Source organism: Salvia hispanica, chromosome 1, assembly GCF_023119035.1.
Source record: "Salvia hispanica cultivar TCC Black 2014 chromosome 1, UniMelb_Shisp_WGS_1.0, whole genome shotgun sequence".
Taxonomy (NCBI): Eukaryota; Viridiplantae; Streptophyta; class Magnoliopsida; order Lamiales; family Lamiaceae; genus Salvia; species Salvia hispanica.
This window is the reverse complement of record NC_062965.1, coordinates 12,133,839-12,201,342: the sequence shown is the minus strand read 5'-3', so window position 1 is coordinate 12,201,342 and position 67,504 is coordinate 12,133,839. Positions and strand designations below refer to the sequence as shown.

Sequence of the window (67,504 nt, the reverse complement as noted above, 5' to 3'; positions counted from 1 at the left end):
AAATTTTTTCATCCACTTTTCTTCACAACTCTTAAAACACGTGTCAAGTCATACTTTGACATTATTTTATGAGGGAGTACTATTCATTTGTTGTTGAGATGGTGATATACAGCTTGCCAACAACCGCATAAGTTTATTTAGCTTTTGGATAGTAGAAGGGGCGGATGTATGGCCAATGGTTCACCTTGAATGTTGTTTATTGTTAAAAATATGTATAATCCCAAATAAAGTTATACTCACTCGTTAAAAAATAGTCTTATTTTCTTATATCGGTATATGCCGATAAAATGAGTTCCATTTTAATTTTTGAAAACATTTTTACTATATTTTCTCGTTATTTTCATACTTTATTTATTTTTTTTTCTTTTTCTCTCGTACTTGAAAAAATCTACATTAAAATGTGCATCATTCACAAATAAAAATGGTTTTCGTGGAAGGAAACTAAAACACACTTGGCAATTGGGAGATTGGTATTATTGGCTCTGCAGTCAATTCTATTGCATTTGTTTGTGTTTTAGGAGTAGTTGCTTGTCACTGTACTGATCATGTAGAATAATAATTATTTAAATTACGAATGTTTAATCAATCAATTTTGTCAATAGTCCCATATGTATAATAAATGACGTTGTTTACATTTTTTTTGTCTTTCATTCTTTTTTCTTTTCTTATTTGAATCAAACAAATTATTTTCAGCATCACCACACATAAGGATTGAAATTTTGTCATCGAATATTTCGTTCCCATATCTTATGATAATGTAACCAAATTTCATGCTTCAAATTACTAGTATCACTTGAATAAATAAATAAATAAACTCGTGTCTTAATTTTTTTTCTCTCGAGGACTTATGCATGTGTTTTAAATTACTGGGAGTGACATACAATTGTTAATCATGTGGTCGATCGATTAACAAGTGTATGTCACTCCTAGTTTTATTTATAAGGTCTGGTTGATTTTCTCAACTTATAACTAAATGAATTAGTCTGACATAGAAAAACAAAAGCAATGAAATTGTTACGACTTCAGAGTGTCATTCTCCACCTAGTTGGTGAGAGGTTGAGATCTTCCTAAACGAATCATTTCTAACGTGGAGTTCTGGCGTGCATTCTGAACTATAACATCAATAACGATGAGTGAATTTCTCAATAACATGCGTACTCTGTCTCATTCAAAAAATCCAAAAATTAAATAAATTATCTCCCACATGAAAATAGAATACGATTCTGCAAATACAACTAGTGCAAAGTAAACCAGCCAGGGAATGTAAAAAATGGCTTTTGAAATCAAAGTTTTATCAACTACAGTAAAATAATGCAAAATGGGGGCAGATTTATGAATTCAGAAAATCGAAACACAAGATTAGTTTCACAAAAGAAAACTCTGTGAGCACCAAAACCAAACAAAGAGAGACAATTACAACTTCTAGGCCGAAATAATCAGTTATGGAATAGCTGTCGTACCATTCAAGCTTCATTGTTGTTGACAGTTGAAGAGCGTGTGTTTGTTCCTTGAAGCACTTTACATTGCTGGAGATTCCCCCATGCCAAAAAAGATGGAGCTGGTGCAGCTCCATTTGCTTTTCTCTCACAGAGTGCGAAAGAATATAGTAGCACCGAACGCTTCATGATCAGTTTCCCCAGCTCAGTTTCTTCGCATGTCATTGTGCTAATCATATAGTACTATATTACAATCTTAACAAATTAAATTCAATCAAATAACTACTGCAAACAAAACTCAGATCATGTTGACAACTTGTCCCTCGTTCCTACATCACTTCTTCGCCTTGATTTCCAGGTCGTTCATTCCTGCATTCAGCCCACTTGTCTCACTGTCAGCATTAAGCCATGGATGTTGCAGGCACTGCTGGGCTGTGGGTCGTTTATCTGGATCAAAATCAAGCATGGGAGATAGAAAACCAGCGAATTCACGTGCATCAGCGTCAGAGAACTTGTATTTATCAACAAGTAATCGATCAATGGATCCGTACTTCAGCCTTCTAATCCTCTTCAAGTCGCCGTATCTATCAAAGTACTCTTTGGATCGGGCACCACTGGTAGCAATCTTACATATAAGCATAATAACCAATGAGAGTCAGCAACTACTGCTTTATAGCCTGAATTAATATGGAAACATGAGATGCGCATCTTTACCTTGCGTGGAATCTTTCCAAGGAACTCCATCATCATAGCAAGGTGATCCTGCAAAGGAAACCTGTCATATGACATATCAATAGATACCACTTCCCGAAAACATGCAAAAGCACCCCAAACAGGTAGAAAATATAGGGCTTGAAGGTTGGTCATTAGCTAGTAGTAGTACTACTATTTTACTATCCTAAAATTGATGTAATTAAAACTGCACATATCCAGTACTATTCTAGTGGTCATCGCTAATTGGGGCTGTGATGAATCAGGAGCTGGGATAGGAAACCTAATTAATTTCAATCGCGAATAGCATCCTAAAAAATCATTAACTGACCACATTTCTACACCTTAAATGTTTAGATTTCAAATTGAAGCATTTCACTTAAGAGATGAAAGATGTGAAAGCAGCACCCAGCAAGATGATGCAAATTAAGAACTTAATTCCAGTAAGTGGGAAGATGCATCATAAGCTGTAAATATGAAGCTCATTAAAGGGCCTTTTTCTCCCCTATGCATGATAATCATGCATTAACATGAAATCAACGTGTAGTTATTACCTCATCCTCGCTGAAACCTTGTCCAGTCTTGGGAGTAAACATCATCTCTCCAGTTGCAAGTTCAAAAGCCGTACAAGCAAATGACCAAATATCAGCAGCAAAGGAATAACCAGACTGAAGTATAACCTCTGGTGCTCTATATTGTCTTGTTTGAATTTCATCAGCAATTGGTCTATCGGCCCAACATGCATTTCCAAAGTCCACAACCTTACATGTGAAGTCTATCCCATCCAAGATCCTAGGAGGCTTTGGAGTCCTGCCTACCCCGCCCCCCATACCAATTCGCCTCTCTGAGATTCTTGCAACTGCTCTCTTTGCCCTTTGCTTAAGTCTTTTCTCAATACTACTCATAACTACTCCTCCATTTGGGTTTCCCTCAGGCCTTTCAAGGACGGGAGTCACTCCTGACCTGATTGGATCTTTTGAAGGATTAATGGTGGAACACAAAAGAATGTTCTCAGGTTTTAGGTCAGTGTGTATGATTCGTAGTTCCCGATGCAAGTAATCCAGAGCAGTCAAGATGCATCTACTTATCTCCCTAACTCTATGGAACTCGAGACCTTTATACCGGTTATACTTGATCAAACTGAGCAAACTATCACCAAGAAATTCCAGAACCATGCATAAATGCTGTCCATTTGGGCCTGCATGCTTAAAGTGGTCTACTAAGCGTACAGCGCACTTGTCATTTGAGGGATCACCAGCAGCAACCGCGGAAAGAATTTCAATTTCATGAATTGCTGCCTGAGAAAATTGTGGTGCACTTTTCTGGATCTTTAAGGCAACATATTTCTGAAAAAACGAAAAAAAAAATCACAAATAAGAGAAACTAAGAAAACCCCAGCATATGGATTAGGAGATCCAAATGAATATACCAAAGAGTCAGAATTCTATTGAATTTCTAAAGAGTATATAATGGGGATAATAATCTGTAGTTCTGTATGCCAAAACCATGTTTTTTTCACATAACATGTTGCTTGAAGAACAAAACAGCATTCAATAATATAATATTTGCTTCAATTATGCAAAGGAGGTATCAGAAACAAATCATTTCATACGAACCAAATTTAGCGCACTAAATGATCGTTAATCAAATCAACATATAATGGTAAAATGTTTTACATTAGTTTTTACTTTTGCGGAAACTGACTCAGAATTCAACGCCAACAGTCACTACAGAAACTACAGAACCTTCGGAGATGAAAGCAAGCCACTCGAATCAAATTTCAATAACTAATTGTGATCCGATCATGAATAAAACAAATACATTAAACATTGATTTGTCTAACAATCATCCAAATTAAAACAGCTGCCGAAATGAAAGCGAATCTACAGATGATTCGCAGATGAAATCTGAAACCAAAAAAAGGAAGCAGGACGTAAAGTTTTCGATATGCATACCGACGATTCAGTATCATAGGCGAGCCAGACAGTGGAGAACTGCCCCCAACCAAGTTTCTTCTGCGCGATGTAGCGACCGGCGGCGAAATTATCGGCGATTCTGACGGCGTGGTAGCCTCCTTTACGGTACGAGTCGATTCCTTCATCCTCTTCTTCCGATCCCGACGACGAAGACGGCGAGCCGGACATGACGATCGCAACCCGCAGTTAATTCGGAATCAGAAGCGATCCGTAAATCGAATGCAACAAATGCGAGGTCAAATTTCAAAATCTCGTCAAAACTTTGTTGATTAGGCAATTTATTCGAATATCGTTAGGGGAAGTTGAGATTGGGAGGAAAAGCTGCAATGGTGGAGTGGAGATTGGAGAAAGATGTAAAAGAAGAGAGTTGATTTATTGTGGAATTATGTTATTAATGATATTTACTAATTTTCAATTATCGGATTAAGTGCGATGAGATGTGTCTCTCATCGCTTAACTCTCTCCACTTTTTCCTCTGTTTTCGCTTTCGCTCAATTTCCTTCTCTGTTTCTCTCTCTTCTGTTTTTGGGAATTGAAGGGGAATGTCTTCAATAATTAGCAAAATTTATTTATGTTTTATTATGGGAAATGTGAAAACTAGTTTATAACTAAAGTTGGTAGTACCATTTTCAAACAATCGTTGACAAGTTAACCCGATACGAGCAAGCGCAACGGAAGCTCTCTACCTGTCTTAGAGGGACGGGTCGAGGCGAGAAGCGGTGTCGTGGAGCACGTCGAATGGTAAGAGGACGAGCTAATGTTTACCCCTTCTATTCCAACGTAATACTATTCATTGGACGTGCAAGTGGACATCATTTTAGACCATTTAATATGTATGTTTCATTTATATCAATTCTGTGAGACATTTAGTAAGAAATATAAAGAGATAATAAAGTATAAAAGGTAAAATTTATTATTTTTTTTAAAAAAATAACTCTATTATGTTAGAACCTCTAAAAAAGAATATAACTCTATTCATGAAGAATTAAGGGAGTATGGGAATAGAAATTTCTAGCATAATTAACTTTTATTTGGAGCTCATGATAAGGAAAGCCACAAGTTTTTGTCAAAGGAAAAAAATATAAGTTCTGTTACTCCATTTAACAACTTAATTTGCATCAATCTTCTTTAAAAAGTTAGTTAGGTTCAAATAGGACAAATAATTTTTCTAATGGCTCAATAGTTGTTGACAAACATCAAAATTTGGTGTGAGTGTGACTCATGATATTAAATTATCGTTTTGCAATCATAATTTTCTACTCCATAATATAATGTTTTTCTTCTCATTATACTTTTTTAAGAATAAATATCCAGTAAAATCGTCTGGTGTCGTAAGATTTGAATATTCACTTAGGTAATAAGCATTTCTATACCTACTCTAATGTTACTGTAAACAATAAATTGACATTTAACTGAAAAGAATCAGACAAGCCAGTTTGTTTACATTGTAGAATCATCTAAAAGGTACCAAAAAAATTTAAAAAATCACTCTTGTTAATCTGAAAAAATCAGGGTTAATATCACTGTCAAATAAAGTGAATAAAATGGTACATAAAATTGTAAAAAAGAAAAAAATTCTGATGACACTATAGGAGTAACTAACACATGACAATTATAACTGCCAAAGGCTAAAAACCAAGATCTAAGTATGTGAGCATACAAATAAAATGTTTCACAAACCTCTCTACCTCAAAATTTTTGCCAATGTGGTTGCAACTGGACATTCATTCCATCTCGTCAGATCCCCGTGCCGACACGGTTCAACGGCCAACAACAAGGCATCGGGTCTTGCAAGATCCTCTCCAGGGCTCGAATGCAGCATCCCGCCTCTCACGCCTGGCTCAACACGCCCTTCAAGATATCCAACCCTTCGGCCGAAATGCTCCTCCTCCTATGCGATCTCGGGATCTCGATAGGAGAGGGAGGGTCCGGTGAGAAGCAGATCACGACCACCGTTAGGTTGTCACACGTGTTGCGCTTGAGGGCCTCCCTGACGAGCTCCCTCGAGCACCTCTCCGGGTCGTTGTGGGCCATCAGCTCCTTCCTCACTATGGTCACCGCGTATTGGCTGCTCATGACATCCCATAGGCCGTCACACCCGATGATCAAGAACTCGTCCTCCTCTGTCAAGACCAGCTCCTCCAGCTCTGGCTCCGAGCTCAGGGGGTACGGTGAGCCTTTTGCGCCTTTCATGTGCCAGTCACCAAGTGCCCGTGCGACTGAGAGCTGTCCGTTGAGATAGCCGTCGTAGATGACACCACCCAACTTTTCTATTCTAAGCCTCTCGGATGTGCAGTTGGGCTTGTGGTCTTTCGACAATTCTATGGCTCGTCCTCTTTTTCCAAGAACAGCTCGAGAATCGCCAGCATTGGCTATTATCATAGTCCTGCAACTCATCAAACATCAATAGCATTAAATTGTGATACCAAACAATCAAAGCTGCCAAACCTATCAATAAATTGATGTTATGCAAGCAGAATCATGTTCATTTTTGTGATGCAACACGAAGAGCTAGTCCAATTTCTGACCTTCCCAACATAAGAGCAACCAGAGCAGTGGTTCCAGAAGACTGATCAAGATTCTTGGCATCCGCTAGCGCATGATCAGCTTTCACGAAAGCATTCTTCAGTGCTCTTTTTACGCCATCCGGAAAATGAGAATCCTGGGTGATAAAGTCGAGGATGTTCATTCTAGTGAAAGACGCGGCGTCTTTTCCACCATGACCATCAAAAACCTGAAAGAGAGTAGTGACTATGAAATGTATGAGCAGTCTTTTTTCGACTCCAATTCCCTGCTAGAAAAACTAACGCACATACACGACTAAAAGGAGCGATCTCTCTCTCTCTCAACGAGTAAAGCATAAGTTCAAAACAGGTTACACACCCCATAAAATGCTCCAGGGGATGGAAAAGCATTATTTGTACCAAGATGTTGGGGAAGATCGTCTACACAAATGAACTCATCCTCCATATACTGCTTAGGACCTATCTCGGAGCAGCTTCCAGAGCGAAAACTAGGCTGAAAGCCAGAGTCCTTGCTTGATTTTGCACTGCTTTCTGGACTACATAACTACACATTCAAACAAGATGATCATGTCATCTCAACCTATACAAGAACACACTCTTCTTCCAAACCACACAATCAATTAAAATCAAGACAATATGCCAAATTGTATCTACACATTTAATCATGTAAACAAACAGTTAACCTATACAAATACAATAACATACTCTTCTTTCACAAGCAATTGAAATCAAGAAACTAAGCCATTTATAACATAACACGATCTTCAAATGATATCCAACTACACTATATACAAATTGAATAACAGTAGAATAACAATCTCTCTGCACGCATACATACAATTCATACCAACCCATCTAAACATCCCAATTTTCAAGAAACAATTGCCATACAAATTACAGAGGCCAACCGTTCTTAAAAATGCAATCTTTAATCACAAAGAAATACTACTACCAAATTAATTGTTGAGAGAGAATAATTAGACTAACCAAGGAAAAGGGATCGACCAAAGCGACATGGCTGCTGCAATGCCGCATCAACGGAGGGCGTGCGGCTTTTGCCTGGGTGGAACTATCATGGGAATCCTCCTCGTGAGCATTCTTGTCAAAGGCGGAATCTTTATCGTTTTCTGTGCAAAACCCACGTTCCAATTTTTCTAAACACTCCGTCGCGCCGGTGCCCGGAGCCATATACAGATTTTTACTATTTGTTAAAGATAAAAACAACGCAAGTTAGTTCAAGAACCCATTTTTCGATCGCCCCCGGATCTGAAAAATCAATTCACCAAACATAAATTGTGAAGAATGTTAGGGATTTTTAACCATGTTTTGGTTGGGATCATGAGGCGAAGAATGGTAGTAGGAAGGGTGGTGTGAGTTTGTGGCTTTGAGGTTTCATGGGCTATCATTTAGGGGGCTTACAACCAATTGAAATTTGAGTAAAAGCTTGTTTATTGATCTTTTTTAATTGATTTGAATTATTAAATCTGTTAATTATCTCATTTTAATTTATGATATTTCCCTAAATTAATTCATAATAAGAAAGACGGAATACTATTATTTAAGTGCAAAGAGAGTTATATTTTTTAATCATATGATAATCGACGTATCGAAAAAGAGTATTGAAATCATGCATTAAAAATTCACCATCAAATGTTAAAAAATAACCCAATTAACTAGGAGTACTAGTGTGTAATACATTCAACAAATGTGACTACTTCTGCATCTTCAAATTTTCAGTCGTCCACATTTTAGGTCATAAATCAATGATTCATACTTCAATGCTACATGACAAGGCTGTGAATAGCCCATTTAAACAACATCAAAATCGATTACGAACACCAATACGAAAACGAAGAACATGAACACGTGAGAATACAACTCAAATATTTTCATGATGCATTGCACCACCAAGGTAGCCACGATACGACTTCTCGCCATGGCTTTCGATTCATTTAGGTCAAGATCCACATGAAGACCGTGGACCAACCGGTCAGAGCCACAGCTGCAGCCAAGTAAGTCCACAAAAACAGAACCGAACACTCTTCTTGAGCCACATCAAACAGCTGCGTCATCGTACCTAAAACAACGTCGTTCACACCTTCATCTCATCGTACAACTCCAACAACACTCCATCAATCAATACGGTAATAACCATACAAACTTACCAATGTTCATGGCAGGTGGAAGAGTGAACTGAATCATCAGCACGAACCGGAACAGTGGATCCGAAGGCAGGAATCCTAGACGTGCAGCTCCGAGCACAACACCTATCCCAATCATAGGAAGTATCACATATTTCACTATAATCACCGCCACAATCAGCGACAGGCTCAGCTTCGCCTTGCGCAACCCTGCACATCAATCAAGGTTACTTGGTTCGTCCTTATGTAAGGTGTTCACTCGAACAACGAGGGAGAGAAACGTACCTAGTGTTAGGTTGCCTCCGAGTATCAGGGTGATGCAAGGAATGGTTCCATCCCTACAAAGATACGGGCCATTAGCTTAAGTTGAGAAACGAGCAGCAGTGTTTTTAACGTACCCGAGCAATATTATAGAGTCGAATATCACTCTCAGGGGAGCGCTCTCGCCAATGAGAATGCCCCGAAGCCACGCCACAGCTCCAAATACGAATCCCAAAAACTGAAATCGACACGAAGGGAGACTAATTTCAGCATTGCACAAGTAGGGATGTATGAATTTTTTTCGAGAAATGGGAAAAGGCGAACTCACAGCAGCAACGACTGGAGGAGACATTAGCTCCTCTCCTAGTTGATGCAAAATCCCAAACACTTGACCCCATCGTGTCTTCACCTCAATCTTCAAACAGCAAAATTTTCATTTTTTCAATTATTTGCAAGGGAAAAAATGAGCAAGAAGCCGAGTTTCTTGAACTGTCATTGTACTCACAGTTTGTTCGTGCCTAACGTCTTCAAGTTGGATGGGCGCATCGGTGTGCTCTGCTCCAGCTAGAAGGAGTGACTTGCTGTCCGCCTCTAAGTCGTTGTTAGGCTGCTTTTTGGGGTCCTCTGCTTCGAGAGCTGCTCTGTATTTCACCCCCGCGCTTCGTATCAAGTGGAACGTGTAAGTCCATATGTAGAACGCGCCAACCTATGTTCCCGATCAACAAGTAAGCATTAGAAACAAATATAGGCGTTGTCGTCACTTGAGAGAGACGAACAACTAGCAAACAAGTAAGTATTTGAGACACCTTTAACTGGTTGTAACATCAACAATGTTGTTGTAGCATATTATCAATATGTTCACATATGTTATTTCATTGTCACTTAATAGTTTTGCTTATAAAGTGAGACATAAATCAGATGACAAATTAGAAGAGGAAATGTGTGCAATGAGAAAAGAGTGCTCACAGCCATTGAATATGAAACATATGAAAGTCCCACTGTGGAGCAGACATTTGCATCTCCGAATGGACTGCCGTTTTCCTTGCAGATCGCAGGGACGATGATCAACAGAATGTTCCCCAGGTTTCCTAGTCGAGATCAACGTGGCGATTTAACAAGTTAGCTTATGAAAAACAGACTATCCAAATAGTATACTTATTATTAGGACAACCACCTGATGAACAAACGGCTAAGATAAGATTCCGTATGTAAGGTTCCGGTCTTAGTATTTTAACCATGATCCATCCAAAACTCGCCCCAAACAAGAACGTTAGCCCGATGTTAACTGGCATGAACCACCTTCATCAGAGAATCAAAACAAATTATAAGATATGCATGTTTCTCTTCATACGAGACTAATAACATCGTAGCATCATACCACGAGATGATCTCTTGGAAGTTGACAGTCTTTGCGAGGCTCGCAAACACGAGAGATGGAGTGAAGGCCACAAACACAATCTGCATTGTTCAGACACTCTCAAAAACCAAGAAACAACTAAACACCAAATATAAAAACACACTTTCTTCGTTCGAAAAGAAGCAACCTACTTTGTTCATGTACTTTCTGGCATCGGGTGGGAGGAGCTTGAGGTAATCGGTAGCCATGAATGCTCCAAGCATGCTTATTATGAGCACCTGCAGAATCGGCATCGATGCAACCTCGAACAGATTCAACAACCCCATTTTCCCTCGACCGATGCTCACACTAGAAACCGGCCTTTTCTTCCTCCTTTCAACCACAGGTTTATATCAATATATGCCTACAGAGAGTGGTCCAAATTTGCTGTGAATACAAGATCAATCTCACGTGCACCAAAGCATAACTGTGTGACAGTAACATTTTTGTTAGGACAGCATTATTGGCCATGTGGGAACAATTGAATCAAGGACTTAGGAACATGGCTTGTGTAATATTCACTACCCTTTTCACAATAATTTTGCAATGCTGTTCCACTGGAAATCAAGATTGATGAAGTGTATAGTATGAATAAATCAAATTTAAATAGAATAAAATTTGTAGAAGCACATACACCTATTTCTATGAATCAAGACATAGTTGAGCCATGAGAGGTGCCAATTTTGACTAATTGAATCAGCAATTTTGTTAACTAACAACTAATATATACATCAGCTGCTTAATTTGAAACAATCTTCTGTCTCCAGCTAGAATTCCTACATTAGAATAAGTGCATGCCTAGTAATAGTATAAATTATAACTAAAACAAGAAAAACAGTCATTAACAAAAAATACAAAGAAAACATGTATATAGACTTGAAACTAAAATGGACGTGGGCAAAGACTGCCATCTTTGATTTCGAATAGCTGTCATTCAATTCCATAAAATAAAGAAGTGATGGTTGTAGAATTTTAAAGTGTCACTCAAGTATTGGCCAATGGAAAAATTATTTATTGGAAAAAATGGAAAAATTATACTGTGCAATCTAATGTGTGTAGAAGTTACTATCACCTTATTTTCTATGGTAAGCAAAGAATGGAAGTTGAGGTTGAGACTTATTTAATGAATGAATCATTTAATTAATTGCTCAGAGCAATTATTTATTCCATAGAGGCAGTGAGATAGCAGCAAATCGCAATCGAATCTCCAGAGAGAGAGAGAGAGAGAGAAAATTTACACAGAATTTAGAAGAACATGCATATAATTGTTGTTGAGACAGACACTTCAAGTCTTCATTAGAAGAGGAGGAAAAAGAATGGAACAAAGTTGTAAATGAGAGAGAGAGGTGTGAAGAAATGAAGAGAAGAGTTTGATGTATATATATATGTATTGTTGACAGAGCAGCAGAGGACGGCGATTCGGATCTATCTACAGAACGTCACTCTGAGTCTGCGTTGATAATTAAACACGTATGATTTTGGTCTTTTATAATTTCGAGAATTTTTGGATATGCTTAAATCTTAATTGATTACAAGCTAGTCTACTGATGAAAATAATTCATTATTGTTATTATTAATGACTAAAATATACAAAAATCCAAAAAAAGATACATACGTCTCCGATGAATAATAGATAAATTGCTCATCAAAGCATTTACTAGAATGAATTTTAGAATATATACTTACATCAAAGCATGATTATATAATTTTTTCACGTTCCGATTAAGTTGATTTGTGTTTCTTTTGGAGCTATTCTAATTAAGTTGAATCATTTTTTGAATAAAAAATAAAATATAAAAAATAATTTTAATTGGATGCAAGCTAATTTGGTTGCAATTTTTTTAAAATTATAAAATTAACACTCTAACCCTACAAATAAAGTGACCTAGTCAGATCGGCTCATCGGTTTCAGACTTCTTTTATCATGAAATATTGAATTTATTTCATAATTCAATGGATTCACCACACAGCAATTGGCAGATTTTGTAAAGTAGGATTTGTATACGAATTTGTATTAATCGATATTCCAAACCTTAGTACCAAACTTGTGAGAATCCAAACTTGATTTTACTTTTCATTCCTACTGCGACAACAGCTGTTTTAAATTATATATAATATATATAGTATATCAAAAGACAATGATTAAGTTAATAAATTTCGTGTGAACAGATAACAATTGCAATTAAAACTCTTGTAATTTCAAACCAACTTTTCCATTTATGTTAATCAATTTCAAATCTCGCCAATAATCTGTCACACTACATCTTACAGTCCACATATTAATATATTGGTCATCGTATTGTATTACTATAATTGAAAGAAAACAAAGGTAGATGGCTTTTCACTAATTTAATTTCCTAATTTAGAAAGAGAGAGAGAGGTGTTTGGGATCCTTTGTGTCAGCAGTGACGAAGAATGGGAGACTAATAATTAGCAATTCTATATAAGAGATGTATTTTGCATAGGTTGTTTCTGTCCAACCAAATTTGTTGTCAAATTCTGATTTATGCAGCATTCAAACGAAACCCAGTTTAACGGGAACTCTTTTAATCCATTCATTACATTCACAAAATAGATTTTTTTTTTACAAATTATATATCATTATTCACAAAATATCATACACAAATGCTCGTTTAACGCTATTTGCTGCTAAATATGGCCCTTACTGAATTCACGAGTAAAAGTTTAGTAGTCTAGACGTGGCAAATGAGACGATGACATGGTGTGTTCAGTTGACAAATAAAAGTAGGATTCATATATCCTATTTTTATGTTTAAAATATGCATTACATTTAAATTTGGTAGTAACTTTTAAAAAATTAATTGCTAATTATCATTTGAAAAGTAGAAATAAGTCACGCACAATTTGAGTTAAATACTTTTTCAATTTTGAATTAATTGCTGTTTTATGTAGCAGTCATCTATTGTATTCCATATTTTAATTTAGAGTTTTTATATGACAATACTAAGATGAAAATTTAATATAATAAAGTTAATATATAGACCACTTTCTTATTTTTAGCTATATTTAAACTTAAATATAATACTATCATCATCCATATAGTTGATGTGCAATGGTAAACTAAAAATATAACAAAATTTTAAAATTTATAGAAGTTACCAGATATGCGTTATAATGCTAATTTTTCTTAAATTGCTAACTTGCTAACTTGTCAGTGCAGTGTATTAAAAATATCAACACGATCATATTAAAATGTCAACACAAATTTGTGTTGACATTCTAAATATCAATGTCAATAGTGTATTAAAATATCAACTAATTTTATGTTGACATTTCAATGTTATCGTATTTACACTTTTAATAGTTAGTAAAGTTGACAACTTAAGAAAATTAGTAACGGATCACACCCCTAAGTTATTATTAATCAAGGGTTACGAAAATCTTTGAAAAGTGAAAAATGTTACTCCAACTTTTAATTTTTTGGAAAATTTCCAAATTTAAAGATAATGGATATTTTAACATAAAAATGAGATTTTTTTAACTTCCATGTTATCAAATAGTAGTAATAATTAGTAGTTGCAGGATATACCATATCATCATGTTATTCGGCGTGTCTAAATTACTAAATTATTGCTCCAAATTCACGTAAATAGATAATTATTAACTTGAAAAAATGACTTGAATCCTAATATCGCCAACCTACAAATTCACATGTAGATAGTTATTAACTTGAAAATATGTCCATCATTTGTATTTATGTGAACAAGAAGTCAAAAATATGTTAATTGCATTTGAAAAGTTAAATATGATGATTGAAATACTTGGAAATATGGTGATGAATGAAACACTTCACTACGAAATCATTCCAAAAAGACTGTCATATGACCGTTCTTATATTAATTATTATTGTACTTCCTTTTAATTATTAAAAAAATTATTTTTCTTTTTAAATTGTCTCATTAAAAATAAAAAAAATTTAAAAATAGAAACTATATCATTTCTATTTTTCCATTTTTTTACTTCATAAAATAACACTACATAAAATTCCAAGCCAAAAAATAAATATTTCATTTTTAATGGGACGAAAGGAGTACTCACTCTTGTCCTTATTAAATTATTGGCTTAGTGAACATTAGAGCATCCGCAGCGGTTGCATTTTGCCATCCGTCCGTCCGTGCCGCTGAGCACGAGTTCGTCCGTCCGCCGATGGAGCTCGTCCGTCCGTGCCGCTGAGCAGCCATACGTGGCACGCTCTGATTGGCCAACGGCATTAACGTTGGCAAATTCGATTTTTATTTTTATTTTTTTTAAAATGCATAAATATTTCAAAATAATACCAAAAAATAATAAAAATATATATTTTTGGATTCCCAAAAAATAGAGCCGTTTATAGTCTTTTTTTTGGATTTTTGTGAATTATTATTTTTTTTTAATCCCAAAATCATCTATAAATACACACATTCATCATCCACTTTCCACATCAAATTATCCTCATTCATACTTTTTCATACTAATCATCTACATCTTCCTCTCTCATCCAAACTCTCTCTCAAAAATTCAAAAATGGATTTCACCAATCTCATTGCGGAAGCGGAGCGCGAAGAACAAGAATATTATGAACAATATCGTGCCGCCTATGAAGCCTATGTCGCCGCCAATACCCCCGCCCCTCCTCCTCAACCAACTAGAGCAAAACGTCGCTACATCCCTCGTGATCGAGAGGGAGCCCATGAAAGGCTCGTTGCCGACTATTTTTCCGACCAGCCGCGGTATCCAGAAGATTACTTTCGGCGCCGTTTTCGCATGTCAAAACGGTTGTTTATGCGTATTGTCAACACATTGTCCACCCGCGTTGAATATTTTCAAGAAGGTGCAGACGCAACCGGTCGGCAAAGTCTCACGGCGTTGCAAAAGTGTACTTGTGCCATCCGACAACTTGCTACTGGGCAAACGGCTGACCTCTTCGACGAGTATTTGCATGTCGGTGAGTCAACTGGAATCCTATGCCTCAAGAATTTTTGCGACGGCGTTCGTTCTGCTTTCGGCGAGGAATTCCTTCGGACATCCACCACCGACGATTGTCAACGGTTAATTCGTCTTCACGAAACAGTCCACGGTTTTCCCGGTATGCTAGGCAGCATTGACTGCATGCATTGGAAGTGGAAGAATTGCCCGACGGCTTGGAGGGGGCAACACTTAAGCGGCCACAAAGGTGGCGGCCCAACTTATCCTTGAAGCGGTCGCCGACTACCGCCTATGGATTTGACATGCATATTTCGGTGTTGCCGGATCCAACAACGACTTGAACGTGTTATATTCTTCACCACTCTTCGATGATGTTTTGAATGGTGTAGCACCGGCGATCGACTTCACCGTCAACGGAAATGCATATCACATGGGTTACTATCTCGCCGATGGTATCTACCCAAGGTGGTCGACTTTCGTGAAGTCGTTCAGCAATCCACAAGAGCAAAGACGGATTCTTTTTGCGCAGCGTCAAGAGTCTGCTCGGAAAGACGTCGAAAGAGCTTTTGGTGTTCTTCAAGGCCGATTCAACATTGTGAAGTCCCCTTCTCGGCTTTGGTACGTTAAGAATATCGCGACATCATGTACACGTGTATTATCTTGCACAACATGATTATAGCTGACGAAGGACCGATGGCGGCTAACTTTTACGACGAGGATGAAGCCGGAAGCTCAACCGCGAGGTCTCCCCACGCCGAGGTGTGCATACGACGGTGAACGAGAGGATGGAAAGAAGACACACAATGCGCGATACAAGAGCCCACACTGAGCTACAAAAAGATCTAATCAATCACATTTGGGCGAAATTCGGCAACGAGTAGTGTAATTTTTAATTTTTAGGATTTTAATTATGTAATTTTTAATTTTTAGGATTTTAATTATGTAATTTTTAATTATTTTGTAATTTTTAATATATTTCGGATATTTTTAATGCATTTTAATATTGTGAAAATGTTTTTATTTAAATTGAATAATAGAATGGTGGGACCCTTGAGCTTGTCCTTAGCTAAGAGCACGGATGTGGGTGTTGTGCTCTTAGCTAAGGACAGTTGAGTAAAAGTGGGTCCGGACCCACTTCCGTGCTCTTAGCTAAGAGCACGGATGGGGATGCTCTTACTAAGCTAAACTCACTCATGGAGTTCTCAACACTTTGGTACTCCATATGATTGGCTTAGTAAACATTACCCCTTCGTACCTCATTATATGTACCAGTTTTTCATCTTAGTCTGTCCCATACTAATTGTCCCACTTTATTTTAATTCCTTTGGTAGTAGACCTCATATTTTATCAACTCATTTTCACTCACTTTTTATTATAAAACTAATATAGAAAAGATATGATCCACAATTCACGAACTTTTTCAACTCACTCTCTATTACATTTCTTAAAATCCATGTCCGGTAAAAGTGGGACACACAAATTGAAGGACGGATGGAGTATATAAAATAACTGAAATTTGGATTTAATTTTAAATCTAAATATTGGATTTGGAATTAGAAAGTTCAAATTATAATTACACCTTCAATTCTATGATAAATAATGTTGAATTTGAAATGGAAGACTTCTATTTCAGTTACATAGTAATAAAACTATTAGTAGTATGTTTTCTTAATTGGAATTGTAAGTCAAGTAGAGCCCCGCCCAAATAAACACCTGCGCCGATCTTAAAGAGTCCAAATTCAGTAAAATGCATGGAAGCCCAAATGTAAACCCATATTAATTAATCACACATTTATGTAAACCAAGCACAAGATGAAAAATGCAAAATAAAAATCTTCTAGTAGCACAGTTATGCATACTAAGAGTTACTACATAACTAAGTCAAGATCCACATGAAAAGAGAGGACCAAGCAGTTAAAGCAATGGCTGCAGCCAAGTAAGTCCACAAAAACAGAACCGAACACTCTTCTTGAGCCACATCAAACAGCTGCGTCATCGTACCTAAAACAACGTCGTTCGCACCTTCATCTCATCGTACAACTCCAACAACACACCATCAATCAATACGGATGTAATAACCATACAAACTTACCAATGTTCATGGCAGGTGGAAGAGTGAACTGAATCATCAGCACGAACCGAAAAAGTGGATCCGAAGGCAGGAATCCTAGACGTGCAGCTCCAAGCACAACACCTATCCCAATCATAGGAAGCAATATGTATTTAACCACTATCACCGCCACTATCAGCATCGGATTCAGCTTCGCCTTGCGCAGCCCTGCATTCATCGAGCCAGGCCTCCCTTTAATACGAAACCCCGCAGAGAGATTAGAGAGAGACGCGTACGTACCTTGTGTTAGGTTGCCTCCCAGTATAAGGGTGATGCAAGGAATGGTTCCATCCCTACAAAACAAATATAGGGCTATAAAAGTGAGTGGCGGTATATCTTAGAAATAAATAATAAGAAAATAGTAGTACTAAACTACATTGAGGTAACATAGAGAAAATTAGATAAAGTGAAAGAAATATTAATGCATACATACATTCATACGTACCCGAGCAAGGATATAGAGTCGTAGATAACTCTGAGCGGCGCATTTTCACCGATTAAAATGTCGCCCAGCCACGCCACTGCTCCAAATATGAATCCAAATATCTGAAACCCCATTTCAACATCATTCCACAAATACAGATGATCATATATGAAATATACTATCAAATACTCACAGCAGCAACCACAGGAGGAGACATTAGCTCCTCTACTAGTTGATGCAGAATCCCTAAAACTTGCCCCAATTTCCTTGAACTATGCTTCACTTCAATCTTCAAACAACATTACACATCATCCTACATCCTTTCACAAGAAGCTACCAAACTGTAAGAAATTAAACTCACAGGTTGAACAAGAAGAGACTTGTGAATGCCATCATCTCCCTCTAAATCCTTGCTCGGAATATCCTCAACAAGAGCTGCTCTGTATTTGACAGCAGCGCTTCGTATCAAGTGAAACGCGTACGTCCACACATAGAAGGCTCCCACCTGTTACTATTGATAAGTTTACTGTATGTTAAGAGAGAGAGGATTTTATTATTATTGCTGTCACGTACCGCCATAGAGTAAGAAACGTAGGAAAGGCCGAGCGTGGAGCAAGCATTTGCATCTCCGAAAGGGCTGCCCTTCTGCTTGCAGATGGCAGGGATTAGGATCAACAAAATGTTGCCCAAATTCCCAGCTGAACAAATGGCTAGGATTAGATTTGCTATGTATGGCTGTGGTCTAAGTAGCTTCACCACTATCCATCCCAGACTCGCCCCAAACACGAACGTTAGCCCAATGTTCACCGGCATAAACCACCTACATCGTATCCTTCCAAATTTAGTTACACTGCGGAAACTAAAACAATATATGTATACGTACCACGAGATGATGTCTTGGAAGTTGACAGTACTCGCGAGGCTTCCAAACACGAGCGATGGAGTGAAGGCCACGTACACAATCTGCAATATTGACTAATCAACACCAACTAAAATTAACAAAATTTTACTCTGATTGTGAACATATATAGTACTTTGTTCATGTAGCTTCTTGCATCAGGTGGGAGGAGATTGAGATAGTCAGTTGCCATGAAGGCTCCCACCATGCTTATGATCAGCATCTGCACAATCGGCATCGAGGCCACCTTCAAGAGGGTGAAGAACCCCATTTTTAGGCTACTGATCTCTGCTTCTCTGCTTCAATATATTCTCCTTTGAAACAACTAAGCAAAAATACTAACCATTTTATATGTATGAAAATGGGATGGCTGCATTATTGATTTAGGTTGTGAGGATTGAAGATGGAAAGGGATTTCTAGTTCCATCATGAAACCACTATATGTTTGTTAGGACCATGTATATGAATTATTGATGTAATGTGGAAAGGAATCAGCATCTTGGGGTCATCACTGTGCCTTTTCCTTTTTTTCAAGATTTTAAATGTGGAAAAAAACTGAAAAAGTTGTTCACTCAGTATGACTTCTTATACTTACTAGAATATGCATGAAATAACAAGTGATCAAACAAATTATGTAAACAAACACACCAACAACACTACTAATGGTACTAATTGTTCGATTTTTCGCAGTTCCGAACCAACGGTGTTCCGGCCTTTTTTCGCGGTTCTGTCACTGTTTCAGTTCCAGATTTTTTAAACCTGAACCGGCGCGCGATTCAAAATGTCACGATTCTGGTTTCGATTAATTTTGCGGTTCCGGTTTGGAACCGTAACCGGTGGTTCTGGTTTCAAGATTAACCGCCGATTTGCTAAACCTTTGGCATCTCAAGTCGGTAGGTATCTTGTAAAAGTAATTAATTTATTCAGAAATTTGTGTGACAAATCCTCCCAACTCAGATGCCAGCGTTTGAAACTTTGAACCCTTGTCCCTCGAAGAAAAAGAAAATACTATTTTTGTCCCACTAAAAATGTCATATTTTCATTTTAAAAAAAAGTTCTCACACAACAACAATATAAATATTATATTTTCTCTTTCCACCTAACAAAATCTCTTAAAATCCTATGTTATCCCAAAGTGTGACATCTTTTATGGACGGAGAGAGTAGTACGACAAAGAATCTCCAAGGCTTTGATTTGATTAACCAAACTCATTAAACAACCAAATACATGACAACTAAACTGAAACATGAAAACCACACAATTGGACACAAAATGGATCAATATCAAATTTATAAGTATACCATTATACGTAATGCAAAAACAATTAAATTCCCAAAATACGCCAATATTTATTCCCCACCACAAATAAGTAATATGCTGTTGCATAACAATTCAATAATTAATTCTCGTGGAGGAGAGATGACCGACAAGCTCGTGCTACAGTAGTCAATTTAATTGCTATCCAATTTCATTCGATAAATTAAAGCGAATGCATAAGAAATGGTTGGTATAATATTTCCCGTTAACCTAAAAAAGTGGTACAGTGACTACAAAGTTGTCTGTTAAATGATTGTGCAAATTGAAGATGTCCCTTTGCTATTGGAAACTGCCCAATTAAGTGAGGAAACTGGCAAAAATTATTGTGCTGCAATTATTATTGATTATGATGGTGATATCCAAATTTGGATTTTTCGAATAATTTGGAATGTATATTCAATTGTAAATACAAAATTTGGTTGAGAGGTGGTGGCCAAAGTTATTTTGTAGGACAACTCGCATTCAGTTCCCATCTTCACGGAAATCCTTCATACAAACTGCAATTTTTTTTAATTTGGATTTCGAAATACTTATGATTTCACTTTATAGCTTTTGCCAAAAAATGATAATTTGAATAAAAAATAGTTCTCCATCTGTCCCGCACTTTTCATTTTAGGTCATGATTTGGGATTGATTTTTTAGTGTATGTAAATTAATATTTTAAGTGTAATGAGAGATCACTTAATAATGGATTACTTAATTAACTTTAATATATTAATTAAATATTATAATTTTTATTTAAAATATAAATATTGTAAATAGTTTGAGATGAGCCGAAATAGAAAAGTGCGAATAATATGGGACTAATGAAGTAATTTTTTTTGCATAATTACGAGGGATTATAATTTTACATGAAGAAAAAATTACTATATTTAAAAATAACAAATATCTTATATTAATATCAAGCTTAAAATGCATCTAGATGACAAAAACAATCAAATCAAATTTATGCGTACTCCAATTTGTGTCATGAGTCACGAGACTCACAACGGTAGGTTTACAAAGATTTCAAAAATATACCATGCATTTGGGCCATTTTTCATCAATGATTATCAAATCAAATTATTAAGTAGTACTACTACTAATTATTTGAGTAAACATCGTTATGTGAGAGAATGACAAGTAGCCCCTTTAATTTTTTTACTCCCTCCGTCCCGCTCAAGATGACACGCTTTCCTTTTTAGTTTGTCCCAACTAAGATGATACATTTCCTTTTTTGGTAACTCTCTCCCTCCAATTAATACACTCAATCACTTTTTCTCACTTCTATTAAAATATCCATCTTTCTTTATCTCTCTACTTTAATACTTACACCCACCTTCTCCCTCTTCAATTAAACACTTTAACCAATAACTCCTAAAACCCCGTGCCGGCTAAGCAATGTGTCATCTTAGCCGGGATGGAGGGAGTACTTGATTTAGTATCTGACACATTAATAATACGCATTTATATAATAAACATACATTTCCGTTATCTATTGCTAATATTATATTAATAAAAAAAAATCTCAGATCCCTTTTAAGCTAAAAAATCACATGAATAGTGGAATCTATTTTCTTGATTTACTAGTATCTTACGAATATATATTTGAAAATTTATAACTATCAAAGTCATTATTAAAGTCAATGATAAATTATACCAGGGAAATAGAAAATAGTTGCGATCAGGGTCATCTGGGTCAGTTCTACCTGAGTTAAAATTTTATATTCGAATTTACATTTATAACCTTATAGTAGTATTTAGCAAGCTATATTTCATTTCTCATTGCCTTTCTTTTCTTTTATTTGGCTACAGGTGTACCGAATCTACCTTTGGTGGAATCCGACTAATTCAGCTCGACCGAATTTGCAAATTAAGGCCGAAAGTCTCGCAGCAGGTAGCAGGGTTTGAACCGTGACCTCGTTGCCTTCCTTTGTTAAAATACTAAATGGTACTCCCATTTTTTCAAGAATCATCTTCCCTTTCTTTTTACTATCATATTATTCATTTCTTCTAGTTCTTACTAATCTATAGTATTAGCCTTTACATTCCGTTCATTATCCTTTTTTTTAACAACATTACATTTACATAGTACTTTTTAAATCTTACAATTTATATTTCAAAATTACTTTTAAATTAACATAAGTGATATATTCGATACTATATTTTATATTATATCAGTTCACAATCAACAGTCTATTTTACAATTTTGATCGGTCCATAAAAGTTAGTACTCTCTACGTGCCATCTTTTATTTTGGTAAAATGGTCCGCCACTTTTATTCCCTCTCTCTCTATTTATCTACATACAACTAACAATATTCTAATAGTGGAGTATTATTATACTTTCTTCTATTTTATTAATTTTATATTACAAATCTGTGTTGTCCAACTACCAAAAATAATAGTAGTGGATGAAGGTAAAATGAGTTCTTACTGTAGCCCCAGATTTTGTTAAGTGTTTAGGTCACAACTTTTTGTCTATAATTCTAATTCTTGATCCACGTTGTAAATTATGATTTGCGAACTTTTTTTCAACCTTGTTTTACTCATTTTCATATTTATATTCCCCGTCCCTCAATAATTATCCAATTTGATTCCTGCACGGGTTTGAAGAAATATAAAGAAAGGTAGGTAGAAAAGTTAATTGAATATATGTCTCACTTTTATATATTGGTTTTATAATAGAATGTGAGGGAAATGGGTTAGTAGAATGTGAGACCTACTACCATTTATAGTAAAAAGTGAAAGTGAACAATTAATGAGGGACGGACGAAAATGACAAAAGTGGACAATTAATGGAGGACGGAGAGAGTAGTATATATAATTTATGAATATTTAAAATTGAGGTATGACGACATGTTGCGAATATGTTACTCTATTTTATGACATTAATTTTCTTTTAGGGTCTGTTCGGCAAATGAAATTAAAATTGAATTGGAATTAGAATTCTACGGAACTGAATTATAATTCAATTTTAAATTCTTTGATTGGTAAAAATGACGTAGGAGTAATTAATATGTAATTGTGTGTAAAATGTGTAGTGTGTGTGTGTTGACTCTGACTGTGTGTGTGAGAGAGAGTTGTGTGTGCATGTGTGTGTGTGTGCGCGCACAATGTGTTTGTGTATGTAGTGAATGTGAATACTGAGTGTGGGGTGACTGTGTGTATGTATGATTGTGTGTGTGTAGTGACTCTGTGTGCAGTGGCCGACGCAGAAATAATTATTGATAGGGGATGAGATTTCTAAATTTTATTTTAAAGTATATATTTGAGTAATTTAGATAATTTGTAGGGACTTTTACACTATAGTTTACACTAAATTTGAATAAATTTTAAAAATAATTAATAGAAAAGTTAAAAAAAAATTCATTGAGGGCTTAAGAGCATGAATAACGCCGCCGGGCCGGGCCGCAACTCGCGAGTCCCGGCCCGATTTCAACGTTGGATGAAAGTGCGTCCCGGCCCGGGACGGTCCCGAGGACGCAGTTGCGTCCCGGGGCCGCTCCCGAGTCACGTCCCGGCCGGCGTTATGCGTGCCCGTGCCGCATCCCATGCGGCCCGTCCCGGCGTTAATTGCGTTCGGGCCGGGCCGCAAGTCCCCACGAATTTTTTTTTTTTTTTTTTTCTATTTATACACTATATTTGCTCATTTTTTGTAACTCTTCCACACAAACTCTCACTCTCAATCCTCTAGCATTTCAAAACTTTTTGAGTTCTATGGATTGGTTTAACAACGACCAACGCCAGATGGACGATTTCGTGAACTCCCAGAACTGGCAAGTGCCGCCGACACCCGATCCAAATGCAACACCTAGTCCCGGGCTGCCTACCAATGTAGACATGGAATCGCCAGTTAGCACTGATGAGTACGATATCAGCGATATGGAGCCAGCTCCACGGAGGGGGGGCAAGGGCAAGGTTGCCGATGAGGATGGGCCGAAGAAGTACAGTCCGCAGGAGACAATGTGGCTGGCCAAGAACTACGTCGACGTCTCCGAGGACGCTGTGGTCGGCAACCAGCAAAGCGGCAAAGCGTTCTGGCAGCGGATTGCGGATAAGTACAACGCTGGTCGACCCGAAGGCTCGTTCGAGCGTACATACGTGAAGCTACGCAAGCATTGGGGTCGGGTGCAGAAGGAGATTAACAAGTGGAATGGCAAGTGGACTAACGTAGTCCGGATGTGGACGAGCGGGCACAGCGAGATGGACCTTGTGGACAAAGCCAAGGCAGATTACTTCGCTGACGGCAAGAAGCACTTCAAGTACACTGGTGGGGCTGAAGCGGCGGCGAAGAGAACCAAAGTCGCCGCCGGACACTACACTTCGAGCGAAGGAGGTCCGCCAATCGACCTCAACGTGACAGACGATGACTTCTTCCTCTCATCTCCTGGTACTGAAAGCCGTCCGATGGGCACAAAGGCGGCAAAGAGGAAAGCAAAGGGGAAGGCAACTGCGAGCTACTCCGCTATGCCGCCGCCGCCACCCAATCCTTGGACAAGATATCAGACTCTATGTCGGATATGAGTATTACGTTGCGGATGGGCCAGCTGACGGAGTTGACATCGAGGGATACCTCGAGAATGTCGGAGTACGAGCTCGAATTGCACCGTGAGATGATCGAATACCTTCGCGCACAAATGAAGAAAAAGTAGTTCTTTTTTCTAGGATTTGTAATTTTCTTTTTTCTAGGTTTGGTAATTTTCTTTCTCTAGTATTGGTAATTTTTTTTTTCTAGGATTTGTAATTTTCTTTTCCTATTTTCTCGATTGAACAATGAATTTTCCCGGTTTTAATTGTTCAACGTATTCTATTTTACGATTAAAATATATTGTGAAATGAATAGTTGTGGCCTGAGTTGTGGCCTGCGGTGTTAATGGAGTTGTGGCCTGGAACCCCTAATTTGAGGGGATGATGACGTGGAGGGGACTTGCGGCCCAAATCCGGGCCAGGGTTATTCATGCTCATGGGCGAATCTACCTTATGGGATGGTGGGGCATTTGCCCCTCCTCATATTGTTCTACACACATATATATTATGCAATATAAATTTTATTTCTTGCGATCTCTTACTAAATGCCCCTTCTCAAATTTTTAACATTTTTTCATAGATAAATTTGCCCCTCTCCTTATAAATTCCTGGCTCCGCCCCTGTTCATGCTCTAAGCCCCTCCCCCAATATACTTGGGTTCGCCCATGTCTTTGTGTGTGTATAAGCCCCTCCCCAATACACTTGGGTCTGCCCATGTCTGTGTGTGTGTGTAGTGACTCTGTGAGTGTATGTGTAAATGTGTGTGAAACTGTGTGTGTAGTGAGTGTGGGTGGCTGTAACTGTGTGCAATGCAAAATGTGTGTTGTGTTTATATAATACTCCGTGAAAATATTCAATTTTGTAACTATTTAAAATGTCAATTTTCAAATTTAGAAAAAAAAAAAATCAAATTGTGAAATTGAGAGGAATTGGAATAAGGCCCCAATTCCAATTTCTCAACTCCAATTTCGTGATACCCAACGAGGCTTATTTTTGTCTTTTGATTCACTTCATTGATCCACGAACCTATGAGTATTATGAAATATTGCTAGTTGGCATGATATAGAGAGGCTGATATTGAATATTTTATATTAGGAATTTAGCATAAGTGTCTGACTGCCTGTCACGATTCTGAAAATCAAATAAGACAACAACACTATTTTATGCCCAGAAATTTCCTGCAAACAAACGCCTATTCTAAAAAAAACAAAATATCATATGAATCATTATATTTTCCCAACTATCAGACATTCAGATGTTGCTAAAACAATCATCAAAGACCCAAAGTAAGAACATCTGTTAATCTGGCAAATCTACAGAGAAGCCACACAATATTCGTAAAGCAACGGAGTGAGACAGTAGGAAAAAGAACAAATCGAAAATGAACAATAAAGCCCCCGACTCTGGAGTGATATATGTGTATCATAATACTAACTTCATTCGTCATACCAACAAAATGGCAAGACAAATTTCATCTTCAAAGTGGAGTCGAGATGACAAGATCAGCATTAGTCTCCAAGTTCGAGTAGAAGTAACTAATCAGCTCAAACTAATATATTTTCAGTTCATAAAGCACATATGCCAGAAGTCAAGAGACCTATATGCTTATCCATCCATGTTGTAGTCGTCTTGCTGTAAATAAGGATTGTAGTTCCCGGGGACTTCTATCTTTCCTATGAACTGGTCCATTCCTGCACATACGAACAACTTTATGCGGTCAAAGTGTGTATTTCAGCAAGAATAACATATTCATCTTATTAAAGAAATTTTAATATCAGAGTTAAAGGAATTCATAAATGCAGCTTTCAATTATTAGTAGCTCGCACCTAGGAAAATCCCATATTCATCTTTGATCATCGATACTTTTCCTTTAGTTCTGAAAGCTAAAATGGTTCATTGTCTAATTTTTCGTTTCTGCAACTATGGACGAAAAATAAATGACGAAATCCAATTTCCTTCCAATGGAAGGTAAAACCCCTTGGAAGGGTTGAGAGCTATAGGATATGTTCTTTCCTTTTTGAGAAGATTCAAATTATCAGATAACGATGATCTAACGCATTAGGAGTTACAATCTGGTAAATCTAAGCACATAATATAGAAGAAATTACTATTTTGGGGAGAAACACGTACTTGGATTTGATAACATATTTCCATAGAAGGACATTTGCCCAAAATTACCCCCAAACTTTGAGCTTCCTTCAGGGGGCAACATTGGTTCAGGTTTGCTGGTTCTTGGATCGACAGAATGTATTGCTGAACTCGTCTGAGGGTTCTGAAAACAGAGATCCTCTGCTCTGGAGGTTAGGATGTTCTGAGGTTGAAATTCCTCAGGCTTTGTTTTCTTATCATTGGGGGATTCAACCTCTGTCTCGACTTCAGATTCAGCATTGTTTGACGGTGCAGCCTGCTGCTTCCTCTTCGACCTAGCACGCCTATTTTGAAACCAATTATAGACGTTTGTTTCACTAATCTGGCCGTGTTGAGACAACTCACTGGCTATTTCTTTGATCTTCTGTTTGCTCGGTGTTCCAATCCCCTGATCGAAAATGCGTTCAAGAATCTGAAGCTGCATAGGCGTTGGGGTCCACCTCTGTCTCCCGGTGATTTTATGGGCACCGGAGGTTATCAGGGGATCGCAATATAGATTTCCCAATCTCACTCCTGACCGAGGAAGACAATTCATTAACATCAGAATCTGAACATACAAATTTTCACACATCCAAATCACTCATCCATACTAGCACTAGTTTACAAGAAAGATAAACAACAACGACACAAATTGTTTCCCATTATACTTTCTGGCCAAGATTCACTTGCTCACAAAACAAACACTTTATCAAAGGTGGTTAAGTGAAGAAAATCTCTCCTCCTTCATTATCCATTCAACGACTCGTTGTACAGAATACTCGGTTTCCAGAATGTAAACAAAGTTATACTTCAGAGGGCTTAGAGAACGATGGCAGCGGAAACAAAGAGGACCTCTATTTCCATCCTAGTAAACAAGAGAAATCATCTGATCTACACCATTTGATGGTATCTTTTGAGACTAAAATCGACATAAACGTAAACCAAACATCAAACAACAATTTCTCACTATGGTAACATTTTTTAAAACAGACCAAAAATGGCATCAGAATCATAAAAGGATGAAGATGGTAAACTATAAGTAAAAATCACAAAGCAGCCTAATCACCTCTAAAGCTTCATCTGATTACTGCACAAACCCAAGAAAACCAAAAGCACAGACCAAAAACCTCCAAAAAATCACAACAAAACTCAATTGACTACATATCTCCGTTGAGTTACCAATCCAAAAACGAATTCCAATTCAAAACCCTCAATTCCCACGATTTCCACAAATAATCGAAAGTGAGAGTAATGTAGAAGAGATGTTTGACGAAATTACCAGCGAGATCGGTCTGGGAAGTGAGGGATTTGTGCAACTCAACGAGCTGCTCGCAAATGGTAGCGTAGCAAGCAATCTGCTTGCGGAGAACTTCCATCTGCTCGTCCGTCATGACCTTGACAAACATCCCTCCGCCGCCGGGCTCGTCCGCCGGCTGCGGCGGTTGCTTTTCCCAGTCCATAGAGTCAAGAAATGGTGGCTGAATTTGCTGGTAAAGGAAAGACAAAGAGGAAAAAGGTAACGACAAAGCAAAGCAAAAAAGACGGTGAATTGAGGCAATTATATATACAAATTGTTAAAAAATGTGAATGGCGACAAGGAATAGTGTGAGGAGCAGTAGAATTTTATCTACTTTTTTTTCTTCGCCCGAAATCAGCGGCGACTGTTCCAATCTTACGACAGTTTATTGAAAAGACATTTTTGCCCTATTTGGAGGGAAAATGTAAAGAAATAGTAACAAAAATCCAACCTTGACCCCCAAACTCCACCGTCGACTAAAACTCACAAATTCAGAAATCGCAGGGCAATCAAAATCCCCTAATTCGGATCCGTCTATCTCAAAAGCAAAAAAGAGAAAGGAGAATAGCCAATGGTGGAATTCAAAGTTCCACTCACCCGAAGCAGCAGCGGCGGTTGGTGGCACAGGGGGAAGAAAGCGGGTTTGAAGCACTTAGGTTTTTGGAGAGGGCTTATGAGCAGTTAACATGTGCGAGGAGTATGAACGCAAATTTCACCCCGGTTTAGTGCAATTTTATCTACTTTTTTTTTTCTTCGCCCGAAATCAGCGGCGACTGTTCCAATTGAATTCAAAGTCGGAGTGTGAAAGGTACGGTCTTGAGGTGTCACAAAATCTGCACTCAAATTTTATTCAATACGTATTTCTTTATGTATATTGCTCAATCATCACCTCATAAATACTAGTATATTCTTATTTTTGGGATCATAAATTATTTGGAAATCCAGAAAGCTTCCCCAATTAAGTCACATTTCAATTTTGAATAATGCAACCCACCTCCCAACTCAATATTCGTGAAAATCATTATTTGAATTTAAATATTTGCAATAATAATAATAATGTCTCCTATGTGAACAAGAGAATAATGGTAATTGGTAGGTATGCTTACATTGATTAAAATTCAAATTTTATCATCGTCCACTATAAATTCATACTTTCCATCCCATAAATTACAGAATTTAAAACAAATGAGTTTTATTATGCAATTGGTAAGGAGAAAGATAAGAATAAAAAAGTGATTATATTATTATTAGTGAAAAATAAAGTTTAGATTATAATTTTTTTTTATCAAAAAGTAAATAAATTAATTTTAAAATATGAACTAAAATGTCAAAAATGAATTATATTTTGGATTGAGAAAGTATATTTGTACATGAAAGTGTCACCTATAATGCTTGTTGTAGCATTATTTATTGGATTTTACTACTACAAAACATTGTGTCAATCATATGAACATAAATGCGACCGTCCAGTCAAACTACATGTTCGCAAACTAACCAATGAAATTCATTAACATTAACACCAATTCCTATATCTCCGCCTTAAAAATATACTCCATCATTGTCAAATCATCAATACCTATATCTAACTAGTAGTAGTTTAATAGTATACCACTAATTATTCTGAATTTCCTTTCTCATTCATGAGAAGTAGAATAGACACCCACAAATTTAATTTAAATCTAGTTGGGCTAGTTGTGGGAAGAGCAAATTGAATGGCTGATAACAATAAGATAGTGGGTCTTTAGTGAATGAAAAGAATGTACAAAAATTTAATAAACATTACATGTAGATTAAAATCCCAAAGTAGATACGACATGCACGATTGTATGAATTTGTCGTCAAAATTAATAATTGAGGTTTGGGCCTTTAAGATAATTATGATTATTGTTTATAGAGTTAATCTAAAAGGTAATGTTTTTAACCTTAATAATGGAGAAACTTATGATTGTAATTATCAGTATAGTGATAAAAGTCTCCACCTAATAATACTATTGTTTAGACTTGAAGCTGACTTAGTGACTAATTGCTATTCATTAATTTCTTTCTGATCATAATTCCATGTTTCTCATTGATCATTACAGAACGGATTCATAACTTATAAATACTATAAATATGAAAATGAGTAAAACAAGGTTGAAAAAAGTTCGCGAATCATAATATACAACATGGATCAAGACATAGAATTATAGACAAAAAGTTGAACTCATTTTACCTCCATCCACTACCATTATTTTTGGTAGTTGGACAACATGGATTGTAATATAAAATAAATAAAATAGAAGAAAGAAAAATAATGCTCCATAATTAGAATATTTTTAGTTATACGTAGATAAATAGAGAATTTTTCCATAATTAGAATCAATGGCGGATGTGGGGGGGTGGTGGGGGAGGGAGGGGGAGCGGTCGCCCTCTCCGTGCGACTAATTTCCTCTTATCCGGACGTAAAATTACCATGTCAGCCCCCTCCGTTTGCCCTGACGTCGCCCGAAAGTTGGAAAAAATAATCATTTTCGCCCTAAACCAACCTACTAGTATATATATATTTCGCCCCCTCCGTTTATGAATCTTGGATCCAACACTGATTAGAATATTGTTAGTTGTATGTAGATAAATAGAGAAAGAGTGAATAAAAGTGGTGGACCATTTACCAAAATAAAAGATAGACATCTTGAGTACGACGTAGAGAGCACTAACTTTCATGGATCGATCAAAATTGAAAAATAGACCATTGATTGTGAACTGATATAATATAAAATATAGTATAGAATATATCACTTATGTTAATTTAAAAGTAATTTTGAACTATAAATTGTACTAAGATTTAAAAAGTATGCAAATGTAATTTTGTTAAATAAAGGATAATGAACGGAATGTAATGGCTACTATAGATTAGTAAGAACTAGAAGAAATGAATAATATGATAGTAAAAAGAAAGGAATGATGATTCTGAAAAGAAATGGGAGTACCATTTAGTATTTTAACAAAGGAAGGCAACAAGGTCACTGGTCACGGTTCAAATTCCACTACCCGCTGCGAGATTTTTGGCTTTAATTTGCAAACTCGGTCGAGCAAAATTAGTCGGATTCCGCCAAAGGTGGATTCAATACATTTGTAGTCAAATAAAAAAAGGGAAGGCAATGAGAACTGAAATATATAGCTTGCTAAATATATAAGGTTATAAATGTAAATATCTGAGATAAAATCTTAACTCAGGTAGAACTGACCCAGATGACCCTGATCGCAACTATTTTCTATCCCGTGGTATAATTTATTTACCATTGACTTTAATAATGACTTTGATAGTATACATTTTCAAATATATTCGTAAGACACTAGTAAATCAAGAAAATGGATTCCACGACTCATGGGATCTGAGAACTTTTTTTTATTAATATAATATTAGCAATAGATAACGGAAATGTATATTTATTATATAGATGCGTATTATTAATGTGTCACAGGTAAAAAAAAATTAAAGGGGCTACTTGTCATTCTCTCACGTGAATGTTTAGGGATGTCAATCCAATCTGAAATTTGTGGATCGATCCAAATAATTCGGTAAAATTTGTGGGTTAACGCTATAATTTTATAGTCCGAATGGGTTGGCAGGTTAAACAGGTTGGCCCGATGGATTGCAACTTTTAATTAAAAAGTATTAAGTTGGGTTTTTTGTAATAATTAGTCTTTTTCAATCTTCATTCTACACTTTTCCACTCGATCCCACACAATCAACTTTCAAGTTCCATCCCGACTCATTATTTCATCGTCACATCATTTGCTACTAGTGCCTTACCATCACCAAAGTCAATCAAGACAAAATTAAGAACTAATCCATCAAAATTTTAATATATTTGTCATTTTAATAATGATTCATGTAAGGTATGATTTTTAATTTTCATAAAGAATTAATTATGAACAATGCCAAGATAATGACACGAACACGAGCTTTAATTCAAATTGAATGATTTAATTTTGATTTATCATTGTTTATGTTGTAGTTGATTGAGATGAAAGACTTCTCTCCAACAATTATTGAAGAAAACTATGAAAATTTGAAGATATTTATACGGTTCTAAAACAAAACAAAAAAGAAAAAATATTTAAAATTTCAAATCATTTTAAAGAGGAAATTTTTTATACAAGAGATTATTTTGGAAAGTTTTTATGCCCGAATAGCCCGTTGGGTTAGCCTGAAACCCGGCGGGTTAGGATTAGGACTGAAAATTTATGACCCGAAAAATTTATGACCTGAAAAATTCACAACCCAAATAGTCCGTACCCAAATAATCTGACAACTCGAGTGGGTTGGCTCGAAACCAAACGGGTTAGCCCGATTTACGTCCCTAGCTACGTTTATTCAAATTATTAGTATTACTATAAATAATTTGATTTGATAAGCGCATGACAACCTACCGTCGTGAGTCTCGTGACTCATTACACAAATTGGTGTACGCATAAATTTGATTTGATTTGAATGTTTTTGTCATCTAGATGCATTTTAAGCTTGATATTAATAGAAGATATTTGTTAATATTAAATATAGTAATTTTTTCTTCACGTAAAATTATACTTCCTCCGTCCAACAATAGGAGTCACTCTTATTGTGAGCATGAATTTTAAGAAGTGTAAAGAATAGTGGATTGGAAAAGTTAGAGGAATATGTGACTTACTTTTTTATATTGGTTTTATATAAAATGTGAGTGAAGTGAGTTAGTGGAATATGGGACCTACTTACCATTTATGGTAAAAATGAAGTGTGGCTCTTATTGTGGAACGGACAAAAATGGTAAAGTGTGACTCTTATCTCTCGTAATTATGCAAAAAAAAATTACTCCATTTGTCGCATGTTATTTGCACTTTTCTATTCGGCTCATCCCAAACTACTTATAATATTTATATTTTAAATAAAAATTATGATATTTAATTAATATTAAAATTAATTAAGTACGCCATTATTAAGTGATCTCCTATTACATTTAAAATATTAATTTAAATATATTAAAAAATCAATCCCAAATCATAATTTAAAATGAAAAGTGTAATTAATATGGGACAGAAAGAGTACTATTTTTTTTTTCAAATTATCATTTTTTGCCAAAAGCTTCAAAGCAAAAAAGCTTCAAAGTGAAATCATAAGTAAGGTATTTTCTTTAAAATTTCGAACTCCAAATTAAAAAAATAAAAAAAAAGTTTGTATGAAGGATATCCGAGGAGCTGGGAACTGAATGCGAGTTGTCCTACTCCTACATAATAACTTTGGCCACCCCCTCTCAACCTCAAGTTTTAATTACAATTGAAAATACATTTTCGAAAAATCCAAATTTGATTATCAACATCATGATCAATAATAATTGCAGCACAATAATTTTTGCCAGTTTCCTCCTACCTTCCACACTTAATTTTCCCAAAATCATTAGGCAGTTTCCAATAGCAAAGGGACATCTTCAATTTGCACAATCATTTAACAGACAACTATTAGTCATTGTACCACTTTTTCTGGTTAACGGTAAATATTATGCCAACCAGCTTCAATATTAGGCAGTTTCTGATAATCATTCATCTACGAAACCTAAAAACCTATTAATAAATTTAGCAACCGGCGTAGCATCACCAGGTTGATAAGGTACAAGAGAATTTGGATCCATAGCAGAAATGGTCTCATAAAGAGTTTGAGGCCGAGCACAGAACAAATGGTTTCTTTCAGCCAGTTCTTCAGCAAGCTCACTCTGGTGATTGTCCATTAAATCTTCATTCACGACTACAATCAGGGGTTTCCTCAGTTGGAGCGTCTCAAATATGCTCCCAGAACCTAGTGGACAAAGTAAATATCAGTAACGTGGCGGAGCTCTGTGACTTAAGAACAAACAAGAATGATATCATATGAACTACGCATCCCAGAATACACATTAGATGATACACTAAGACATGGATTAATTCATCAATAGCCCACAATTTGTTCCGTGCAAAACACACTGGAGTAATTAACTAAGATGGCAATCTAGGCATGAGAAGAAGAGAAATACAGAGAAAAAGCGGCAGAAATTCTCATAATTCTTTTTCACATACAATGAGAACATTTGATAACACAAATTGAAAGAGGCAGAAATAGCTTCTCATTATTCAGAAGATAAAGATTACAATTTGAATGAAACATACTTAATGAAGACAAAGGTTACCTGCATGACTGATTACGAGAGATGCCGACTTCAAAAACTCAGCTATGCTTGATGAAAATGTAAAATAATCCACAGATAAGGACCCATCTTCTCCACTGCACTGGAATTTGATGTCATTAAATTAAGATTAGAAATTACACTGTGCCAGGGTTAGAATAATCAGACAAGGTGGACAACAGAGGAATATGCCTTGACAATTGGTGTTAAACCCAACTTTTAGATTTTAGACACACCGCTAAAGTTTCTATTTTGGCTTCAGAAAGCAGAAAGGGGCCAGGTAACAAAAGCATATATTCCACAAGGCCATGAACATTAAATTCCTGAACTATTAATATAAAGATAAACTCACAAATGCATAGGACCAGCAGAGGTGAGATAAATGCATCATAGACAAACTGGTTCAAAGGTGTTTTGCGCCGAGAGGTAATAACTTTACAGTAATGCAAGGACAACGCAGATATAATATAGACATTATTCCAGAGCTCATTTTCATGTATTCTACCATCTACGCATTGCTTCATTGCTCTCAAAACTGAATTTGATGCAAGAAACTCAATTCAAATACCATGTGTCTATTAGTCAATACCTTTGACGGGATGTAAGACCCCCGGCCCATTTGAATGACAAGGTCAGTATAGCCCTTTCTAAACAGAGCTTCCCTGACCTCCTGACTGTCTACAGCTCTAACCAATGCATCAAAACTAGTTGTTCCAACAGTCACGAAAACTACACTTTTCGACTCCGAAATGTCATCAATCTCACCCATCTGCGTTCTTGAGTTTTTTTTATTGCTAGAGCAACTAATGATGGAGAAAGACAATGTTTCCACAAAAGTTAACACGCTGCAAAAAGTAAAGTTTGTTTACTTAGCTCAACTCAAACTTTACTTCGAATTTCACATTTTCCAGGAGAAGAATAAAGATCATTATTCAACTCTGCTTCATCTATATCATAAATTCACGTTATGAACCCAGCGCAAATTTGATCTTTATTCTTCTCCAGGAAAATGGTAAAAATTGATAAATGTGAAATTCGAAGTGAAGTTTGAGTGAGCTAAGTAAACCTTAAACGTCCCTCTGCTAAGAGAAAATTGCACCTTTGAACAAGTAATCTGATCAAGCAGAATAAAATGTGGTTGGAATCAAATCAGGACATTCAGCAGCCCCTGGATACCATTCTTTTATAAATACAAAATTTAACAGATTTGTGTAAACAATACTATAAGACTATAAAGTATAAACAAAGGTTTCAGCATATATGTTTGTTTTCCATGTATAGATCATAGCATATGAGTTTCAAACTGGGAAACAACTTTTGATGCAAATGTGGTGCAGCATAAGAAGTAAATGTTCTACACACACCTAAACCCATACATAATAATCCATTATCATTTATCACAGCTTCAATTGTTTCTTGAGCAACATCTCAAACTGAGATATTTTTTCAACATCCTAATATCCTATACCACAACTAATCCTAGAGAGAATTGCCAGAAATCGTAATACAGGATATACAATAATAAAGACCAGAAACAAGCAAACACTTACTCCATTTGAACTCTAAAAATGAATAATCTATATTTTCCAGCAGATTTTGTTACAGGCTGATCGAATAGTATTGAACAGTTTAGATGATTTGATAGAATTGTTCAAAACAATGCGACAGACATTAGTTGGTAGTTGCTGATCCACATTTACTAACTCCATTACATTGAAGCACCAAAGTTTAAGAATCAGAAAACATTTTACAAGATGAAATTCAGCAGTCAAATCATGGTCCAAGTATTGCAGAAATGTGATGCTTAAACTGGAGCTCCTAATTCCTTTATACAGTATATGAAAGATCAGTTTCGTAAACTCAAAGAAATAATCGTGCGTATACTCACCTACGAAAGCCAGAGAAGACTAGTGCAGAGTAGATCCGAGGCTTTGACAGTGGAAATCCAGGTTTCCGGCGGCGATATTTGAGGATCAAAATCGCCGGTGGTAGTAGCAGATCCAATTGGGAAGAGAAAGAGAAAGGGGGGCGGTATTAGGATTAGATTTAATATTAATTTATGTAGTAAAATATTTGGGCTTTATTTCAGGCTTTTTTTTTTTTTATGTATTTTCAATAATAATTTTGTACTAATTGATATTCTCTTTTTTGGTAAAGGGGATTTAATTTGGATGTTGGGACTTTTAATTTACTTTGTACTATCTGTCAAATTTTAAATAAATTAAGCAATATCTATGGCCAAAAATAATTGTTAATAAAATATATTCTCTTCGTCTATAGAAAAATAAAGCAATTTATGTATGATACGAGTTTTAATGTAGAATTAGTAAGGTAAGAGAGAAGGAAAAAAAGTAAAAGAGAATGAGAAAAAGTAAATGAGAAGTAGTGTTAGTGGAATGATGTGTATGATTATTCTTTGTTGAAAACTTTCCATAAATGAATGTGCTATATTTTGTAGATGGCCAAAAATAGTAATTGTGCTCTATTTTTTATGGACGGAGGGAGTAGTATGCAATAATAATTTGTTTTGTCCTGAATAATAATAAACTTAGTGAAAATTTCTCAATTAATTACACACTAATATTATTTTTGTGATAATAAATGTAATATTAAAATAAAGTATAAAAATTAATTATGAAAAGTTTCGAATCGTAACAAAAATTAATTATTGTAAAAGTAATAATTTTTTGGCCTTGGATATTGCTTAATTTATTTAAAATTTGTTTATTTTATACCTGTCAAATTTTATTTTTGTGATAATAAATGTATATAAAATAATAACTTTTTAGCATAAGATTTAAAGATTGTTGATATTTAAGAATTTATTCTAATTTATTACTATTATGTTTTTTTAAAACTGTAAGTATAAAAAAACTTAATTGATTATAAGTAAATAAAGAATAATATATTAATATTGAAAAAAACTAAAATACCAAATCTAAAATTTCAAAAGTGATCGTTTTATAATTATAGTGAGATTTGAATATTCACTTGATGTATTTATGGAGTTAGTTCCCAATTGATTGTAGAAGTTAATTATAGTAAATTTTATATTACTAATTATATTCTGTTAGAGAAGATATGTAAAACAAGATAAGAAACACGGGCTTCATGTCAAGATACGCAAAGATATGATTTTTTTCCGTTGTTGTTTGATAGAAAAGAAATTATCTAAATTTGTATTGTATATTAAATAACATGGCTTAACTTGACAAATTGGTGAGATACATAAACAAGGTTAATGTTATAATTTTGGTAAGATTAAATAGGGCACTGGTCTTATATTGGGCTTTGAGTTAAGCTTAACTATGATATCAAACAATTAGAAATGTCCATATATAATTCTCTATCTTGGTATTACTAACTTATCAAACATAAATATATATAAATATCAAACCTAAAATTTCAAAAGTAATACGTTTTGAATTATTGTAAATTTTGAATATTTATTTCAGTGTATATATGTAGTTAATTTCCAATTATTCGAGAACTAATTTATAGTAAGTCTATGACACTAATTATATTTAATTATAAAATAATTATAGTACTCCTGTTAATCTTAACTTGAAAAAATTAGTTTGTTAAAATATTATTATAATAAATACTTAGAATTTATATTTTTAAAGGTATATTTGATTATGCTTTCATCAATCTTTTTAATATAGTTATATAACTTATTATTTTATAAAATATTATTATTATTATTACTTTTTTATTTTAATTATAATAAACTAAACAAATCAACAATTTTTTGTTCTTTTCGAGTTATGCCAAAGTCATTGAGTCATTATAATAAATACTTACTACAATTTCAATTTTAAGGGTTTTTATTTTATTGATTGGTAATGAATGTTTGTAGATATAATTAATATAATAATTAAATTATTAATCATATTTTATTCAAGATATATACTCATAGATACTATTATCCATTGAACTTAAATTATGCCAAAGTGAGTATATTAATTGTGAAAATTTTAGGTTATTTTAGTATTTGCTTGCTCATTTTGGCCTATAGTGATGATGTTGATTTTACATTTGATTCTATTATTATGTTGTTTACTAAAACATTTTCTATAATTAAAGTGTATTTGAGTTTTTCTATTTGATTTAAAGTACTTTAATCTATTTTTTCAAATTAAATATTGATTTATTCCAATAATTTGTTGTTGATGCTTATACTATGGTTGAGACTGGTCGTATACTGTTTGTTAGAACCCAGCAGAAAAATTACGTGCTAAATGTATAGTGGTTTGGCGGAGGCTGTACTGCAAGGTGAGACAGATGGTTCGATGCATGGTAAATGAATCATTATGCCTTCCAGTTCTGTTGGTGGTGCAAGATATATGATCCAGAATTACCAAGATGCGATGACTATTTATAGATGGATTGATTATCTAAATTTGTTTATTACATTTACGTGTAATCCGAAGTGGGCAGAGATTATTACTCCTCATTTTTTTAAAAATAGCAACTATTTCCATTTTGGGTCGTTCCTAAAAAATAGAAATTTTAGAATCTTTCTATTTTAGGACATGGGCCCCACAATCCACTAACTCTACTTTTACTATTTTTTTTCTCTTTCTCTCTTACTTTACTTATTTTTCTTTTTTTCTCTCTTACTTTATCAATGTTTTTCACTTACTTTACCAATTATGCATTAAAACTCGTGCCATTTCAAATGTTTATATTTTTTGAATACGGAGGGAGTAATTTTCTTGGGGTTAAGAGACTAAAATCAGATGATCGTACAGATATTGTATGTAGGATTTTTAAATTATTTGATTTTATTTTTTGGTCTTTACTTACATATATTTTTCATTTTATTCTGTATTTATTTTTCAAGACTCTTTTGTCCCATGCATGGGTGTTAACCCTAGTTTAGAGAAAAAAGAGGAGAGAGGATTTTATTTTGAAAAGAAAAAAGGTGAAAGAAAAGAGAGAAGTTGTTTGTGGAACGAACGACGCCGTTTGCCTTCTAGAAAACTATACTAATATTAATAGGGCAAAATTACACTTTAATTCTTAGATTATTGGAGTATATCTACTCTTTATTTCTTATTAATCTATACGGAATTGTGAAATGGTGGAAAGATCGATCATTAAAGTGTAATATTCCTATTAATTATTAATATGTCCAAATAATAATAAGAAAAAAAAATGAGAAGGATAATAATGAAGCATTTAATAAATGATGGCAGTTAGTTAGAGCAAAAGTTTGATTACTTTCCAATTTCTACTCATCTCATTAAATGGATGCACACATCCTTGCAAGCTTACATCTCTCAACTTGACAATTTATCATTTTGATTGAAGTCGCACATATTCACATTTCCTTCCACTTATCATATCATTTCATCTTCACACACTCAACATTTGGTTTGATCAGCATGGTTAATGAGGGTGTCTCCGCCTCAGCCACCACCACCACCACCAAGGTGGCCAAAGAAGCATAAACCTCAAGCTCACAATCCTCTCAGGTGTGGTCACTCTTCTCATCTTTAGAAGCACCATTGACAGCTCACTGCATTCCTCCTTGCCAGATATCTCAACCACAAACTACGTGGAAGAGGCCAATCGGTTCGTAGCCCAAATCAGATCCAACGAAGAGGACGAAGATGGTAATTCCACAACCTTGATCACACCAAACCAAACATACACATTAGGCCCCAAGATCACCAACTGGGGATGGTCAGAGGCAGATGTTTCTCCAACCCCTTGTGACAGTACCATTGGTGAATGGTGATCATTACCTGCTCAAGTCTATCAAGAACAAGATTGATTATGCAGACTCCACAACATTGAGATAGTGTACAACATGGCATTTTTGATGAGGTGATGTCTGGTGTTTGGGTAAAGCTGCCTCTGATTAGGAAGTTGATGCTTTCACATCCAGAAATGGAATGGATTTGGTGGATGGAGAGTGATGCATTCTTCACTGAAAACAAGATAATAATGGTAGTAATTGGTTACATAGATTAATTCAATATTCCGTCCATAAAAAAAAAGAATTTGGAAAGAAAATGAGTTTTCTTTCGAAATTGGTAATGAGAAAGATAAGAATAAAAAAGTGATTATAAAATTATTAGTAAAGTATTATTAAAAAAATAATTATCAAAAAATAAATTAATTAATTTTAATTACGAACTAAAATGTCAAAAATGAATTATATTTTGGAACGAGAAAGTATATTTGCACATAAAAGAGTCACCTATAATACTTATTGTAGCATTCTTATTGGATTCTAGTAGTCTACTACAAAACATTGTGTGCATCAAATGAACATAAATGCGACTGTCCATCAAACTATATGCTCGCAAACTAACCAATGAAATACATAATCATTTAATACCAATACCTATATCTTTGGGAAGATCTGGAGCATTCAGCAAGACAAAAGATTGCATAATATCAACCAAGATTATACAATATTATTACTGAGAATTAGGGAGATATGATTAAGGGAAATTTTACCTTGTATAGCATTTTTCTAGCCTATATATGATGTATCATTCTATTGTGAATAACATAACAGAGAATTACCCAATTCTACATGGTATAAGAGCAGGTTAGGCTCAGAGAAAAATCATCATAGCCCTAAACCAAATATACCTCTCTCGACCGAAACGGCGAGAACCCAACCAATATGACAGAAAACAAAGATGATATAGATGTTGAACCAATAGCCGAGAAGATTAGATCAAGCAAGAGTGTTACCGTAGCCTTCAAATTGAATGGCTCGAACTACTCACTGTGGTCAAGACTAATGAAGGTATACATCGGAGGACGAGGAGTCTACCGTCATATCACCGGAAACCCGACTCCACCGCGGCCAGGAGAGAAGGGATATACCGATTGGGAGGAGATCGACTTAATTGTCTTCTCGTGGATTATCGACAACATGGAGACACATATGATAGCGGATTTCGCACACCACCAAATTGCGAAGTCCCTGTGGGATACACTGGCGGTGACATTTGCAAGTTCCGCCGATTCGTATCTCATCTATGATCTGCGAGAAAAAGCAAGCAGGATTATGCAAGGAGATTCAAGCCTGGAGGCCTACTGGAGTCGCCTCCATGGGCTATGGATGGACATCGATCGATGCCCATACAAGACGGTCGATTGCTGCGACAAGGGTGTTGCACAATATCGAAGCATCAAGTCCGAATTGAGATTATTCAAATTTCTCACCGGATTGAATGAGAAATACGATTGGGTCCGGCGTGAGATACTCAAGGACGATCCATATCCCTCAGTCGATGAAGCGTATGGATGTGTGAAACGGGAGGCGGCTCGATTCAAGATCATGCCACCGACGTCCACTTCTCCGACCGCCGCTGTCGAAGTCGAATCATCATCGGGAGTGGGATTTGGCTTTGGAGCAAAGGAGTATCGTCCACCGCCCTCACAGAACCGAAGTCAGCCACCGCAGAACAGGGGTCAGCCACCACCGCCGCCGTGCTCAACCACCAATCGCCGGGGAAACAACAAACCGGACAAATCGAAGTTGTGGTGTTCTCACTATGGGATGAACAAGCACACGAAGGAAAATTGCTTTCAACTAGTCGGGTATCCCGACTGGTGGGAAGAGGAGAAGGCGGCGAAGGCCAAGATGGCCGTCGGAACAGAAGGGGCAAAGACGAACCGTGAAACGACTCAAATTCAAGAGAGTCGATCGGAAACCGACGCTCTCCAAGCCGGCGGTGGGCGGCGCGGCGACAGTGGCGAGAGAAGAGCAGCCGAGGCGATGCTCGCCTCTCTCAGAATGGACGACGCCGACAATGGAGGTAAAGGGTTTGGGAGTGAGAACCCTAACCCTAGAAGCTTTTCAATTAAATCCAAAATTTATGATAAATTTGAAAAAGAACCCCAAGTTAGGAGAATTGCAGAATTAGACCCCTTTATTTGCAGAAATTCTTTTGCACCCTTAGAGAATTTGTCTTATGCGTTTGAAGCCCGGGATGGTGATGAAATTAGTGATACGGGGTGGATTTTTGATTGTGGGGGGGCCACTGATACGACGACGTATGATAAAATTGATTTTGTAGATTTCTATAAAACCCTAAGTCACACATCCAAACTGCCAATGGGGGAGTAACACCAGTAGAGGGTGCATGGACTATAGAAATATTCTCGAATGTGCAACTATCGAACTGACTCTATGTTATGAATTTATCTCAGAAGTTAATGTCAATCAGTCATGTAACTAAGGAGTTGAATTGTACTTTGCTGATGCAACCAACCTTCTGTCTCTTACAGGATATCCGGACAGGGAAGATTATTGGACGTGGCACTGAACGCCGCGGGCTCTATTTTGTAGACGAGATTGCTCGACAAGATGGTGCGGCGATGCTTGCTCACGGACCCACCGCTCAGGAGACTTGGCTCTGGCACCAAAGAATGGGTCATACTTCTCCGGGTTATTTAAAATCTTTATTTTCCAAACTTTTTGTTCCTAGGAATTTTTCATGTGAAACTTGTGTTTTGGCCAAGAGCCACCGTAATACTTTTAAACCGAATGATACTCGTGTTGAGACTGTTTTTTCCTTGATACATTCTGATGTGTGGGGCCCCGCGCCTATTGGAACTAGTCTTGGTTTTAAGTATTTTGTGATATTTGTCGATGATTGCAGTAGAGCCACTTGGGTATATTTTATGAAGCAAAAATCAGAAGTCCTTGAAAATTTTATTTTGTTCTATAAAATGGTCCAAACCCAATTTCAAACATCCATTAAGATCCTATGCTCAGATAGGGGGGGGATTTGTGAACAATTCGATGTCTCAGTTCTTTAGGGAAAATGGGTTAATCCACCAAATTTCCTGCCCTCACATACCCGAACAAAATGGTGTAGCAGAACGAAAAAACCGGATCATCCTAGAAATGACTCGAGCCCTTCTATTTGACTCAAAAGTTCCACCCTCCTTTTGGCCCGAAGCTATATCCACTTCCATTTACCTTCTTAACCGACTCCCCACTAAAACCCTCAACCGAAAAACCCCACTAGACCACTTGGCTACCTTGACACAAGTCCCCACAGCCTTATCCCTTCCACCCAAAATCTTTGGGTGCTCTGTCTATGTACACATCCCTAAACACGAGAGAACCAAGTTTTCACCATGTGCGATCAAGTGTGTGTTTGTCGGTTATGGGATCAATCAAAAGGGCTATAGATGTTATGATCCTAAAAACAAACGAGTATCACTACCATGAATTGCAACTTTCTTGAAACAGAATTCTTTTACCACCTTGGGACTCAGGGAGAGAGTGAAAGACAGGGGGAGACCCAAGAAACCGACTCCCTTCGGTGGTATGTGCCAAATCACTTTGATGTGGGACCAACAGAGCAAGTTGGCACTATTCATGAGCCGAACTCATCTACAGAAACGAGTCAAACGACGCTTCTGCTGCGTTCCACTGATCCAACCGTCACGGAATCCGAGGTAATATCTAGCCCACATCCTGAAAGTTCAGTTACTATTTCTGACCCCCCTAGTACAGAAGAAGAAGAAGAAGAAGGGGATACTACTATTGATCAAGATACTGGGCAGTATATACTTCCCTATAGGAGCACGAGAGGAATTCCTCCCAAAAGATACTCTCCTGAAAGAATAGGCCGGAAAAGCAGATACTCTGTAGCAAACTTTGCCGAGGCCAACATCTCCAAAATGGCAAAGGCGTTCCATGCTGCATTATACGAGGAAGAGATACCTCACACATTTGAAGAAACAGTCAAAATCAAACATTGGAGGGAAGCAATGCTAGTTGAGATGAAGGCTTTAAAGAGAAATGGCACTTGGGAGATCAGTCTGTTGCCAGATGGAAAACATACAGTTGGGTGCCGCTGGGTCTTCACAAGAAGACCAGATGGAAGTATTGAGAGAAACAAAGCCCGACTGGTAGCAAAGGGGTACACTCAAACTCAAGGAATCGACTACTCTGAGACATTCTCTCCCGTTGCAAAGATGAACACCGTGAGAGTCCTCCTCTCTATTGCGGCGAATAGGGATTGGCCACTTCATCAGTATGATGTGACCAACGCTTTTCTTCATGGGGAGTTGAAAGATCCCATCTATATGGAGGCTCCACCAGAATTCTCAGAAGAGTTCGGGCGAGGGAAAGTGTGCAAATTGAAGAAAACACTATATGGGCTGAAACAATCTCCAAGGGCTTGGTTCGGAAGATTTACTGAAGTGATGAAGAAATATGGGTACAGACAAAGTAATACCGACCACACTCTCTTCATCAAACGGGAAGGGGAGAAGATCACATGCCTTATCATCTATGTAGATGACATGATCATTACTGGAGACAATGTTGAGGAGATACGACAACTCAAGGAACACCTGGCTAAAGAATTTGAGATGAAGAATCTTGGCGATCTCAAATATTTTCTCGGCATTGAAGTACTTAGATCAGGAAAAGGAATCTTTATTAGCCAACGGAAGTATGTTCTTGATCTTCTGGCAGAAACATGGATGTTAGAGTGCAAGCCAGCAGACACTCCAATTGTTCAGAATCACGGACTTCAGCTCATTAAAGGGGCAATCTCCACTGATCGGGGAAGATACCAGAGACTGGTTGGGAAACTCATCTATTTGTCTCATACCAGGCCAAATATTGCATATGCAGTGGGAGTTCTTAGCCAGTTCATGCATGGCCCTCAAGAAGAACATTGGGAGGCAGCACTTAGAGTGGTTCGTTATTTGAAGGGAACTGTCGGGCATGGAGTCTTGTTCCGAAAGAATGGGCACTTAGATATCCACGGATATACAGATGCTCACTGGGCAGGAAATTTAGTCGACAGACGCTCTACTGGTGGATATTTCACCTTTGTTGGTGAGAATCTAGTTACTTGGAGGAGTAAGAAGCAAAAGGTAGTAGCACTCTCAAGTGCTGAAACCGAGTTCCGAGGCATAAAAAGTGGCTTGACCAAAATCCTTTGGCTTAGGAGATTGATGAAAGAACTAAAATTGGAACCACAGAAGACTTGTTGTGTGACAATAAAGCTACAGTAAGTATCTCGAAGAATCCAGTACAACATGACAGAACTAAACACGTCGAAATTGACCGACACTTCATAAAGGAGAACCTTGAGGAGAAGATAGTGGAAATTCCATATGTGAAATCAGAAGATCAACTGGCCGACATCCTGACCAAGGCAGTCTCGGCAAAGTCATTTCAGGAAGTGTTGGGCAAGTTGAGCTTCGGTAATCCCGTCACTTAACTTGATTGGGAGTGTTGGAAGATCTGGAGTATTCAGCAAGACAAAAGATTGCATAATATCAGCCAAGATTATACAATATTATTACCAAGAATTAGGGAGATATGATTGAGGAAAATCTTACCTTGTATAGCATTTTTCTAGCCTATATATGATGTATCATTCTATTATGAATAACATAACGAGAATTACCCAATTCTACCATATCTCCACCTTAAAATATACTCCATCAATATCAAATCAACAATACCTATGTCTAACTAGTAGTAGGTTAATAGAATACCACTAATTATTCTGAATTTCCCTTCTCATTCATGAGAATTAGAATAGACACCCACAAATTTAATTTAAATCCAGGTGTGCTAGTTGTGGGAAGAGCAAATTGAATGGCTGATAACAATAAGATAGTGGGTCTTTAGTGTATGAAAAGAATGTACAAAAATTTAATAAACATTACATGTAGATTAAAATCCCGAAGTAGATACGACATGCACGATTGTATGAATTTGTCGTCAAAATTAATAATTGAGGTTTGGGCCTTTAAGATAATTATGATTATTGTTTATAGAGTTAATCTAAAAGGTAATGTTTTTAACCTTAATAATGGAGAAACTTATGATTGTAATTATCAGTATAGTGATAAAAGTCTCCACCTAATAATACTATTGTTTAGACTTGAAGCTGACTTAGTGACTAATTGCTATTCATTAATTTCTTTCTGATCATAATTCCATGTTTCTCATTGATCATTACAGAATGGATTTTAAATTTATTATTTATGATACAAAATACAATAAAAGGCTAATTCAAAAATCATAACTAATTAAGTTATCCAACCAGCAACCTTTCTACAACAACCACACCAATATATGCAAACCACAATCTTTTACAGTGAACCTCAGCCGTGCTTACTGAATAATAACACTATACACATTTCACACAGCATGATCATATTTTCCTCGTCGATTTTTCTTGGGCTTGAGATAATTTACTATGCCTACAAAGAAGTCGAGCTGCCATGGAGCACAAAGATCGATCCAAACTATCCGACTCCACAATCTACTTAAGTACGCAATGAATAGATATCCTTGACAATTTCTTCAATCAGATCACAAGTAATGTGGCACTCAAGATCTTTACCTAGATCGCTGACGTCATCATCCAGCAATCTTGGCCACGAGTCGGACTTCAAATCGCGAGCAAGCATACTTTCAAGAGCATAAGTTGGTCTATCTGCTGCTGGAGGATGTACATGACTATGAATGATTTCCCAGACGAAAGACAGTAGTTTCCTTCCACGAGGAAACTGGTGACGAGATGACTCGATAGCTTTTCCGAGTCTAGACATGTTGGACGGTTGTTTGAGTACAGTTGCCAGTGCTTCATTCAACAAATCAAGTATCATCCTGTGATCTGTTCTTGCTCCCTCATCTTTGGTGCTGCTTTCATCAACCTTGATTTGTCTGTAAGACTCTTCCACTTCTTCAAATACCTGGTTGCTAATAGGTTGACTGAGTGGGTCCCATTTTGGCAGTGGTTGACTGCACGAACCGTCATAGTAGCCGGAAGCCACAAGCAAATCTCTAACATAAGCTTCAGTTGGATCCTGTATTTCTGGATCAACTGTATCGGACTTCTCTTCGGTAATAGAGTCCTCTAGACCTGGCTTTTCCAATTGATCCGGCTGTTTTACCAAATCTGTATGAATAAATATGGTAGAAGCAAGAATCATAAGGCAACTTGCGACACCATATTTGAGTGCAGAAAAATTAAAACGGAAATGTGAAAAATGTAAATATAAGGAATGAAATGTTGCATGATCTTTTGGATCGAGTGTTTGCTTTTATTCTTGCTGTCAAACATACACAATTTTTTTTGGAAATATGGATTACATTAACATAGTTACTACGTTATCAAACCAAATGCTATGTGTTATTTAGATTTGAAATGAAATGAATAGACCAACTGGACCAGCCATTAAATGATAAATCTAACAGAAATCAGAAGCCTGTTCTATGAAATTAAAAAGACAAAAGGCAAAATAAGCTAACTATGCTAATTATCTCATGCATCCACACAGGTTATATGAGCCTCCGTTTTCAAAACATATTGAATAAAGCAGTCAACCTTGCTCGTGCAGAAATACAGATCCTTATACAAATAAGATGTGCAACTTCACTTACCATTCAAGTTTGGGTTTATTGGGCTGAAAACATAAGGCACTTCACTGTCCTCTGGTTGGTCTGCACCAGATGATGCTGGACTCGAACAAACTGCTGGCCTCCAGTATTCATCGTCAACACTGCTGCATACAGATGCAGGGCTTGGTGGCACTTCAGTAGAATTCTCCTAAAACAAATACAATTAATTGAAGACATTATTGATTAGTAATGCGTCAGCATTCAAAATCATCTATAATTTCAAAAGTTAAAAAGGGTGAGTTAAGTCAAAGAAGATGCTCACATGAGTGTCATAGGAGCTCATCATAACTGTTGGTCCACTTGCAATATCTTTTAGGAGATCATCACAATTATAGTGTAATTCATCGACAGACTGAACTCTCCTTCTAAACAGCCTTCCTCTAAGTTTTAAGCTGTACCCAAAGCTTGAGACCTTTTCTCTTATCTTGGATTTATCATTCTTCTGTTTCTTGACATCCATTGAGACATTCTCAACTACTTCATGCTTCATTCTTATCTGGGCCCCCGTAAATATGTGACGATCTTCGAGGAGGAGCTTCCCTAATGATGTTCCTGATCCTGAAACTGGAGCAGACAGAGATCTAACAAGGTTCCTTGGAGATGGTTCCTTATAGTGCATTCTGCAATCATCAGAAGCCTCCCTGAAAGATCTATTTTGCTTCCCTAAATCATTCATAGAGCTTTCAGGGTAGCACACTTTATTTCCGATCAATATATCTCTAGATTGTCCAGCTTTGGTCTTCTCAGGATTTAGCACAGACGATCTCTGTCTTTTAAGAGAAACAATCGGACTTTCTCGATGTGTTTCACCTTTCAGAACATTCCTCAACCTTTCAGTCAATAATTTCCTTGTTTCTCTGTTAACAAACTCAGGAGAATCTGTTCCATTTGACTGAATGTCACTTATATAGGACCTTGTAGATTCTGACCGAAGTAAATTCAACCCAATGTCCTGTGTGACACTATCTCTTACTTGTTGTGCAATACGGTGAGCTATTTGTCTTGGTTCTGAAGGCTTTTCCCGGTAAGGGGTCTCAATTCCTCCTCCCCGGGCTACTTTACTTTTTTTAGAACTTTTACCTTGCAATTCAGACTTCAGCCTCTCCTTGACCTCTTCAAGGAAATCTTGAATACTGCCCCTCTCTTCAAAAGAGCTAGGGGTACTGTTCCATGAATCTTCATTGACACCCATCCTGTCAGGGCCAGGCCTTAAAACCACAATCTTGGTCGGAGCAGAGACAGTATCTGATTTCTTATCAGAACTCAGCAAATTAGAGAGAGGTATGTCTCTTTTTGACGTTGTGTTAGAAAACAAAGATTCCTTCATCCCATCTAACATATAGTCTCTTTTCTTTCCACAATTAAGAGAAGCAAGTGTTTCACGCAAACGCACAGGGAGGTCCTTTGGTTCCTTCAAATTGTCAATAGACTTCACTCTCTTGCAATCGTCATAACAGAACTTTGTCTCTTCACTGAGTTCATCTTGCATCCTTGTCTGGCTTCGACTGTTTTTGAACTCTACAACCTTTGAACATTCCATAATTCGTGCTGCTTGCCATGCCTCGAATTCTTTTTTGAACTTCTGAAGTTCCTTTTCTTGAGGATGTTCTCGGCGTTTAGGCTTCCCCGACTTCATGTGGCTACTGCAGTGATCAGAAAAGCTATCAGAATTTAGCTCAAAGTAATCCAGGCCATGCTGTGGTGGGGAGTCCCAGATAAAGGAATCACGGCCATCTGAGCTCTTTCTAGACTGTTCCTTATCTGTGAACTTCCTTGCAGATACATCATTCATTCTTCCAATCATTTCTGGCTCTTGTCCCGGATCAACGGGTAGCATATCAACCCCCATGAGCCGAGCCACTAAGCTTGGTGCATTTGGTCTGGCATTTGATTTTTTAGAAATCTCTTCACTAATCAATTTCTTCATTGGAGCCTCAGTGGAACATGTCTTCTTGGGTGAATCCTTGAATGAATTATAAGAATACTGAAAAATGTAGCAAAACAACAGTATGTTGTTATACACGAAATAACAGGAACTATAACAATGGGTGCCAAGCTTTATGAAATGGATTTGGTTACAGTATGATGTGATCAGGGCAATAGTATGAAAGTAAGAGAACAACCAAAAGCCTCCACCAAAACACATATATCGAAAACCACAACGGCTGATAAGTTAACGAGATTAAAATAAGAAAATCACCAGTCTCCTATCTCTTCTTGAATATAAGCCATAGAATGTCTCCTCTGGCAGCTCCATACTGTTTCTAGGTGTCTCCAGACCTGAAACCAAAGACGAAGCTTTGTTTCTAGTTAATTAAAAGACAAAAAGCTAACCAAAAAAAAGTTTGTTTGATTGTTCATTCCAGCAAATTCAGGTATGCTACACTTCTTAGTTGGGTGATTAAATTTGTCCCTGAAGAATAGCTTCATACTATGAAAAATTCCATAATAATAAACTCATTATTTCCACAAGAAATTTTCTATTTGGAAATCATAGCTGGATAAGATTTATGAGCATTTGCAGGAAAATTAGCACCTCCCCTACTAAGTCTAATTATTTTGAATTATTTAGTAGACCTACCACCATATCTTGTAACAACATGCTGGGCCACTGAGTCTTCTTTAACATACGGCAGCTGGAAAAACCTTCCCATCCCACAAAGAATTACCCCCTCGTGCAGTCGAGAACTGCTCAAACACTCACTTCATATTATTCCATTAAATTAAATTGAGTCCTCTTCACAAAGTTACAGATAGCAACCCAGTCTGATCCTACAGCATACAAAGAAATACATCAAAACGTAGAGCGGGCTCAAGATAACATTGGTGTTTCATTTCAACACAATACGACAACGCATCATTTCCTCTGCATAGGATACCAGAAATTCTGGCCTAACAGCAACACGGAAGAAACCAGATTAATAATGAATAAAGCATATTTGTATGTGATCATGCATTAGTAGAATTATCCGAACCAAAAAAGCAAAAAAATCATCATTCCTCGTATAAATTCCACGAACCAAATTATAGCGTTCTTCAGCATATGGCGATCATGCATTCAGTAGAGTTGAGTAATTAAAACCAAATCCTTCATGAAGCAAAATAATTTCGGTAAAAAAACGTTTAATTAAGAATCACGCGACATTTGCAGGTTTAAATTGATCCACAATACTGGTAAACACTCGCATCGTCGCATAATTTATCATCACCGAGGCAGACTTTTTAAAATCAGCCAGCAATCCAGTAACAGATAGAACGGTACAAAATCAAGCAACAATCATGACTGAAATAAACGCATTCAAAATCTATCGCAAATTCGAAAACCTCCGATCCGAAATAAAGCAATCAAACACGATACAAACAGGTTTGAAAACTCACATTATGCAATCACAAAATTGAAAGTGTGATTGCGCATTAAGTGTGGTTTGGAAGCTCCAGCACCGTCACAAACAGGGGAAAAAAGGTGAGAAGGCTGAATCAGCAGCAGGTGTGAATTGGATGCGAGTGAAATTGGAGGATGGTGATGAAAGAGGAGGACGGAGCATGAGATGGAATGAAGTACAGATAGTAATAATGAAGGAAGAAAAGTAGTGCTTTTGGCATGACAATCCATTGCTGGAAATCACACCACCAGCAACCCAAAAGCCTCTTTCTCTCTCTACACGCTCGCTCGCTCTCTCTCTCTCTCATAAAATTCTATTTTGACTGGGTGGTTAGAATCTGGGTGGGCCCACCAGACTTCATGATTCTGAGAATAATGAATGAAACCAAAAACTAATCAACATTGTAAAAATCGCCATTCGATATATCAAATGGATGAGAGAAATAATTACAGGGATACTCCAAGCCAAAAAAAAAAAAAAAATACTATATGGTACAGTAACTTATAGAGATCCTCAAAAGGTCGCAATATTATTAACTTAATTTCATTTTCAAAATTGTAACTCTATCAAGGTCATCCACAATTCATTACTAAAATTTATAGTATTTCATTACATTATTTATGGTCAACATCATACTCCACCATTCTTTTCTTTAATTATTTATGAGTCTAATTTTTTTAAAATTAGAATTAAAATCCTTAAATTAAAAACGGTCAGAAATGAAGCTAGTCGTATAATTTGATCAGAGATCATTTGTAATCGGAGACGGATCCCCTGCTGTGGTGGAAACACAACAGGGACTGCTGTGGAGACCAAACGACGACGTTCGTTCCTTTTTAACAGCCTTTTTTGTTTTATCAATTAAGCCTACATTTGCTTATTTTATAAATTCAGTTTACACTTGTCGTGGTATACTGGCAGAGTGGTGGCAAATCACCGCTGATGAAATTAGAAATACTAATATTTAATATTTTGATCAATAAATAATCTATAATTATGTATCAATAGATTATTAATTGAAATCATTATTAGCGTTTATTGATTGCAGTAGGGAGTTTATTAATTTCAATTGTAAATTTATTTTCTACTAAAACTTTATCATATTTGAAAATTCAAGAATTATATAAAGAGAGTTTCAGTTATTTTTAAATTTAATTTTAGTATTTTATTAGTAAATACTATAACTGAAATCAATAAATTTAAATATAAAGTGACTTTTTGAATTTGACAAATTATTAGTAAAAATACATTATAACTAGAATGATAGTAATATCCAACTGCAACCGATAAGATCCAACAATAATTGTAAATAATAATTTATCAATATACATTTATCATAAATAGTTAAGGTGAAGAGAAAATAAAGTGAGAGAATAATATAGACTTAATTTTCTTCTATACTATTTTCACTATACTACTTTCTTTTTCTTTACTTTAATTAGTATTTATTATTATCTTTACAAAATAACGGCCAAAAATAAATCAATCACTTGAGATGGCACGGAGGAGTAGTTATGTAAAATCTAAATGAGCATGCAAATAATTAAAAAAATTAAGAAATTTTATTAGTAAAATAAATAATCTACAAAATTTAGAATACGTATTAAACGTTATTAAATAAAATCATTGTTCAACATAAATCACTTAAATTTTGATGACTATGGATTAAGTATTTCAGCTTGTGTTGAAGAGCAATTTGTAAAGGCCTAAGTTTGCAAAAAAAGTTCCACCGCAGTCAGCAAATGTAGGTTTGGTTAATAAAACAAAAAGACGGTTGAAATTGAACAATACGTCGTCGTTTTGTCTCCACAACAGCGCTTGCTGTGTTTCCACCACAGCAGGGGATCCACTCCCTTTGTAATCCTATCGGGATTGATTTTTCAACACTGCACCAATTTGATACTTTTCGAAGATGTATAGTTCATATTCAAATAAAATTTTCATAATTTTAAACAATGAGAAACATAATTTAAAATACTTGTAATAAAATTGATACTCCTAGGTTTCACCGTGGAGTAATATTTTGCCAATGTGAGAGTCAGGAGTTTTATCTTAGGTTTCAGACTTTTGATAGTGAAAACTTTTTCTGTGAACATTAAATGAAGAAATTAATATACTGCGAATATACTAAAATATTGTGTCTCCAATTTTCTTTCTTATTTTCAAATGAGTTGAGTAAACTGTAAATGCGATGCAGGTGGGATAGGGAGTTGGCTAATGATCCATTAAAATTTAAAACTATTAGTATGCTGTATGGGCAACGTGAATTTAATGTGAAGAAGATGTTCAACTAAGATCCCAATCAGTCCACATTCTAGCTCACTCGATGTGGAATATGGTATGCGACTCATTTGCTTGTATACGTAGCCATGAAAATCAACACCTAAATTATAAATAAAAATAAAGTAAAATGCTAGTAAAACTAAAAATTTACAAGATTATAAAATGCAAAGTTAATAACAAAATGACGTTAAAATATAAAAAAAATTGAAATTATAATATACATAAATTTAAATACTACTTTATCCAGACGAGTTTTAATCAATTGTTTGACTTTATGAAGAAAAGTGAATGGAAATAGTTAGTGAAATGTGAACCCCACTTTTATATAGTTTAGCAATAATAATAAGTAGAGTGAATTAGTGGAAAATATGATCCACTTACTAAAGTAGTAAAAAATGAAATAAAATATTTATTAAGAATTGTGCAAGTAAGGAGATATCAGATATTTAATGGAAACGGACGAAGTAATAAGTTAAAACTTAAAACAAATGTCTTAATATCTAAAAGGACAAGTATAAAACTGCCCTCCATACTTTTGGGGCATTTAAGTTTGAAAAAATATGGAAAAATAATTAAAATGAGCAAAACTCAGACTGTATATGTACAAACATCTAAGTTTTGTACTTCCTCCGTCCTCAATTATAATTATAATTTCTTTTCCGCCGTGATTTTTTTAAAATATTAAGAATAGTTGATAAAAAAGGTTAATGGAATATAAGTCTCAGTTATATTAGTTTTAATGAAATGTGAGTTAAATGAGTTAATGAATGTGAGATTTATATATCATTTATTTTAAAAGTGAACCGAGACTCCTATTCGGATGGACCGAAATAGGATAACGAGATTCCTATTTGCAGACAAATGGAGTAACGTAGTTTAATCATTTATAATAGAGTAATGCTGATAAAATTATGACGTTGCTTTCTTTGAAAATAGACTTCTTACTTTGAAAAGTCTCCTAGATAAAATGATGACCCAAAAAAATGGATAGTGAAATATTCATAAATAGTAAATTAATGTTTTCATGAATGTACTTGATTCCTTGCAACAGAATAGACCATGCACGTGAATTCAACTGTTGTCTGTACAAAATATTCCCAGAGAGAACATATTCTCAATTGACTAGAAAATGTGCCGTTAATAACAAAATAAAGAAATCCATTATGTAGCTATTGGATATAGAAATAACTCTAATCGTATAGTTGTAATTAAGTATTACTAATTTTTAGCTTGTAGTGAGGATATAGATGCTATATCCTTATAAATTTTAAATTACAAACCCTATACTTGATTTGTGTGTTTCGCTCGATTAAAATATTTGTACGATTATCATAATTCATAAAGTTAATTAAATTTGTCAACAAAAAGCTTCTTTAAGAGTGACTTAGATGGTACCATAATTTTTTTTATCATTGAAATAACTCCCTCATACCATTGGTTCCAAGAAAGTTATTGTTCTTATTCATAAAACGTTTTTTGTTTAAATTGACTATTGTTTTGAATAAAAATTACTGTCATCTTATATGGAGTATAGAACAACTCATTGTTTGCCGTAGTTGGCTTGGCTACTTCCAATTTTCTTACTCCGTTTAATACCTTATAAATAAAAAACAACTCGCATCATCATTATATTTATCAAAGTTATACATAAACCTACCAATAAAGGCAGAAAGAATAAACTGCTAATTAAACATTGCAAAATGATGGAATGTTCATTACTACTACAATATAACACGTAGCATTTTAGATTAGATTATCATCCCAATTATATCAATTCTCAATGCTAATTTTGTTAATAATTGGCATTGCACTGATTCATAGCAGCTTTAAACTAATAAATCCCAATAGGAAAAACCCCATATATTTATTTTATTTTTTTTGCTAAATAAGGAGGAAGGGAATATTTGAATTAATTAAGAACTAAGGCTGCAACCTACAACAGAATATGATTAGATCAATTAATAATCCCAAAGTGAAATGTAAGTACTATTCGAAGTGAATAAGAAAGCATGAGGCGGGGCCTTCTCGAGAAATAAACCCAACGTGGGCTGATTATGAAATCGAACCCACTTTCATTGCTTATGTATAAACAAAACAAATTAATAAAAAGTAAAACTTAAAAAAAATTGATTATGCTAATAAACAAGAGTATACATATACAATATATTGATTGCCAATTTTGTCTTCAAATAGTTGTTTTGTAACGTAAACCTCCCTTTTGTTTTCCTAACTTACATACTACTATTACATTGTCATGTTGTGTAATTAATAAGAATATAACATCTTGTTATAGTTGCTGCATAACAACAAACCATAAAACCTTGGCTTTTATCTTAACATAAAATTGAACTTTATCATCATATGTAGTTAAAAACCAAGACCTTTTGAAGCTACACTGAAAATTAGGACAATAAAGAAATTGCAATTTAAAAAGTGAAAATGAGCAAAGAGGAGACAAGTAGAGGACCCAATTGAAAAAAAAAGCAAATAATTGAGTGAAGATTTAGGATTTGATAAAAAAAAAGAGAATAATAAAAGGCATGATATTTATATTACTTTTTATAGAAAATAGGTTGTAAAGGGGCCTAATCAGAATGATGTGAAAACGTGCATGTGGCTTGAAACCTAAAAGCAATGAGAAAAACAAAAGTACAACCCCTTAAAGCATGAGAGTTAAAGTTAGGGGCTGCCCATTTATCATTGTTGAATAAAATTGGACCACCATATGATGTGAGGGGCCATAATTGTCTCAATTTACATTTATTAAATTGGTATGATATATGTGATGTAGTATTTCTTTGGACTTTGGGTTCACATCCATTCATTTTTCTAGTACATATCATAAATTGTTCTTAATTGTATGTATCACCTTCTGTGTTATAAAAAAATTGCATAAATCTACACGTATTAACTTTATAATACTAGTGCCCATTACTATGCTACTCATATTACTACCGGCACAAAAGGGTTTCACTAGTTGCTTAAGTGATTTTGATTCAACATTGTCTGTAGCAACATGTCGACACAATTGGCTTTGTTACCAAATTACCCGACCGGCACAATGGGCTTCACTAGTTGCTTAAACGATTTCGTTTCAGAATTGCTCGTAGCCCCATTTTGACATAATTGGCTTTGTTACTACTAACATCTGACATATATATTTTTCAAAGTCAAATAGTTAATCCATTGATTCCATGCATATATTCTATTTCTAGCATAGTGAGAGAATCAAGTTGGAAATTTCCCTAAATATAGCTCAATGGATCTGCATTTGACTATTGGGCTTTAATGAATCAATAAGACTAAGAATGAATATTATTTCTTTGGGCCAACCCCAATTCTTCTGCTCATTTCCAATACTAATAAGCTTTTGAGCTTAGCCTTTGTGATTAATTTTGGTAGCTTGAGGCCTTGAGCAATGTAAATATTTTACTCTCTCCGTTTCATAGTAATGGAGGCGTTTCTCTTCGACACGGAGATTAAGAAAATTGTGTTAGGTAAATTAAGTAAATGGAAAATAAAATGGAAAATGAAAAGGTAGAGAGATGACGAGAATAAAATAAGAGAGAGTAAAGTAGGTGTGGAGAAATGTGTTGACTTGTACTAAAAAAGGAAATGACTTTGTTACTATGGAACGTACCAAAATGATAAAATGACTCTATTACTGTGGAACGGAGGGAGTATGTGTTTACCCAATCATATAAGTTTGATTTTTATTTTCGATCTTGACAAACAGTTATGCAGCTCGTAACATCAGCTAATTTGTCAATTCATATTCATAGTCAAAAACTTAAGTAACAAGTTTATGGGAATAAAATAGTGTCTCTAAAGCATTTTAAGAACTTTTTGACTGATATTATCATCTTTAATACGTATGCACTTAATAACTTTGCATTTTGTCTTTAATGACTATTCTTGATTATGATTTACATTTATGTAAAACCAATTTATCAATATTTCGGATAGTTATGTGTCCACATATAATATATAAGTAGAGTAATAGATTCCAATCATAAAGTATTTATTCGAATATGATGAATTTAAAGATACTAATTTGACAAATGAATATCAAATTAATGAGAAAATTGCCCAAACTAAATATAGACATTGTTAAAGTCTTGAAATATGTCTTTGACTCGATTTCTATCTCTCTAATACTTTCAAAATTTTGTAACATTAATGTTTAAAGTATATGTCTTTGACTGTGCTCCATACTGATTGGTTTGAATTGAATGCCTCAATATTTAAAAACCGGAATAAATAATAATTGTACATCATTCCGTTTGATTGGCTAATTATTTTTGTGAATAAGGTTTAAGATAATTGTCCTGACATATAGAAACGGTACAATTACTAGCCAGCAAATAGCAACCCCTATAAACTCGATCTGCCATGAAATAGAATAGGTAAGCCGTAACTTATTTATATTTTTATAAATTATAAATGAGTTGTTCGTAGCAATTGAAACTCACCAATACATCTCAAGTTTGGCCAACAACTATATTAACCAATAGTGTATATATGTCTGTAAAATTAATTAAATATAACTGATGTATCATTTTTATTTAATATATTGACTTAATAGGTAAACTTCTATACACCATTAGGACCTGTTATAAGAAAGTTGTGATATAAGAAGATATGTGAAACAAGATAAGAAATACGGGCTTTTTATCAAGATATGTAGAAATAAGATTTTTTTCGTAATTATTTAATAAAAAAAGATTATCTACATTTGTATAGCATTAAATAATGGTGGCTTAACTTGACAAATTGGTGGATTACATAAATGATGTTAAAGTTTTAATTATAGCAAGATTAGGTATGGCCGTTGTCTTATAGTATTGGATTTTGAGTTAAGCTTAAATATAATATCAAATAATTAAAAATATCTACGTATAATTCTTTATAGTGGTATTACCATCTTATAAACATGCCCTGAATATCTATTGAAATTGAAAGGAATTTATTATCCAATACAAAGTTGACGTGTCACTTTTTTTTGTTTTTAAAAAAGAAAGTTTCCCATCATTTCTTCTTCTATCCACCCTTTGAATTAGAGCAAAACTCAAACACTCACTTTCACAACCGCAATACGTGTAAGTGTCGTCTTGCAGTGTAATTACAATATTGCCCCAGCAATCACGCATAATTCCATGCCGTAATGTGGCGTTTTGTGTAAGTTGTCGTGTAGGTAGGGACAATTTAAGGAAATCATAGACCTCACCGTCGTTTTATCGCAATCTTCGGATCACACGTTGTCTGCTTCCACGTGTCCTCTTCGTTCAAAATCAGACCACCGGCCCATCATTTAGTTTTCTGTTTTTAACTATAAAAATTGTCAGTTTTTTTTTCTTTTTAAAGTAACCGTCTCTTTCGAATTTGCTATGTGCATTTATTATTTTAATCTAAAAACAGAGATAAAACTGTCTGTAATCGATAATGAAATAAACCGTTGCTGCCTCATTATATAATTCTACAAAACAAGACTCCTCCTCACTCTTGTTTCTCTCTCTACTCCTTCACTCCACTTTAATTCCGTTGCTCATTTCCCTTGCCTACACGCACATAGAGTGTTTCGAAATTCAAATTAATTGGGATTCAATTTCTGCGGATATGTCTGTTTTCGTGAAGAAACTCGTTGAAAAAGCTTATATGAAGAAGGTTAGATTTTCGGAACATTTTAATTTCAGTTTCAGTAGTGTTTGTATCATCTTCTTCTGTTAGCTTTTTAATTGTTTTGAAATTCAAACCTTTTCTTTGATCGTTTGAGAGTTGTGATCGATCAAGTGAGAAAAACAAAATGGAGTTCTGATTTTCTTACTAGTCAGTTACAACTTGTTTATTTGTGAGGGTCTGATAGATTGTGGTAATTTAGTTATGAAATTGGTATGCAAATCGAAGTTGATTTTTTGCATTCAAGTTTGTTAACAACAATATTTGCCTTTTGGAAGTTGTGGTAACTTGTTTTTTATGCTGGGAAAGAATTCCCATTTTAAGGCAAATGTATTTCTTAAAATGGCATATCTGTATAGTATTAGTGCAGTAAAAGTTTTCACAACATATCTGGATTTTTGGGAGATAAATATCTACTTGTGACAAATGGAGCAGTGGATTTTGGTAATTCAGTTACTAAATTGATATGCAAATCGAAGTTGATTTTCTGCATTCAAGTTTGCAATCAATAGTATTTGCCTTTTGGAAGTGGTAACTTATTTTTGTCATGCTAGGAGGGATTTTCCATTTTTAAGTCAAATGTAGGAGTATTTCTTAAAATGGCATATTGTAAATGCTCGCATCAAAATGTTACTACTATTATTAGTAATATCGGTTGAATTTGAAGGTTAAATGTATTTTTAAGAGGTTGGAGATTTCTCTGTGCCCTGTGTGGGATATAGCCTCTGTTAGCATGAGGTTAACTAATAGCCCTTTTGCAGCATTCGGGGTTTTCAGACAGTTTGAAACCCGACGATGTGGATCCTCGTTTGGTTTTTCACTACGGGATTCCATCAGGTGCTGTGCTCGTGGCTCATGACTCTATTCAACAAATTCTTGCTATTTCAACTAAGTAAGCCTGTTCCCCATCATTTTCGTTAAAGAATCATTGAAGCTCCTGTTGCAAATTTATATTGATATTTGAACGTTTTATGGTACGGGTAGTCATTTTATGTGACTAAAGGGGTCACAAATTTTGTTCCCTGATATGTGTTTTGACTAGATGAAACTCTTTTGCGCCCCCTCAGAGATGGACAAATAAAATTGTTCGGTAAAGATGGCGCACAAGCTCTACTTGAATCTTCAGAAACGATACCAAGTAAATTTTTGCTGGTACGCGTCGCTGCCATCATATTGTTTTCATTTTGCGCATGTACAGAGGCATCCTATTAGTACATTTTATCCGTTCACAACCTTGAATCCTTGATAACTTACATAGAGTAATAGTTTTTGTTGACAGTTTATCGAGAACCAGGGTATTCTTTTAAACGTAAATGTCAACAACCAAATTGAGGTAGTGAAAGTTTCCGGATTTCTACTTGTTTATTGAACGAAAACATTTCTCTCAATTTATACAATAATATTGTGTGTCATTCATTCGTAGGTGTGGGATCTCGACAACAAGTGTTTGTCGTCTGTCCATCACTTTGGGAAGGATATCACCTCATTCACGGCCATGCGCAATGGGGCTTACATGTACTCGACTTAAATTATTCAAGGAACTAATTGAAATGCATACACTCCATAGTGTTTTATTGCTATGTTGATCTTGGCAGGTATATAGGAGATTCATCGGGCAATGTGTCCATCTTAAGGTTACACAAGGAGACATTCAGTATTGAACCTATGAAATACCACATACCTTTTTCGGTATCTTATGGCAAGACAAACGAGGTTGGAAGTGATATCGCAGCAAAGCACGTTCTTCCTCAACCGACAGCTGAAAGTAAAAGGTAGTACTTGTTGAGGTTGTAATGATCTATTGGATTGTTAGTTGTTACTATGGATACAGACTAAGATGTTTCAAGTTCTCTCAGGGTGCTTATTATCTATTTTGATGGTGTTATTACGTTGTGGGGAATACGAGAAAGCAAAGCCGTATCCACAAATTCTGGTGTTTCCACTATGCTTCAAGAAGCGAAGAAAGTAACAGCAGCATGTTGGGCTTGCTCTGGTGGAACTAAAGTTGTCGTTGGGTACAGCAACGGCGATATAATCCTCTGGAGTGTTCCATGCCCCACGGATTCAGATGCCGAGCAAGCTGCAAGTCAGATTACTCCACTCTACAAGCTAAATATTGGATATAAAGCAGAGAAAATTCCAATAGTCAAGTTGAAATGGGCTGACGCGGATGGAAAATCAAGCCGGCTTTATGTTCTTGGCAGCAGCTCCGATAGTAGCTCCACGAGTTTGTTACAGGTACCAAACTGTTGGCCAGTCGCGTTAATTTCAATAGTTGCTTTACAGATTTGCTCGATGGAATGTGGCAGGTTGTTTTATTGAACGAACAGACTGAAACGCGCACTGTCAAATTGGGACTCCATCCTCGTGAGCCGGTGGTGGACTTTGAAATCACCACGAGCTCAGATCAAAACAAGCATAGGCGCGATTCTCTTCTCTTGCTTGGGAGGTCGAGTCACGTCCACACCTACGATGACTCTTTAATCGAAAGGTACCTTGCGCAGAGCCAAAGTAAATCATCTCCTTCGCTTCCGAAGGAGGTGATGGTCAAGCTTCCTTATGGTGATTCAAGCATCACGGTAGCTCAATTCGTGACGAGCATCCCCTGCATGCCTTCTTCTGTGGACGAGGTAAGCACGAGAGTTCACAGAAAAAGTAGTTGGCTGGCGAACGAGGACCCGGGCGTTGAGTTTCTTTCCTTATTGTTATGTAGGACTTTAGCATGCTGGCAAAAGACAGCTTGCCACTTTTTCCTTTTGAAAGAAGCATAAAGGATGGAAGCAACTCGACTTTTACTCCATTTTCGAAGGCAAAGAACCTGCTTATTACAGGACATAGCTCTGGCGCAATCAACTTCTGGGATGCTTCTTGTCCACTTCTGCTCCCGGTAGCTTCTATCACCCAACAGGTAATTGCGCGGCTTTACTGTAACGGGCTTCAGTGAACTAGCATCGTTTCTTGGTAGTTTATAAGATTATTATTTTATCTATTCATATCCCTTTTAAATTCATCTAATCATCTTGCTTCTGCAGAGTGATAATGACTTGTCTTTAAGTGGCATTGCACTGACAGCGTTGCATTTCAACTATGAATCGCACATTCTCGTGTCAGGAGATCAAAGTGGAACTGTAAGCAAGTTCTCTTGTTACATGTTTTGTGGGGCTTCCTTGGTGCACATATTTCTCACTTGTAGTTCTTTGTGCAGGTCCGGATTTTCACGTTTAAATCAGAGACGTTCGCCCCTCCAAGCACGTTTCTGTCCTTAGGTACTTGTTCTTTAAAGTCCCTGATTTTAATGACATCAAGAATTTAATTGTTTCCCTACTTACACATAGGTAATTCGAGGAAAGGAAGCAGTAATATCATTCGTCGTGTCAAAGTTGTGAAGGTCAACGGTGCAATTCTGTCTATCACGACAACCGGGAATTTAAAACAGCTTGCTGTTGGATCTGATCAAGGATATGTAAGTTTATCTCTAGCATGTTTTTCAAATATCCTTCTCCTCCTAAAACAAAATGCAGAACAATCTATCTTAAAGTCTGAAGTTTACGTATTGTATCTCGTGCACACAGGTGTATTTGATCGATCCAGAGGGTCCCGTTGTGTTGTATGAGAAACACATTGCAAGTGAATTCTGCACCGGGAATATCTCGATGCATTTTGAAACTTGCATCTTCCACGGCTTTGAGAAAGATGTTATAATCGTGGCAACGAAAGATTCGTCTATTTTTACACTTGAGAAGGATACAGGAAATACACTAAGCTCCGATGTGGTCCGGCCTAATACACCGTCTAAAGCTCTGTTTACACGGGTTCTAGGTGAGTGTCGTCTCTGAATTCTGTCTTCGTCTTCTTAGATTTTTAAGGATTGAAAATAAAGAACTCCGATTTTCCAGATTGCTCTTACAGAGGATCTAGCGTGCCTGATGCTATAGACGTCAACAGCATTCATTCTGACAACTCAACTCCAAAGCAATCGTTTATGTTGCTATGCACTGAGAAATCAGCGTATGTGTTTTCCTTATCGCATTTGGTCCAGGTATGTGCGCATCCGGCTGTCGTGTAATCAGCATGACCATTCAGAACGGTCGATTAACAATGTTCGTATTCGCAGGGTGTCAAGAAAGTGATGTACAAAAAGAAATTCAGTTCCCCTTGTTACTCAGCATCAACTTTTGGCTCTCCGGATGTCGGGCTTATACTCCTTTTCACTAGTGGAAAGATCGAGATTAGGTAACGTTTCCGTGCTTGGTTTACCAAAAGTCATACGGAACGTTTTCAATCTGTTGAATGATTGAATTTGTTGATATGAAACATCAGATCCCTGCCAGAATTGTCTCTTGTGAAACAAAGTTCAGTAAGAGCACTCACATTTTCGACGTTTAGACCTCTCTCGGTTTCTGACATTGTAGTGTCGTCGTCCCTTGATGGCGAACTCATCATTGTAAGTCTTCAGCATCACTTTTTTATTGCTTTACAGTTGCCTTAGTAAGACTGCTAACTATACTTGCTCTGAATCAGATCAACGGTGATCAGGAGTTACTTTTCGTCTCAACATTGCTCCACGAGGCTTACAGATTTGTGGACTCGGCTTCCACGGTTCTAAAGAAAGACCTTGTGAATGCTCAGGGGCTCATCTCTTCACCGCCCGTGAAAGAAAAGAAAAAGGGAATATTTTCCTCTGTGATGAAAGACAGTAAGAGTGCAAAAGCGAGGAACGGTCATGAGGTGGAAACCGAAGATTGCAGACAAAGTATCGAAGAACTATCGACCATATTTTCGACATCCAACTTCTCAATGGATGTTGAAAGTGAGGAGAAGAAAGCTATGAATGATGAAGATGAGGACTTGGATATAGGTAATTTCTTTCTTCCTTTTTTTCTTCTGTTGTTTTGAATAGTCGAAGCCTTCACATTTCGTCGTTGCTTATGGTTTGACAGATGACATTGAGATCGACGACGCGAAAGAGAAGCCAAGGGGCTATCCGGTGATAGCAGGGTTGAATAGACAAAAAATTACAAATAGCTTTCAAGCAATTAAAGGTATCCAAGTCATATCCTCCCATGCCACTTTACGTCGAAAATCATTGACATTTTCGACCTTCTTTTTTCGTTCGTCTCACAGGCAAGTTGAAAAATACGAAGGTGAAGACCGAAAAAGTGGCTGTAAATGAAGTGGAGGAGGAGAAAACTGGCGCTGCTATTGATCAGATCAAGAAGAAATATGGCTATGCTTCATCTGTAAGTAATTAAAGATTATTTACAGAAAATGGAAATAAAAAACATCCGAGTGCAATGCAAGGAGAAGAAGGCTCTTTGTGATGGGATTTTGTAACGTAAATGCAGGAACCGGGGGCTGCAAACGCAGCGAAGACGAAGCTGAGTGAGAACTTGAAGAAGTTGCAGGGAATAAGCTTGAAAACAACAGAGATGCAGGATACAGCACGCTCCTTTTCTTCTATGGCCAAAGAGGTGTTGCGGTTTGCTGAAAATGATAAGAAGTGACCATCTCTCAAATCCTTTGCATTTATTTTTTTATTTTTGAGTGCACAAAATGAAAAAAGTATTTTATTGTTTATACTACAACAGAGTGTGTATATTCTAGTTCAACGTTGTTATTGCTACACTGTTTGCACGCTGTCATTTTTTTTTATAAAATAACTTGTCACTTATTAGCTACTAGTAGTGCAAAACAATGTTGTGAGCTCTTTTTGATTGATGAAGTGAGTATATAATTTAGCATTGAAATCGATGTTTTTTCCAAAATTAAATAATTAAAATAAAAACAGTTGTACGCTTCAGCATGTATAGCCATGAACCTGGTAAGATGAACGTGACTACTACTTTATAAAAAAAAAAGTATACTCCACTTCCTTCATTGGCTAATCGTTATAATAATAGATGACAAAAAGATATAAAGTTTATAAAGTAGAGAAAGAATGACAGATGATGTTATTAAAGTAAAAATGGAATAAATTTCTATAGATGTATAAAAATGAAAAAAATTAATTATTGTTAATATTTTAATTTTTACACATTATGTTATTTTTTGCTTGAAATTATATTGTTAATTGCATAACCAATAGTACAATTATCGTCCACCTGCTCCTTGACCAAAACAAAAAATTGAAAAAGTAACGGCTAAATTAATCATTGTTATTACTTGCATCCTGCTTAGAACCGTCATAGAAGTCGTTGAAGTTCAAATTAGCCATTTTATAAAGATGAAATATTGACTTTTATTTTATACTGTGTTCTACAAAGGATATAATAAAAATAAAGTGTACTGAGAGATAAATTTTTTTTAAACCACGGTTAGTTGCTAGAAGAATATTAATTGTATTAAATCTCTAATTATTTTTTTTATTATGATTATAAGTTGGACAAATTTTAAACTAACTAGTAACCGATGGTGTTTAAAAAATTTAATAGAATGTTTAAATTTAAAATACTAATATAATTTTTTTGTGTGAAATACATAAATTTAATACTTTTTATATTAAATTGAAACAAAAGTAAAACATTTTTGTAAGGAATAGATAAAATATCAATTCATTCTTTGAAACAAAGGAGTAATATTTTAGTAGTATTAGCGTAATCTTGGCAGAACCAAATGTCTATTTCCGGCTAGGGTTTCTAATTTCCCCTGTGTCTGCGTGGGTAAAAGGCTCTCACTTTGATCTGATTTTCTACTCTATCACGACGCCGTATTGGATTCTGTCTTCGTCGCTGCCATGTACGGCCACAGGGGGTAAGTAACCTTATCAATTTTAAAATATTATGTACTGATTTACGATTTTACATTCTGTGGGTGGGTATGGGAATTTCTTTTCAGAGGTTCATTTTTCTAGGGTTTTCTTTAATTGTGCAAATTTATGATTGTATGGTTACTTCTACGAAATAAGCGAGTGATTTTAACGGGTGAATTTGGGTGTTTGTTTGCACATTGAGAATTATGAGATTGGGATTTAGGTTTGATTTCAATTACTTGTTTAGGCTAAGACTATTGTTTTTATATAATACACTTTCTTATAACTTGTAGTAGAAATCGTAATGAAACATCACATTTTGAATTGATAATTTTTTTTGTTCTGATTAAAATTTTAGACTGATTATATAAGATGAAAGTTCCATTTGTATGAACTGATGGTTTGCTTGGGGAATCATTGTTATCACTAATACTCCCTATTTCTGCAATTGGGTTCATGAGTTATCATTATTGATTAAGAGCTTGAGATGCAATAGAAAATCTAGATGGGTTGGGATTGGCTTATATTAACAAGGTTGAGTGGGGGTTTTTTCCTTCCTTGGGTATGGATAATTGAAGGGCAATGTTTGGGAGCGGGGGGGTGTCGGACGGGTACGAGATCGGCTCAAAGCGACCAAGAATGATGGAATCGAGTCCCTACTTCGCAGTGAGGAGCAGCACCAGTTCAGGCGCTTACCCGTCACAAGCCTACGACAGCAGATACTCCTTTCCCGTGGTTCGTCTGAGGGGCCTCCCATTCAACTGCACCGATGTCGACATCTTCAAGTTCTTTGCCGGGCTCGACATCGTGGACGTCTTCTTGGTGAACAAGGACGGGAGATTCTCCGGAGAGGCGTTTGTTCTCTTTGCAGGACCTATGCAGGCTGATCTCGCTCTCCGGAGGGACCGGCAGAACATGGGGAGACGATACGTGGAGGTGTTCAGGTGCAAGAAGCAGGACTATTACCACGCGATAGCATCTGAGGTGAAAGAAGGATCTCGTGGTAGTGTCGGGCGCCATGGCTCCCCACCGCCTGCGCGGCGCAAGAGGTCTCCGGAAAAGGAGAGGATGGAGCATACGGAGGTCTTGAAGATGCGCGGGCTGCCTTACTCGGTGAGGAAGTCGGAGATCTCGAAATTCTTCGAAGACACCGTGAGTGTGGAGGAGGAGAAGATTCACATCCCGTGCCGGTCCGATGGGAAAGCGACCGGGGAGGCGTACGTGGAGCTTGGTTCGGTGGAGGAGGCGAGGAAAGCCATGTGTAAGGACAAGATGATGATTGGATCAAGATATGTGGAGCTGTTTCCTTCAACACCTGAAGAATTGAGGCGAGCTGTATCAAGATCACGTTAGTGAATTTTAATACAGAGTTCAAGATCAAGTTCATCTGCTTTACCTCTGTTGTTAACTTAGATCCACACATTTTAGTTGTTTTACTACATTTACATTGAACTTGAGTTTTGAGTAAATTGTGTTTTTCCTAAATCCCTTGGTGAAGATGAAAGATGCTTATAGTTAGTTATCAACACTACCATTTTACAAAAAATTATCAAGAATTTGAGTTTGAATACAAATCTTGGTATACCTGTGGTGATCACTCATGGTTTATTATGTATGTATGTTGTTAATGGTAAAATAATTAAATAAATACTATTGCTAAATGACTACAGACTACTTATATATAGACTTTAAATAATATTATGACATTCATGTAATAATACAATCTCCAAATACACACGGCACACCAAATAAAGATTTTGCC

The 67,504-nt window shown here is 36.0% G+C and overlaps 10 protein-coding genes and 1 long non-coding RNA gene across 25 annotated transcripts; 3 read left to right on the top strand and 8 right to left on the bottom strand.

The window, feature by feature from the left end:
• Window positions 1–1,252: 1,252 nt before the first annotated feature.
• Window positions 1,253–4,611, bottom strand: LOC125202000 (SRSF protein kinase 2-like). Of its 2 annotated transcripts, none has more exons than XM_048100308.1 (4): window positions 4,103–4,604; window positions 2,702–3,493; window positions 2,151–2,198; window positions 1,253–2,061 (listed from the first exon to the last, which is right to left on the bottom strand). In XM_048100308.1, exons 1-4 carry the CDS (start codon window positions 4,289–4,291, stop codon window positions 1,771–1,773), a joined length of 1,320 nt encoding a protein of 439 aa, XP_047956265.1. In that variant the 5' UTR covers window positions 4,292–4,604; the 3' UTR covers window positions 1,253–1,770. The 2 variants fall into 2 exon arrangements, with proteins under 2 accessions (XP_047956265.1, XP_047956266.1); XM_048100309.1 differs by having other exon boundaries at window positions 1,885–2,061; window positions 2,151–2,211; window positions 4,103–4,611.
• Window positions 4,612–5,617: 1,006 nt separating this feature from the next.
• Window positions 5,618–8,116, bottom strand: LOC125213728 (probable protein phosphatase 2C 47). 2 transcript variants are annotated; one of them, XM_048114440.1, is made up of 4 exons: window positions 7,636–8,116; window positions 7,048–7,192; window positions 6,652–6,874; window positions 5,618–6,509 (listed from the first exon to the last, which is right to left on the bottom strand). In XM_048114440.1, exons 1-4 carry the CDS (start codon window positions 7,834–7,836, stop codon window positions 5,954–5,956), a joined length of 1,125 nt encoding a protein of 374 aa, XP_047970397.1. In that variant the 5' UTR covers window positions 7,837–8,116; the 3' UTR covers window positions 5,618–5,953. The 2 variants fall into 2 exon arrangements, with proteins under 2 accessions (XP_047970397.1, XP_047970389.1); XM_048114432.1 differs by having other exon boundaries at window positions 6,652–6,857; window positions 7,007–7,192; window positions 7,636–8,113.
• Window positions 8,117–8,299: 183 nt separating this feature from the next.
• On the bottom strand, window positions 8,300–11,832 carry LOC125202682 (protein PIN-LIKES 7-like). 2 transcript variants are annotated; one of them, XM_048101135.1, is made up of 11 exons: window positions 11,685–11,832; window positions 10,599–10,873; window positions 10,429–10,508; window positions 10,225–10,349; window positions 10,017–10,138; window positions 9,556–9,756; window positions 9,379–9,465; window positions 9,188–9,288; window positions 9,075–9,127; window positions 8,814–8,999; window positions 8,300–8,725 (listed from the first exon to the last, which is right to left on the bottom strand). In XM_048101135.1, the coding sequence occupies exons 2-11, from the start codon at window positions 10,731–10,733 to the stop codon at window positions 8,601–8,603; spliced, it is 1,215 nt and encodes a 404-aa protein (XP_047957092.1). In that variant the 5' UTR covers window positions 10,734–10,873; window positions 11,685–11,832; the 3' UTR covers window positions 8,300–8,600. The 2 variants fall into 2 exon arrangements, with proteins under 2 accessions (XP_047957092.1, XP_047957095.1); XM_048101138.1 differs by having other exon boundaries at window positions 10,599–10,810; window positions 11,685–11,829.
• A 5,278-nt stretch (window positions 11,833–17,110) lies between these two features.
• On the bottom strand, window positions 17,111–19,248 carry LOC125216316 (protein PIN-LIKES 7-like). Its single transcript, XM_048118007.1, has 9 exons — window positions 18,941–19,248; window positions 18,790–18,869; window positions 18,480–18,726; window positions 18,268–18,411; window positions 18,100–18,195; window positions 17,928–18,028; window positions 17,723–17,775; window positions 17,465–17,650; window positions 17,111–17,373 (listed from the first exon to the last, which is right to left on the bottom strand). Exons 1-9 carry the CDS (start codon window positions 19,073–19,075, stop codon window positions 17,249–17,251), a joined length of 1,167 nt encoding a protein of 388 aa, XP_047973964.1. The 5' UTR covers window positions 19,076–19,248; the 3' UTR covers window positions 17,111–17,248.
• A 4,571-nt stretch (window positions 19,249–23,819) lies between these two features.
• Window positions 23,820–24,626, top strand: LOC125187152. Its single transcript, XM_048083687.1, has one exon. It carries the CDS (start codon window positions 23,820–23,822, stop codon window positions 24,624–24,626), a length of 807 nt encoding a protein of 268 aa, XP_047939644.1.
• Window positions 24,627–25,827: 1,201 nt separating this feature from the next.
• On the bottom strand, window positions 25,828–28,802 carry LOC125202103 (WUSCHEL-related homeobox 8). Of its 2 annotated transcripts, XM_048100445.1 has the most exons (4): window positions 28,651–28,802; window positions 28,036–28,243; window positions 26,760–27,290; window positions 25,828–26,320 (listed from the first exon to the last, which is right to left on the bottom strand). In XM_048100445.1, exons 2-4 carry the CDS (start codon window positions 28,214–28,216, stop codon window positions 26,235–26,237), a joined length of 798 nt encoding a protein of 265 aa, XP_047956402.1. In that variant the 5' UTR covers window positions 28,217–28,243; window positions 28,651–28,802; the 3' UTR covers window positions 25,828–26,234. The 2 variants fall into 2 exon arrangements, with proteins under 2 accessions (XP_047956402.1, XP_047956401.1); XM_048100444.1 differs by lacking the exon at window positions 28,651–28,802 and having other exon boundaries at window positions 28,036–28,321.
• Window positions 28,803–33,479: 4,677 nt separating this feature from the next.
• LOC125208672 (UDP-N-acetylglucosamine transferase subunit ALG13 homolog) lies at window positions 33,480–36,269 on the bottom strand. Of its 5 annotated transcripts, none has more exons than XM_048108327.1 (5): window positions 36,115–36,269; window positions 35,293–35,394; window positions 34,816–35,071; window positions 34,230–34,329; window positions 33,480–33,862 (listed from the first exon to the last, which is right to left on the bottom strand). In XM_048108327.1, the coding sequence occupies exons 3-5, from the start codon at window positions 34,993–34,995 to the stop codon at window positions 33,606–33,608; spliced, it is 537 nt and encodes a 178-aa protein (XP_047964284.1). In that variant the 5' UTR covers window positions 34,996–35,071; window positions 35,293–35,394; window positions 36,115–36,269; the 3' UTR covers window positions 33,480–33,605. The 5 variants fall into 5 exon arrangements, with proteins under 5 accessions (XP_047964284.1, XP_047964298.1, XP_047964292.1 ...); XM_048108341.1 differs by having other exon boundaries at window positions 34,816–35,029; window positions 35,326–35,394; XM_048108335.1 differs by having other exon boundaries at window positions 35,293–35,340; window positions 36,115–36,267.
• Window positions 36,270–39,409: 3,140 nt separating this feature from the next.
• On the bottom strand, window positions 39,410–40,853 carry LOC125215260. 2 transcript variants are annotated; one of them, XR_007175245.1, is made up of 3 exons: window positions 40,839–40,853; window positions 39,980–40,164; window positions 39,410–39,860 (listed from the first exon to the last, which is right to left on the bottom strand). It is a non-coding gene; the product is annotated as an uncharacterized LOC125215260 (long non-coding RNA). The 2 variants fall into 2 exon arrangements; XR_007175242.1 differs by having other exon boundaries at window positions 40,770–40,849.
• A 5,400-nt stretch (window positions 40,854–46,253) lies between these two features.
• On the bottom strand, window positions 46,254–51,300 carry LOC125205059. Of its 3 annotated transcripts, none has more exons than XM_048103862.1 (6): window positions 51,031–51,300; window positions 50,234–50,424; window positions 49,853–49,932; window positions 47,915–49,636; window positions 47,635–47,800; window positions 46,254–47,149 (listed from the first exon to the last, which is right to left on the bottom strand). In XM_048103862.1, exons 2-6 carry the CDS (start codon window positions 50,304–50,306, stop codon window positions 46,515–46,517), a joined length of 2,676 nt encoding a protein of 891 aa, XP_047959819.1. In that variant the 5' UTR covers window positions 50,307–50,424; window positions 51,031–51,300; the 3' UTR covers window positions 46,254–46,514. The 3 variants fall into 3 exon arrangements, with proteins under 3 accessions (XP_047959819.1, XP_047959825.1, XP_047959833.1); XM_048103868.1 differs by having other exon boundaries at window positions 50,234–50,418; XM_048103876.1 differs by lacking the exon at window positions 50,234–50,424.
• Window positions 51,301–58,784: 7,484 nt separating this feature from the next.
• Window positions 58,785–64,710, top strand: LOC125203726. 3 transcript variants are annotated; one of them, XM_048102149.1, is made up of 20 exons: window positions 58,785–58,982; window positions 59,756–59,886; window positions 60,062–60,146; window positions 60,274–60,327; window positions 60,418–60,509; window positions 60,590–60,766; window positions 60,851–61,232; window positions 61,304–61,624; window positions 61,708–61,902; window positions 62,027–62,122; window positions 62,200–62,260; window positions 62,330–62,457; window positions 62,567–62,813; window positions 62,891–63,033; window positions 63,109–63,227; window positions 63,315–63,438; window positions 63,516–63,852; window positions 63,935–64,036; window positions 64,119–64,234; window positions 64,340–64,710. In XM_048102149.1, exons 1-20 carry the CDS (start codon window positions 58,935–58,937, stop codon window positions 64,496–64,498), a joined length of 3,117 nt encoding a protein of 1,038 aa, XP_047958106.1. In that variant the 5' UTR covers window positions 58,785–58,934; the 3' UTR covers window positions 64,499–64,710. The 3 variants fall into 3 exon arrangements, with proteins under 3 accessions (XP_047958106.1, XP_047958114.1, XP_047958122.1); XM_048102157.1 differs by having other exon boundaries at window positions 60,037–60,146; XM_048102165.1 differs by lacking the exons at window positions 58,785–58,982; window positions 59,756–59,886 and having other exon boundaries at window positions 60,261–60,327.
• Window positions 64,711–65,587: 877 nt separating this feature from the next.
• Window positions 65,588–67,227, top strand: LOC125194546 (heterogeneous nuclear ribonucleoprotein F-like). Of its 2 annotated transcripts, none has more exons than XM_048092878.1 (2): window positions 65,588–65,744; window positions 66,410–67,227. In XM_048092878.1, exon 2 carries the CDS (start codon window positions 66,619–66,621, stop codon window positions 67,093–67,095), a length of 477 nt encoding a protein of 158 aa, XP_047948835.1. In that variant the 5' UTR covers window positions 65,588–65,744; window positions 66,410–66,618; the 3' UTR covers window positions 67,096–67,227. The 2 variants fall into 2 exon arrangements, with proteins under 2 accessions (XP_047948835.1, XP_047948787.1); XM_048092830.1 differs by having other exon boundaries at window positions 65,589–65,744; window positions 66,321–67,227.
• The last annotated feature ends 277 nt before the right edge of the window (window positions 67,228–67,504 follow it).

Coding starts and splice junctions, on each gene's coding strand:
- LOC125202000 (XM_048100308.1), bottom strand. CDS start 4,291: ATGTCCGGCTCGCCGTCTTCGTCGTCGGGATCGGAAGAAGAGGATGAA. Junction 2,199..2,701: donor AAGGTTTCAGCGAGGATGAG/GTAATAACTACA, acceptor TTTCCTTTGCAG/GATCACCTTGCTATGATGAT. Junction 2,062..2,150: donor TTGGAAAGATTCCACGCAAG/GTAAAGATGCGC, acceptor CTTATATGTAAG/ATTGCTACCAGTGGTGCCCG.
- LOC125213728 (XM_048114432.1), bottom strand. CDS start 7,836: ATGGCTCCGGGCACCGGCGCGACGGAGTGTTTAGAAAAATTGGAACGT. Junction 7,193..7,635: donor TGGTCGATCCCTTTTCCTTG/GTTAGTCTAATT, acceptor TTGAATGTGTAG/TTATGTAGTCCAGAAAGCAG. Junction 6,510..6,651: donor GTTGCTCTTATGTTGGGAAG/GTCAGAAATTGG, acceptor GATGAGTTGCAG/GACTATGATAATAGCCAATG.
- LOC125202682 (XM_048101135.1), bottom strand. CDS start 10,733: ATGGGGTTGTTGAATCTGTTCGAGGTTGCATCGATGCCGATTCTGCAG. Junction 9,466..9,555: donor ACGTTAGGCACGAACAAACT/GTGAGTACAATG, acceptor TGCTGTTTGAAG/ATTGAGGTGAAGACACGATG. Junction 9,128..9,187: donor GACTCTATAATATTGCTCGG/GTACGTTAAAAA, acceptor GTATCTTTGTAG/GGATGGAACCATTCCTTGCA.
- LOC125216316 (XM_048118007.1), bottom strand. CDS start 19,075: ATGGGGTTCTTCACCCTCTTGAAGGTGGCCTCGATGCCGATTGTGCAG. Junction 18,412..18,479: donor ACGTTTCTTACTCTATGGCG/GTACGTGACAGC, acceptor CAATAGTAACAG/GTGGGAGCCTTCTATGTGTG. Junction 17,776..17,927: donor GACTCTATATCCTTGCTCGG/GTACGTATGAAT, acceptor TTTGTTTTGTAG/GGATGGAACCATTCCTTGCA.
- LOC125187152 (XM_048083687.1), top strand. CDS start 23,820: ATGGATTGGTTTAACAACGACCAACGCCAGATGGACGATTTCGTGAAC.
- LOC125202103 (XM_048100445.1), bottom strand. CDS start 28,216: ATGGACTGGGAAAAGCAACCGCCGCAGCCGGCGGACGAGCCCGGCGGC. Junction 27,291..28,035: donor TTCCCAGACCGATCTCGCTG/GTAATTTCGTCA, acceptor TTCCTCGGTCAG/GAGTGAGATTGGGAAATCTA. Junction 26,321..26,759: donor AAATATGTTATCAAATCCAA/GTACGTGTTTCT, acceptor TCGTATGTGCAG/GAATGGACCAGTTCATAGGA.
- LOC125208672 (XM_048108327.1), bottom strand. CDS start 34,995: ATGGGTGAGATTGATGACATTTCGGAGTCGAAAAGTGTAGTTTTCGTG. Junction 34,330..34,815: donor GGTCTTACATCCCGTCAAAG/GTATTGACTAAT, acceptor ATCAAATTCCAG/TGCAGTGGAGAAGATGGGTC. Junction 33,863..34,229: donor TCTCGTAATCAGTCATGCAG/GTAACCTTTGTC, acceptor TTTGTCCACTAG/GTTCTGGGAGCATATTTGAG.
- LOC125205059 (XM_048103862.1), bottom strand. CDS start 50,306: ATGGGAAGGTTTTTCCAGCTGCCGTATGTTAAAGAAGACTCAGTGGCC. Junction 49,933..50,233: donor TGTTGTTACAAGATATGGTG/GTAGGTCTACTA, acceptor CTTTGGTTTCAG/GTCTGGAGACACCTAGAAAC. Junction 47,801..47,914: donor TGAGCTCCTATGACACTCAT/GTGAGCATCTTC, acceptor TATTTGTTTTAG/GAGAATTCTACTGAAGTGCC.
- LOC125203726 (XM_048102149.1), top strand. CDS start 58,935: ATGTCTGTTTTCGTGAAGAAACTCGTTGAAAAAGCTTATATGAAGAAG. Junction 61,625..61,707: donor TGCCTTCTTCTGTGGACGAG/GTAAGCACGAGA, acceptor ATTGTTATGTAG/GACTTTAGCATGCTGGCAAA. Junction 62,458..62,566: donor TTGGATCTGATCAAGGATAT/GTAAGTTTATCT, acceptor TCGTGCACACAG/GTGTATTTGATCGATCCAGA.